Source organism: Delphinus delphis, chromosome 1, assembly GCF_949987515.2.
Source record: "Delphinus delphis chromosome 1, mDelDel1.2, whole genome shotgun sequence".
Lineage (NCBI taxonomy): Eukaryota > Metazoa > Chordata > Mammalia > Artiodactyla > Delphinidae > Delphinus > Delphinus delphis.
In genome coordinates, this window is record NC_082683.1 from 31,932,113 (window position 1) to 32,004,201 (window position 72,089).

The 72,089-nt window shown below is 43.4% G+C and overlaps 2 protein-coding genes across 3 annotated transcripts; both read right to left on the reverse strand.

Moving 5' to 3' along the window:
* Positions 1-8,654: 8,654 nt before the first annotated feature.
* TRIT1 (tRNA isopentenyltransferase 1) lies at positions 8,655-52,293 on the reverse strand. Of its 2 annotated transcripts, XM_060019993.1 has the most exons (11): positions 52,120-52,293; positions 26,250-26,390; positions 21,872-21,970; positions 21,018-21,163; positions 18,171-18,313; positions 16,043-16,154; positions 15,572-15,684; positions 15,241-15,318; positions 12,543-12,652; positions 12,109-12,226; positions 8,655-9,481 (listed from the first exon to the last, which is right to left on the reverse strand). In XM_060019993.1, the coding sequence occupies exons 1-11, from the start codon at positions 52,291-52,293 to the stop codon at positions 9,312-9,314; spliced, it is 1,404 nt and encodes a 467-aa protein (XP_059875976.1). In that variant the 3' UTR covers positions 8,655-9,311. The 2 variants fall into 2 exon arrangements, with proteins under 2 accessions (XP_059875976.1, XP_059875969.1); XM_060019986.1 differs by lacking the exons at positions 21,018-21,163; positions 21,872-21,970 and having other exon boundaries at positions 26,155-26,390.
* A 9,573-nt stretch (positions 52,294-61,866) lies between these two features.
* On the reverse strand, positions 61,867-69,350 carry MYCL (MYCL proto-oncogene, bHLH transcription factor). Its single transcript, XM_060020004.1, has 3 exons — positions 69,175-69,350; positions 68,312-68,816; positions 61,867-65,344 (listed from the first exon to the last, which is right to left on the reverse strand). The coding sequence occupies exons 1-3, from the start codon at positions 69,253-69,255 to the stop codon at positions 64,746-64,748; spliced, it is 1,185 nt and encodes a 394-aa protein (XP_059875987.1). The 5' UTR covers positions 69,256-69,350; the 3' UTR covers positions 61,867-64,745.
* Between the last annotated feature and the right edge of the window lie 2,739 nt (positions 69,351-72,089).

Genomic DNA, 72,089 nt, shown 5'->3' on the forward strand with positions numbered 1-72,089 from the left:
TAATCCTATGGTTCTAGAGTGAGTTGCCAAGTTCTCGGGTGACTGGTTCTCTTGATTAATCTGGGGTAGGGGGTGGACAACAGAATTCAGCTCTACTCAGAGTCCTTCCTTGGGATTTCTAAATTTTGGACTCGGGTCCACTTCTGACGTGAGGCGTGGAAGCTTCCAGCGATCAACTGGTTGGTGTGGAGGAAAGAGTGAAGTCAGCATACAGAGAAGAGAAAGGAGGGGCAGATAGTGTTGGTGGTGCGAGTCCCTGGTGGCAGTTGTGCCTGATGCCCAGAGGCACCTGACCTGCCCTTCAGGAGGGGCTTGGTTGTTCAACTCGTCCATAGGTTCCATGAGCCAACAAATCCTTCTTTATACCTAAATTAGTTCAAATTGGATTTTAGTCCCTTAACAACTGATACCAACCCTACATTAAGTCACTTAAATAGTATCAGTCTGTTTCTTCATTTGTAGAAACTACTTCAAAGATTTTTGGCAAAGACTAATGAGATATGTAACTCTGTTAAAACCATACTGAGCTATAACTATGTAAGGAGTGACTACGACTGATGTCTAATGCTGAAGATAAATGCAAGTGCTAGCCCAGTGGTTTGGACGTAGCATAAGACCACCCCTGCTGCTACAAGAGCAAGTGTCTTGGGCTTCCCTGGTGGCGCAGTGGTTGAGAGTCCGCCTGCCGATGCTGGGGACACGGGTTCGTGCCCCGGTCCGGGAAGATCCCACATGCCGTGGAGCGGCTGGGCCCGTGAGCCATGGCCGCTGGGCCTGCGCGTCCGGAGCCTGTGCTCCGCAATAGGAGAGGCCACAGCGGTGAGAGGCCCGCGTAATGCAAAAAAAAAAACCAAAAAAACAAGTGTCTTGCTGACCAGAAGGCAGTTACTCCACAGTGGATACCCACTGCTTGTCTGTCCAGTTACCCTCCCTCCCAGCAACCCACACACCCTACCTCTGGAAATTCCTCCACTTCCATTCCATCCACTTGGTTTCCATGGGACCTGCCCTATCCTTTCAAGACTCCATCCTAGTCTGGTTGATGGGCCTCAGGGTAAGCGCCAGACCCAAGCTAAGCTAATGAATCCCTTTCCTGGGACTCTTTTTTTTTTTTTTTTAATTGTGGTAAAATACATGTAACATAAAATATACGATCTTAACCATTTTTAAGTGAACAGTTCAGTAGTGTTAAGCACTTCATATTGTTGTGCAACCAATCTCTAGAGCTTTTCCATCTTGCAAAACTGAAACTCTATACCCATTAAACAACTCCCCATTTCCTTGCTCCAGGCCTGGCAACCTCCATTCCACATTCTGTCTCTATGAATTTGACTACTTTAGATACTTCATATAAGTGGAAACATACAGTATTTGTTGTTGTTGTTGTTGTTTTTATTTTTTAAAACATTTATTTTTGGCTGCACTGGGTCTTTGTTGCTGCGCGCGGGCTTTCTCTAGTTGCGGGGGCAACTCTTCGTTGCGGTGTGCGGGCTTCTCATCGCGGTGGCTTCTCTTGTTGTGGCTCACGGGCTCTAGAATGCAGGTTCAGTAGTTGTGGCGCACGGGCTTAGTTACTCCGCGGCATGTGGGATCTTCCCGGACCAGGGCTCAAACCCGTGTCCCCTGCATTGGCAGGCGGATTCTTAACCACTGCGCCACCAGGGAAGCCCCAGTATTTGCTCTTTTTTTGAATGGTTTATTTCATCTAACATAGTATCCTCAAGGTCTATCCATGTTGCAGCATGTGTCACAATTTCCTTCTTAAGGCTGAATAATGTTCCACTGTATGTATCTACCACATTTTGTTTATCCATTCACCTGTCGATGGACACTTGGAGGTTATTTCAACCTTCTGGACTACTGTGAATAATGCTATGAAAGTGGGTGTACAAAAATCTCTTCAAGACCCTGCTTTCAGTTCTTTTGGGTATATATCCAGAAATGGAATTACTGGATCCTATGGCAATTCTATTTTTCAGTTTTTAAGGAACCACCAGACTGTTATCCATAGCAGCTGTACCATTTTACATTCCCACCAACACAAGGGTCCAATCTCTCCATATCCTCATCAACACTTGGGTTTTTTTGTTTTTAAATAGAATCCGTCCTAATGGGTGTGAGATATCCCGGCACTTTTGAACTTAGAACCAGAGAAAGCATCAGCACAATCTCTCTCAGATGTAAAAGCTGGAAGAGGTAAAGCTTAGGTGCTGTGGGCAGTCCTGTCTCCCACCAAAGAGAAAGCCTGTTTGCAGTGACAGAAACAAGAGAGGGAGACTCCACAGCACCAGGGTAGGTGGTACTGGTTGTACCTGGGGCCTTGATCCTTTCCTGTGCTTGAATCTGATGAGGCACCTCAATAACCCTATCATAAGATCACCTTTTTGCTTAAGGTCATTTGAACCTGGCTTGTTTCATTTGTAACCGTAAGTCTTACCTAACAGAAACATCTTAGTAGAAGGGTTACTTCTTCAGGAATCTTTTTTTGCTTTTTCTTGTCTTGATTCCTTCTTATACATAGATGGGATATAAATAATTTGTACATCTGAAAACCCCTAAAGGAATGCCTTCAGAGAAGTACAGCTTAATGGTTACAGCACAGGTTTTAAGGCAGCCCAAACTGGCTTCATATCCCCCCTCAAGGAATGTTTAGGGACTTCCCTGGTGGTCCAGTGGGTAAGACTCTGTGCTCCCAATGCAGGGGGCCCGGGTTCGATCCCTGGTCAGGGAACTAGATCCTGCATGCATGCCCCAACTAAGATCCCGTGTGCCGCAACTGAGACCCAGTGTAGTCTAAACAGATAAACACATAAATAAATAAATATTGGAAAAAAAAAAAAAAAGAAAGAAATGTTTACCGAGTGCCTTTCAAGCAGCAGGCCCCTTGTAGGTGCCAGGGATAAAGCAGTTAACAGTGGACAAAAATTCCTGTCCTCACAGGACTTTCTCTCTAGTCCTCAGCAAATATTTGCATGTCTACTCTGTGCCAACCATCATTAAGCTCTCTGTATATATATGCCTGTTTATAAAATGGGAATAATAAATTTCCTTGTCCGTTTAAAGAAATCATTATAAGGTATGCATGTACTTAACACAAAATGCCTGACACACAGCAAAACACCCAATGAAGAGTAGCCATGTTTACATTTAGACATGGAGTCATGTCCTGTCTAAACCAGCCTTAGCATCTATTGGGTACCCACTGTGTGCCTCACATTTGCCTTAAGATAGGACTCACGTCATGGCAGGACTTACTCTCCAACGAGAGCATGAGATAGTTACAGGTGATATGTGCTGTAGCAGAGTAATGAGGAGGGAAAAGAATATGGTGGCTAAGAACACAGACTTTGGAGCCACCCACCTGGTTTCAAACCTCAGCTTGCCCTCCAGAAAATCACTTAACTCTTCTACTCGGTTTCTTCAACCGAAAAACAGAGCTAATAACAACAATGATGATGTAAGGACTAAATGAATTATATGTAAACTACTTAGAACATGCCTGGCACGTAGTACCATATGCTACTATTATGTAGTAAACTGCTATGGGAACACGTAGGAAGGAAAAACTAAACCTCCCTAAGGAGCCAAGGAAGCTTTGTCTAAGGAGAGGACATCAGATCTGGGCCTTGAAGGATATGCAGGAGTTCACTAAGTGAAGAGTAGGGGAAAGGGCATTTCAGGTGAATGAGACTGTTTGAGCAAATGAGCTAACTCATGAAGAAATCATATGCATTAAAAAACAACAGGGCTTCCCTGGTGGCGCAGTGGTTGAGAGTCCGCCTGCCGATGCAGGGGACACGGGTTCGTGCGCCGGTCCGGGAAGATCCCACATGCCACGGAACGGCTGGGCCCGTGAGCCATGGCGGCTGAGCCTGCGCGTCCGGAGCCTGTGCTCCGCAACGGGAGAGGCCACAACAGTGAGAGGCCCGCGTACCGCCAAAAAAACAAAAAACAAAAAAAAAACCAACAGTAACGACTAACAGCTGAAGCCTGGTTGGATGACAGATAAAGCCTGAGGCCCAATTTTTAGCCAGTAGCCCCATTTTTAGCCAGTAGCCCTGTGGACCATCAAACCAGTCAGTTTTGAGTCAGAGCTTGCCCTGATAACTTCTGGGAACTGACACCACACTATAAACCAACACTTCAGTAACATTAATAATTTTTTCCCCAATGAAGCAAATAAATCCAATTTATACCTACCACTTACTAGCCACTGCAGTGCCAAACACTATGCTGCTTTCAGAAGGACGTCATTCAATCCTTACAATGTCCCCTGGAATGGAGGTAATAACTCCATTTTATATACGAGGAAATTCAGGCTGCTTGAACAACCTTCCCAGGGCCGCACAGACAGCATATTAGACAGGAAAGCCTTCAGCTGCAGGTACCAATAGCAGTTTCTTTTTTTTCCCCCCACATCAAAAGAAGTCTGGAGGTAGATGGTTACAGCCCTTAGTTCAGGTATTCTGCAATACCACCAAAATACCTTCCATCTTTCCTTTCCACCATCTTTAGAGCATTAGCCATTGGCCCCAAGGCTCACTCAGTCTCATGTTCACTGTAACGATTTTTAATTCTCATCTTAAAATCTCAGCAGCCAAGATTTTGTCAAGCTTTACTTTTTGAAATATTTCAGGTCAGCTCATACAACTCACTAATTTCACAGATGGGGAAATAGAGAGATTTGCCCCTAGCGAGCTAGCAGAGCTAATTAGTTAAACCAGTGTTCTTTCCATGAGACTAATTTAGTGGAGACTCCAAGTTGCCCACCAAAATCTGTTCTCCCATTCTTTCTTGGCTTGACTACATTTCTCAGCGGCCTTTGCAGGTTAGGTGTGGCCACGTAACTAAGTTCTTGCCAAAATTAAGTGAGCAAAAGTATGTGTGCCACTGCAGGGTCCAGGCCTTAAGGCATCTGGCGTGCCTGCTCCACGCTTTGCCTCCTTCCCACTGGCTGGAACCAGAGATGAGCCAACTTTAACCAGGCAGGTGTTGACAATGCCCCCCAGAGGGTGGAGAGGCAACATGATACAGGGAATCTGTGTCCCTGAATGACCGCTTAGAGTGGAGCTGCCCCACTGACCTGGACCGCTCACTTCGGAAATGTTAACTCCCCTCAGAGTTGTTATGTGAGGAGGAAACAAACTTCTTTGTTCTTTAAGCCACTGTATTGTTGAGTCTCTTTGTTACAGCAGCTTAGCCTTTTACCCTAACTAATACAACCAGGCAGCGTCCTTTGTACGTATTCAAAATAGCTTTACCAATGACCCGTTAGCCATCTTTTCAGAAAACAGCCCTAACCACCCAAGTAGGTGATAATCAAATAATGAAATTCCTTCCTGTGGCTACTATCCCAAGATTTCTTCATCTTAGTTAAAGGCTATTTAACAATTAAAGCAGATTATTTATGCAGAAATCCACTTAACTGTGAGGCTTTCACGCAACTAATTCAACAAATATTTGCCTTTCTAGATGCTGGGGATATAGAGACAGGTTACTGCATTCATAAAAGCTTACTTTCTAGTGTTTTTTTTTCTGTGTGTTTTTATTGTTGTTGTTTTAATGTTGTGCTGAGTGTTTTAAGCAGAAAAATCTTCTTTGTAGAATGTGGGATTGAGGCTAAGAACATAAATAATTGCTGAGAATTACAAAGGCTCAAACCATGTACCTTGACTATAGATGAAATGTTCTTTTGCTGAGCCCTAAAAAACAAGCAAAGTATTTTAAAGACTAAGAATCCACCTCTCTTTCTGGAGTCAAAGTATTTCCTACCTACTTAAAACAGCATTGTCTGAACTACAAGAAGTGTCTAAAGTCTAGTCAAGATTTCTGCTTTATCTGTCAATTATCTCTCAATAAAACGGACAGAGGTAGATGGACCTAATAGCTTGCTGAGTGCTGGAATTAACCGCCAAAGCCATTTAGATAGCACCGCCATGGACTGGAGACTGGGTACCTGCGCCGAAAGGCTCTGCTGGTCTAGGGATTATCTGAGGCAAGATGGTACAAAACGGCATTCCTTATCCTCACTCCAGGCTGAACAAAATCCCAAAGCTGGCCCCTTCCTGCTCTCAAATGAGATTTGGTATGAGATTGGGCAGCTGAGTGAGAGAGGAGACCTCAGGCTTGTTCTGGCTTTGTCACAACTTGCTCTGCGGCTGTGGAACATCCATGTTTTGGGCCTCAGTTTCCCCATCCATACAAGAAGGTGCTAAGGAGCCTTTCATCTCTACATACAGGAAAATCATTAGACAGAGCTACTCCCTTCCCTACGTACAACAGCAAAGTCATTCAGAGGGCAGCAGGCAGACAGGGGACATCTACCTCAAGGCAGTGCCTCAGGCCAGGGCACCAAGGAGAGTCCTAGTGAGGGTCCTGCCTTCCTCAGGCCCTTTGCTGCTGGTAAAGGAATTCCATCCTGCTGAGTCTAAGAACAGGGGTAGCAGGCACAACCACAGTGCCTTAAACGTAGTTAAATATTGGGCACTTTGATTCTTCTTTTTCAAGAAATCCCTGATTTCCAACTGCCAGAGAGATAGCAGTAAGTCAGTTCAACGAGAAGTTACTGCTCCAGGTATTTCAGATGGACGGATTAAAGGTTTTTAAGGAAGGATTATTAAAACTAGTTTTTCCTGCTTCTCCACTGAAACTTTTTTTTAAGCTTTAAAACATAGTTAGCAAAAAAAAAAAAAAAAAAAAAAAAACATAGTTAGCAACTTGTGTGAAGAGCATTTCAGAGACTAATGTTCCTCCTTAAAACCAGCCGCCTTAACACAGGGCTCAACAGCTTGAACTCTTAATTCTGTGGCCTCGCCTCAATTCCGGCTTTGCCACTTACTAGCTGGGTGCCTCTGCTGAGCCCGTTTCCCCATTGGTAAACATGTATAGAAACAGCGTCTCTTTCCCAGGGCTGTATGAGAAGCTAATGTACATAAACTGCTTGGTCCCCCTTGGCTCACAATAAGTGTTCACCTCCACTTCCAGTGGGAAGATGCCGCTTCCCACCCCATTAGCTCCTGAAGTGGTTAATAAACTGATTGGGAAAAGTACACATTTAATCTAAAGAATAAGATGACGTGGATTCGATGACAATTTCTTCTCTGACCAAAGAATACATTTATTCTTGAGATTCAAATCCGTTAACGTGGGTAAGTCTCAATAAAACTCAAGGGGGCCAGGATATCCCACAGACTGGGGGAGGAGAAGCCACTGAAGTCAAGTTGAGAAGCCCAGCTTTCCAGATCACGGGGTACCACGCGCAGTCTTGGCTTCAGACTCCTGCCCAGCATCCTGCTGTGTCACACCATGCACCTCGACACACACCTCCCCACCCCCACACACACTCCCACACACCAAGCAGGGGCAGGACTGTGGCTTACCTGCATTCACCGCGAGTGTCCTTTCTTTATAGCCCTTACTACAGCTGTAATTATTTGATCAATGTGGACTTTTTTGATCATTGAATTCCCAGAGTCCAGCACAGCACCTGGCACATAGTAAGTTCTAAAATATCTGCTGGATGAATGAAAGGGCTGGCCATAGCTTAAGATTTCCTCAGAGGCTGGTTTTGGCCTAACCCTGGCATCTGAATGAAGTTCAGTATGCTTATGGCCTGTGCTCAACTGGGGGACCCTCGGGAGGGTGGTAAAGAACAGAAACAGGAGACCTACCAGAGGAGGCAGGGGAAACCCATGCACACCCAGGTACTGTCAACAGGTAAGGTAACGGATAAAGACAGTATGTGCTCTTTGTTATCTTTTGGGTAAGGGGAAGAAATAAGAATATATATTTGTATTTGTTCATATTTATTCATACTTAAAAAAACCCTTGAGAGGTATGTAAAAAAACTAATAAGTGGTTATCTATGGGAGGAGAAAGGGATGGAGGTAGGAGCGAGATTTCTCAATGAATGTCTTTGTCTTTTTATATTATTTTGATTTTTGAAAATTGAACTATGTAAAAAAATCTAGTGAAAAAATAAAACTTTTGCATAGCTAGCTCACATACATTCACAAAGAACTGCTTTTTCAGGTCCCGCAGAAATGCGCCTTCTTCCGTGATCCCTCCCCTCTTCCCTCCAAAGTGAAATTCTATACAGCTCTTACGGTCTTTGATAGTCTCTTACCTAAATTTGTTGTCTGTGTATATATAAGATATTTACAAGCTCCCTGAAAGCAAGAACCACATTTCATTGTATCTCTGTATCCCTCTAGCCTACTCTAGGGCCTCTCATATAGTAGATTCAGAACAAATAAAATACTGCTTGAGTGAGGAGTTACTGCTTAATGGGTGCAGAGTTTCTGTTTGGGGTGATGAAAAAGTTTTGGTTGCACAACATAAACGCTGCTGAACTGCAAACTTAAAAATGTTTAATCTTACGTTATATTCATATATATGTATACTCACGTTGTTGGTAGCTCAGGTCACTCCAATAAGAGAGCTTCAACTGGAGATAACAAATCTCCAATAAAAAAAAAGATCCTCTCCAGATGTTTTCCAGGAATATAGCAAGTGCTCAATAACCATGTGCTAAATAAACAAATAGATAGCATATTAAGAACACTGACTTTGAGAAAAAGCTCTCATGTTGAAAACAAAGCATACTGTATGTAAGTTAGACATGAACATAAACATCTTTTTAAGGACGAGAGAGGTTCTTGCAAACTTTTTCTTTATTTAACTTTCAATAAAAATATAGTCTCCTAACTCAATAGACAGATAGCAGTGATTATCACACAGGAGGAGCTCAACAAATGTGTCTTCAGTTTTCAAGTTCCATGCCACAAGCACTTCAGTCTGATTCTCTCCGTCTCGATGGAATTCCAAAAACGGGTTTGGTTCACTTAATTATCTCCCTGGGGCTGATCCTTTACTGCCATTCACCCAAATCCAGAACTCTTGAGTTGTGGCTCACAATAACTCAATCATCTATACAAGTGTCCGGAAATTAGATATTTCCAGCCAGAGTCAAGGACATAAAACTTTTTTTTAAGGGATACAGTAAATCCCAGTATTCATCACCAAAAAGATCAAATGTAAAAAAGTGCAATCTGTGCCTCTTTCAAAAATAGAAACTTTAAGGTTAAAAGAAAAAAAAAAGCCCTTCCCAAACTCATTACCAGACCAGACATATCAGCCACACAGGAGCTAACAAGGCCTGCTGTTTCCATGACAGAGAACATGAGAGGTTAAAACCACACCACTAAAAAAAAAAAAAAGAAAAGAAATAAAAAAATAAATAAATAAAACCACACCACTGAATGAAAGAACTGGACCCCTGCCACCTTTGCAAAGGCCACTGGACAAGTCCCTTAAACGCTGGATTTCAGCTCTTCATCATTCTGCCCTAGGGATCCCTTTTCTTTAAGCTCTTTATCATGGTCTGGGGAAATACTCTGACTTTCTATGGTAGTGATGGCATCTGAGTCCAACCTTCTTCTTTTCTTCAGTTGGTGCAAGTGGGACTTGGATTTCATGTGTGCTAAGGTAAAACAAACAAAAAAAATTAGGATTTTCTACAACTAATCCTGGAAGCATACAAAATTAACTATACAATCCTTTTCTTTAACAATAACGGGATCAACACATGTACTGGTACAGCTGCTTAGCATTTTTAAGAGAAGAATAAGTCATATGGCCAGCTAGCTAGCAAACTATACCTGCACATATCACGTATATGTATACATATGTGTATATGTATATCACATATCACGTACATGTATATACCTATACATATCACGTATACCTGCTGGGGGCTTTACATCACTAAATCCACACAACAATCTTGCGGGACAGTATTATTCAGCTCATTTTATACAGGAGGAGACGGATTTCAGAGGTCTTACATTGTGTCCAAGGTCACACAGCAGGTAAGCTCCTCGGATTACCTGTAGCTCAAAACGCGAGTCAATTTTCCAGAATAGGGCTCCAGACTCAATTTTCCCATATAGGGCTGCCTGTTACAGATACATTTCAACTCACACATCTCAAAAGTTACAAATCCAGGGCTTCCCTGGTGGCCCAGTGGTTAAGAATCCGCCTGCCAGTGCAGGGGACATGGGTTCGAGCCCTGGTCCGGGAAGATCCCACAGGCCGCGGAGCAACTAAGCCCATGCGCCACAACTGCTGAGCCTGCATGCCACAACTACTGAAGCCCGTGCGCCTAGAGCCCGTACTCCACAACAAAAGAAGCAATGAGAAGCCTGCACACCGCAACGAAGAGGAGTCCCCGCTCGCCGCAACTAGAGAAAACCCTGCACGCAGCAACGAAGACCCAATGCAGCCATAAATACATAAATAAATAAATAAGTTACAAATCCAAATTCTAATCTGTATTGCAGGACAGATGGCTCAGGCCTACGGTACCCAGAGCCGCCCTACCCTCTTCTTAACCAGCTCGCTCAGGGTGCCCCTCCTGATGTGACATCCCTATGCCTGGGTCAGATAAGCCATCTGAATGGCTAACCCAGATACTCGCATTCTCCAGCACACAATGCACCAGAGAGATCACAGCAAGTATTCTTTTCTGATGATCCCTTTCACGGATCCACAGAAGCAGTAAAGCTGAAAAGCTACTATTGGCTGATATCAATTTCTGACCTCTCACCCTAAAGACAGTTCTCAGCTTCTGACTAACTCACACAAGCTCCTTTTTACCATCCTGTTCTTTTTCAAGGAAATCTTATCTGGAAACACCTATAAAGATAGACAACGAGATTAAGTTCTTTTATACTTACTTAAAACATCATTTTTAGGGATTTGGAAGCAAAAGTAGGTAAGGAAGAGGTTAGAAGTCAAGGAAAAGTTTACTTGAGGGAAAAAGTCAGTTTTGTCTCCAGCTAGAGCCTACGGCAAAAAGTGGCCTTCTGGACTGACTCTCCATGGCAGCAGGAGATGGGAGAGCAAGGACTTGACAGATGGCACTATAGAAGGGCTTACACAAGCTATGCTCACAAAGGCTCACAAATGTTGCTTCTCTGTGGCAATCCCTGAAGGACATTCGACAAATCAAACCACTAAGTTTCCTTTAGAAAAAACAATCAGACACTCTCTTTCTCTTCCCCTTTCATCATTATGAACCAACGATAATTGAGGCTTCTTCTGCTGCTTGGGCAATCACAGCCATCCCCAGTCTCTGACAATGCAGTTCATTTTGCCAGCGTTAACAGTTAATAGAACTAATCGTTCTATTGGTTGGTATGGGGGGAAAAATCCACTTCTATGAGAATGCCATGCAAAGCAGTACTCTGAACGGGATTCCAGCCGCTGGGTAAAATACAAGCCCTGCTTGTGCCTAAAAGGAGTGAGCCTTCAACAAGTTTCTAAATACAATGTAAATTCAAGGCTTAGAGGCTAAGGCCCTTTTGAGCTTTGCTGGATTACTGCAGAAATCCGACAGGGGAGTGCAATGTGACTCTATGGCAAAGACAGATCCAGGCTCTGAAACGGGGAACTAGAACCTCGGTGCGGGGCTGTTCCTGGGTTGGTCAGGAGCGCCTTATGAAGAAGACAGTACCCTTTGACCACCGTCTTTCGGCGTGTCTAACCGTCTTGCTTTCACACAGTTTCCCTTAACGCTTTTCATCACAGTTTTTGCAACCAACACCATTTCAACGTATTACCTTAAAAGTTACTGGAGAGACACCACTTTTGAAGAATGTACTCAGGAGGAGTAACTGCACTTCCTGTTCCCTCCCAGCTGTTTCTGCTCCTTTGGCCTCTTGGGTGAGTTGCCTGGCTTCCCTTACAATCCTACCTCACCCCCACTGAGGTCTAAACATGAGACCAAGAAACTACTCAGGCAGGATCATGAAAGTCAAAGGAGCTCTGGCAAGTTAACTGCAGACCTCTCAGTAAAATATCTACTCTAGCTGAAGCTAGAGGGCATATGATCTTCCTTTGAAATTGAGAATACAGAGATAACTCTCCCGTTTGAGAAGGCCTCTCCATGAAATTTGAACAAAGGCTGTTAGAGGAATCTGGTCTTTTTTTTTTTTTTTTTTTTTTTTACAAACAAGCAGACTCCAGCATTCAACCTACCAAAGACCTTAAATTTTTCATGAAGTCAGTGTGACCCACCCTTACAGATTTCTCTATCCTAGACTCTACCTGCCCATTCACGGTCCCCAATGATGATTCGATCACAGAGGTCACACATGTGATAACTTCTCTTGTTCTCAGTTTCACTGCTTGGCATCTTTACTGGAGTAGCTGCAGGCTTGTGGCCCTGAAAAAAAAAAGGCAGGGATGGGGGAGAAGCATTTGATTCAAAGAGATTTGGATATTATACCCTGATATTAAGAGGAGTGAGATTTTCCCAAGATTCCTTTTTCTCATCCCAGAGAGCAGGTGGGCTGTGAAGAGATTTTAACAACAACCTTTCTGAAAGTGAAAGTAGAAATGCAGCCTCCGGGGATTTAAAAGCAGCCTTCTGCTCTATTCCAAGGAAAAGAATGCTTGGTTCCCAGAATAGCAACAAAGGTGTCAGCAAAGGAAAGCTTTGTGAAAACCAGACAATAGACAGTACCATGATTAATAGTCACCTGGATGAAACTTCGCACAATTTCAAGAGCAGGTTCAAGAACAGACTCTTCCCACTTCGAGACGTCAGACACTTCTAGGCCATATACTGGGGGAACACTGGGACCAGGTCCTAATGACGACAAAGAAAAGCTGTGAGAGGTCAGCCTCCAAGACCCAATCTATTCTGCTCCTAGGACTCCAAAATCCTCAAGGGAAACATATGGGGGTCAAAGAAATAAACATTCTGACCATGCCATTCAATCTAACCAGAAACATGAACCAAACAGCTACACACAATCCAAGAAAGACCCAGAAGGTTGACTGGTCTGCAGCCAGTAAGTCTAGCTGTATAATCCAGAGTCTCAGGTGTAGGATCTTCCAGATCAGTCAGGAAAACAATATAGAGTAACAGCTCTAGTGACCACTGTATGGGCTACAATATAAAGGTAGCACGTGACAGGAGGCAATTAGCAGCTTGAAGTGAGTGCCTGTTCTAAGGTCCATATCATCTTACAGTGATGTCATTCTGTGGCAAAAGAGTTCACAGCTTTCTTTAGTCTCAGGTTTGTATACATCCCTTCGGCAGTCTAGCATTCACGAAACTCATTAATACCATACTGATAATCATGGGCTGGTAACAGCAGAGTATCAACCAGTGAGCTGCTGAATCTGAAAATTAGAAAAAAGCCTTGGAATTGAACTAGTTGAGCCCTGTCTCTAAGAAACAGATCTAGAGGAGTATTCAAGAAATACCCTTTGGTGAATACTTCTGAAGGGAGATAAGACTGGAGGTAGCCGCAAGTATAGCTATAAGCATTTCATCCATCTGAGCCAACTACGTTTAGTCTCTGCTGGTAGCTTCCCCAGTATGTGGATACACTAAATTGCCTTCCACATCCAGGTTAAGTCAGTTGCCTAAAGGCAAAGAGCATTGCCCCATGGACAAAAACATCAAAGTCCTCAGAATGCCAACGGCTGGCAGGTGCTGGCCTTTTGATAGTGCCAACCACAAATAAGATTCTTCATAAACTGGACTGGGCTGCACCTGCCACCACACGGAAAGGTGAGACTGGGAGGGTGCAGGCAGCACCCACAGCACACCTGGCCTTGGCTAAGCTCTGCACCTGTTTCCAGGCCACTCTATATTTTCCTTTCCCCTCTAAGTCCTTTGTTGGGCTTCTGTGCCCTGTCTAAGTACCTTTCAACAAGTTCTCGGCTCCCAGCTGCTATTTCTGGCGTGGGTCCAAGGCCAAGCTGGGGTGGGGAAGTCCCTCTGGCTTCTTGCCAGAACCTTACCCCAGCAGACCAGCCCTTGGCCAATCACACATGGCTCCTGATTTACAGGGCAGCTGTGCCTTTCACCCTAGCACCAGGACTGCGCCGGCATACACATGAATGAGGAACGGGCATACGATGCCATCGAGCCCTCATGACTCAGAGATGGGGGAGTTATTGTGGCTTTACCACAGGAAGAAGTTCCAAATCATTATCCCAAAAACCCATCTTTTGTTACAGACTAATTGTTAGCCCTGCGGAGAAGAGAAGCTGCATTAGAAATTTGTAGTAGGGAACTTTGTTTCAGCTGACACAAAGACTTCTATCTAAAAGGACATGCAGAGAAAGCAAGGTAAGTAGAAGAAAGTGTAAAAAGCCCCTTGGTGTGAGAACTACACTGGAGAGCTCTAGCAGAGGGTGAGAACTGAGAGAGAGATCCAAGGGTCAACAACATGGCCCAAGGTGTTTCTGTTCAGAGGCACTGAGAGAAGGGTGAGACCTCAGCTGTGCGTATCTGTAACTGAAAGCAGAAATCCAATGGCAAAAGGTAAACAGGGATGATTCAAAAGCATATTAAAAAAGGGCCCAAAAGATAAAACTAGGGTTTCACTTATGCTTAATCTCCTTTAAATAATCTCCTTTTAGCTCATAACCACACAATTTCTTACCCGAGGCCCAATACTAATGCTGTCCAGCTAAAGTTATAACTAAAGGAAATAAGAAGCATGGTGTAAAGCTGAGCGTGGACTTCAGAGTCTGGCCCGCATTCAGTACTCTACTGCTTATTAGCTAGGGAAATTTTGGCAAGTTATTTAACTTCTCTAAGCCTCTATTTACTTATCTGCAAAAAGAAAAGAATACCACCCACCTTGAAGGCTCAGTAACATGTATGACACCAAATTTAGTGCTAAGGATTCAGTACAGGGTCCAATGAATGAGAATTTCGTTCCCTTTTCCTTAAAAGTGCTGTTCAACTGAAGTTAGAGTTGCAGCTGCCTGAAGCACTATGTATCTGAACACAGAAGCGATGCTGGGAGAATTGGTGAAAGTTTTGTCTTTTTATACTACTTATCTGGCCCCCAAACCATTTTAATTAGGAAAGCCTCCCTACGGAAATCTGACTATTCTTCAGGTACAAAATCTGAAGCTAAAAACAACCCTGAGCACCAACTCCGCTAAGAAGGTATTGCTATTTTGTTCTTCCCTGTCTGCAGCCAGCACTCATGTGTTCAAGGCTTAAGGCAGATTCTTCCTGGGGAAGAACTGTTTTCTGAGGCATCACAGGAAAACACCCCTGGACAATCACTTATGCAAAACCCCCCAGGTCAGGTCCCAAATCTTAGAACAGATCCAGAAACTAAAGTTCACTTTCTGGGTGAGCTGAGAACATCTATGTTCCACCGAAAGCAGACCCAAGGCATCAGGAAAAACAAGGACACTTACTGCTCAAAAAACGGTTTTTAATCCATCGGTTTTGCTTCCGGGCATATCTCTTAGTCACTTGTTTCAGAGCCTCAATACCTGAAAGACAAGGTAGATATAAGAACCTCTATCTAACCACTTCTCACTCTGCTGAAAGGAAGGCCCATCCAGCCCAGCGTTAGAGAAAACTAGCCACGTCAGCACACTGGTGGATACTTGGTAGGTGAAAATCTCAATTCTGAGCTGAAGGCCGTTTGGGTCTCTTTTAGCCTCAGCTCCTTCTCAGGCCATAGCAGCAGGACACTCTGTCACCCAAGGATGTCCAAGGCTAGGTTAGATGGAGAATTCACACCTTTCTTTAGGAGCTGGTTTCTAGTCTCTGGTGTGCACTTTCCCTCAGTGATCAGGTACTCGTGAAATTCCTTGAAGCCAATTGATTGGAAGATACCATGTTGATAGTCCTGGCTGGGAACAGGAGAGCATCAGCAGATGAGCCATTGAATCTGAAAGCTAGCAGGGCACTGGAGATGATCTAGCTGAGCCATTTCATCTCATAGATGAGGAAACTGAGATCCTTAGCAGTTACTACCCTCTGAAATCCTTCCTCCACCTTCCCCCACCAGCTCCCAGGTTACTTCCCTTGAAAATTAACTTCTGGGAATGTCTGAGATTAGAAAATTGCAACTGTAACAAGTACACCAAACCTCCTCCCAATGATGAAGGGTAGCAAACAAGTAGATCCAAAGCCAGTATTATATGTTTACGGTCTTTTGACCGTAAGCAAGGGGTGGAGAGTAGGTGAAAGTAATAGCCAAATTCTCACCTGTTTTCCACAATTTTCTTCTCATTATAGCGTCTGTGAAAATCTCTTAGTTCATCCAAGAGCCCAGCGGCGAGCATGTTATCCACCCTCTTATCCAAGCGCTCATCTAGAACTTGAATCAAATTAACCCATCAACCAGCAAGCCTGCCGAAGGTGTGTACTATACATGATGAATGCATAGGCTGCCATAAAGAAGAGAATTTGTTCAAATGGAAGAAAAGGTTCAGAGTCCAAAGATTATACAATAATTCATAATTATATTTAGTCACACTTAAAACTCGGCAATTCCAATAAAAACAGCCAGAATGAGGCATGTCTTCTTATGTAAAGAGCACACAATTACAGCTACTAGGAACAACAAATATTTTATTCTTGTATGGAATGTATATCCATTGTTTATTTTAGAGGCAGCTGAGAGCCCCGTTTTACTCTTACTTTTTTCCATTATATTTGTTACTCTAACTTTATGCTATTTCATATTTAAGAACTCTCAGATGACACCTTAAATAGGAATGAAAAACTTTAAACCAAAGCCATCCTAAGTATATCTTGAACTACTGAGCCAGACAAAGGAGCAGAGTGAGAGATGATAATCATTCCAATGTGGTCAAACACAGCTTTATTATGAATCAGATACCACTGTTGGATGCTGCACTGTAACACGTTTTTATTTACAAAATGTTCATTATTAAAACATTACCTTTTTCTATAACCTTATAATTTAAGTTTGAGATAATATAATCTGAGATTAATTTAACAAATTTCCACCATTTCAATTATGCTCTTCTACATCTCTGCCATTGCTATTTCTTGGCTTACAATGATAATAACCTTTTTTTCTACCTTCCTAGAAAGTTTGCATTTATTGAGGACTCACCACGTGCCAGGCACATTCTGAGCACTTCGCATGTATTATTAATTCATCTAATCCTCAACGAAGCTATGAGATATGTATTATTATTATCATCCCCATTTTATAGAAGAGAAAAGTGGGACACAGAAAGGTAAACCAACTTGCCTTAAAACTCACATAGCCAGAGACGATGGAGCAGGAATTTGAATCCAGACAGTCTGGCTCAGAGACATGTTCTTAATCACTAAACTATACCGCCTGTTCCCCTAACGATCTCATTTTTCTAGACCTAGCTCATAAGTTACCTTTACAAATTGGTCCCCAGAAAATGCTCATCATCCCTTCTCTGTGGCCCCACAGCACCTTCTAGCCCAGCGTTTATCACAACAGAGTATCTACCTCGTTATTTGTTGCCCAACTAGACCGGAAGCCCCTTAAGGGCAGCTACTGTCTACATTCATCTCTGAAATCCAAGTACTATGTAGAACACTTGGCAGTTCATTGAATGCTTGCTGTTATATTTGTTGCATAAAGAAGTTACTATTATCACAGGGCATTAGCAAAAAACCAAAAAGAAATACTATCAGTTAGCTAGCTAACCATCATTCCCACTTCTCAGGCCTACTGATTCCAAAATAATCAGTGATCCAGGCTTTAGCCAGAGAGTCAGATCTCCTTCCACAGGAGACTTCCTTCTCTTTCTCCTTTGGATTTTCTCTGGATGGCAGTCTCTTTCCCATCCCATCTTATCTCATCCTCATCTTATACTAATCTTTTTTTTTTTTTTTCGGTACGCGGGCCTCTCACTGTTGTGGCCTCTCCCGTTGTGGAGCACAGGCTCCGGACGCGCAGGCTCAGCAGCCATGGCTCACGGGCCCAGCCGCTCCGCGGCACGTGGGATCTTCCCGGACCGGGGCACGAACCCGTGTCCCCTGCACCAGCAGGCAGACTCTCAACCACTGCGCCACCAGGGAAGCCCTATACTAATCTTATACTCAACTCATGTTATACTAATGCCAGGGCTACCTTTACCTGCTTTCCAGAAAGATAATGGCACTGTGTCTTACTAAGTCAATGAATAATGATCATGATAATAAAATGAATAGCTAACACTTGTTTAGTGCTTATTATGAGCCACTCAGAGTTCTAAAGCATTTTTTTTCAAAAAAACTTTTTATTGAAGTATAGTTGATTTACTCTGAAGATTTTATATACAGTAATGTATTACTATAAGCTCTGTCTCAGATTAACTCTAGGACACCAAAGGACTTTTACCTGTCTGTTCAGCATGAAGCCAGAGGATGCACGGGTTAGGGAACTTCAGAGGGCCTCCAAGGGGACCACCACCTTCCTCGGAATGTTGACGATGAAGAAATTCACTATGAGAGATTCCTGTTTCTTCAAACACTTGCAAGCTCCTAAGTCATTTGAAAGGGGAGGGTGGGCACACCCATAACAACCATTAGGAAATATTAATTCTCAAGTGAAACAGGGGAGAGGCTATTTATTATAGAATACCTCACTGTCATTTTCACTGCATAAGCCCCTGAACACACGAAGGTCTGGGGTTACTGCAAACCTATAGCTACTCAGAAAAGCGTTCTAAAGAAAACTTTAGGTAAAGAAAGAAATAAAACTATTCTAAACATATATAAATTTTCTGAAATCAGTTAAACAGGTTCAGAAACAACAGGTTTCTACTACACAAAGAGAACAGGACATATTCACTTTCGGGCAAGCAGTAAAAGCTTGTCTGGGACACTTTGCTATAAGCCAACAAGTCTAGTCTCGCTGGAATGCCTTTCCCACAGTACAAAAGTATGCTGTATATCCAGCTCATCAACTTTCTTTTTAAGTATGTCTAAAATTAATGAAAAATGCTTCTGACTAATTCAGTACTCTACTAGCACAAAGATCACTGGAGAAAGAACTACACACTTATTCTTAAGCCACTATCCGCCCTGTCAGCATCTATTACGTTATGCAGCACTAGGTAATTTAACTCTCAAATCTATACTCTACCACTCTGGGTGATTGCAACTTATCAGCTTGAAAGTGATCTTTCCCTTCCTGATCCAATTCTACTTCCTGAAACCCTAACACAAGAGTAGAGACCCCTCGTCTTTCCCTATCACTGGTCACTCAGAGAGGACCTAAGAAGGAAAAATGTAATAGATATCTTACTTATCTGGAGGCTAGAATACCGCCTCAAACTAAAAGAAAGATGAAAGAAGTCCTCCAATCTTCTTTTAGAGACTCTAGAGCTCTTGCTTAGAACCTACTGTTCTTACGAAAACACATTCCCAACTCATTACTAGTTTAGAAGTCGCAAAATAAGGAGAAATGATAAGAACTGATTAATAAAAGGAGCAGATAGTAACAACCAAGCTCTAGACTCATACCATAAAACGATACAAAAATGAATGTTCATCAGAGTGTCCCTGAGTTTTCCAAAAAGTTTTTGGAAGATTTCTATTTAACTGTTTAAAAATAAAGTGTCTGGATACTGGAAAGTATAAACTTTATTTATCTAGAATATGTATTATCAACAGGGTGACACTGCCCTCAAGGGAGCCAAAAAACCTTAGATATTACAATGATGTGTGGCGCTCTCCCAAAATCTTATTCTTCAGCATTAAAATTTCATTGAGGGGAGGGAGGGAAGCACAATTAGGAAAAAAATTTCTAAAAAGGCTTCAGGGGCAGGGGGGATAATAGAAAAGGATTAAGAAACACCGATCTAGAATGCTCATTTGAGTGTAATACTTCATAACCCCTGTCAATACCAAATGTTCCTATAAATATCTAATGTGTATAACCATCCATATAGTAGGTCCCCTACTCTGCCAGATAAGGTATCGCTTCCGGCACTACAGAAAAGTACACCTCAGTGGTGATCACTTTGTAATGTACAGAAATATCAAATCACTATGTTGTGCACTAGGAATCAACATAGTGTTCTAGATCAATTATACTTCAAAACAAACAAACTCATAGAAAAAGAAATCAGATGTGTGGTTACCAGAGGCTGGGGGTGGGGGAAGGGGGAACTGGATGAAGGCAGTCAAAAGGTACAAACTCCCAGTTACAAGATAAATAAGTACTAGGTATGTAATGTACAACATGATAAATATAACTAACACTGCTGTATACTATACATGAAAGTTAAGAGTGAGGCCTGAGAGTTCTCATAACAAGAAAAAATCTTTTTCTTTTATTTTGTGTCTATGTAATAAGTACACTAAACTTATTGTGGTAATAATTTAATGATATACATAAGGAAAATCATTATGCTGTACACCTTAAACTTACACAGTGCTGTATGTCAATTATATCTCAATAAAACTAGAAGAAAAAAATAGATTAAATGACTGATAAAATGAAGATGCAGTCAGAAGTGAACAGAATATGGAGCCAATGAAGATGCATATTTACGGAGGAAAAAATAAACCATCTAATCTTAGGAAGGAAGGGAGGGAGGAAGGGACGGAAGGAAGGGAAGGAGGGACGGAGGGAGGGAGAGAGGGAAGGAGGGAGGGAAGGAGGGAAGAAGGAAGGAAGGAAGAAAGAAAAGTATACCTAACACACGAGGCTGCAATTTCAAAGCAACCTAACAAAACATGGTTAATGAACTAATAAGGTCATCTCTCTCTTCCCTTCAAGAAAGTCTCCATGTGTAAAGGTGAACTGATCTATAAGACAGTTTATAAAACCTGTCTCCCACTGGGCAAGCTGCTGGGGCAGAACTCAGCATTGCACAATCAATTATGAAACCTAAATCACAATGTCAGCTGACTGCATGCCAGAAAAAATGTATATGAAAACTGTTATAAAAGAAAAGATCAAATAGAAAATGAAGCAAGATTACATAGGCCCTAGGGAAAAACTGTACTGTATTATGCATTTTAAATGTAACAACAACAAAGTAGGGTGCAACTATTTATTGAGGCAGTTGGACTGAGGCAATAACTCTGGGCCTCCTAACCTCCTAACCTGCTGAGGTAAAACACATCAATCTCCACTAACTGCTATTACCAAACCTGTCTCACCAGGCACACTTAACAACTGACCGCCCTCTAACGCTGAAGGGGCCTGGCGCCAGCTGGCTCCCGGCTTTCTTACCTGGCCACTTTGCGCTTGTCATGTGGGTGCAGCTTGGCAGCCATTTCTGGGTCCACCTGGCTTAGGCGTTTGTGGAGCGCGTGGCCATCCTCCTTTTCAAGCTCAACTTTCTGGTCAATCACTTTCTCAGTGCCCATCTCCCAGGGCTATTAAATGAAGGTTTAGTAGTAAATTTAATTCAAAAATTCAACAAACACTGAAACACTGTATGTGCCAGGCACTTTACTAAGTGTTCAGGAACACAGAATAGAGATGAATCAGAAGATCTTGCCATATAATGAGAGACAGATCATAAACAGAAAATTCCAATACACCATGGTAGTGCTGTGAGGCCACAGTAAACAAAGAGGAAAGAGGACTAGGTGTCTAGGGAAGTATTCAGGGAGTACAAGCTACCCAGGCTAACACATCTATATTAACACATCCAGGAGTCTAGTCTTCTCAACAAGTATAACCAAAGAGTGGACCAGAACTTCCAGCACATTATAGTTTGCAAAGTCCCACCCTACGCAATAGCATCTCTGTAAGAATGGTTAGTGTCAGATATCTCCCTGACATATAGATTGTTTCAGTCAGGAAATGCTGAATCAGACTAACGTACTGTTAACTTACATGGAGATGCTAATTAATCCACAGAGGAGCATTTTTCCCACACACAGCCCCTGTCCTTAGGCCAGCCTGGAGAAGCACACTTCACATATGGAGGGGGCATTTGCTTCAGAATATTAAGTAGGAAAGTTGGTACAGTTGCTGAGTATAAGAAACACGCAAAAGTCAACTTTCCTCCCATTAAAATTAGCAGGCAAGAAAGAAGAACCCATTTCCTCATTGAATTACAAGTGAACTAAACATACCTTAGCATTGACAAGAACTTTCCAGAGCAGAGCCTCAATGTAATAATTGGTTCCTCCCACGACAATAGGAATTTTATCTCGGGAAAATATATCTTCAATGTGAATGTTAAGAAAGACATCAAAATATTAATATCAAGAAGAAAATCTGACTCACTTGGAAGTAGGGTATTAGTAAGAAACCACATTCGTCATATTTTTGATACTAGTCTTCACTGTTTCTCATGAGTTCTCAGAATCATTTCCTATCAGTTCTGGAGGGACTTGCATAAACCAGAGACAGATGCATGATGGTAATTCCTTCCAATTCGAGAACTTTCTAGGCCTTGCTGCTAAAACTCAAAGCTTGCTTAGTATTCAAAATTAGCTTAACAAGCACAAGCCTAAGGACTCTCACAGAATTAAGTGTCAACTGCTCAGGAAGCCACCAAGATGATGTCCACTGTGTGACTTTGCCTTCTAAGGCAAATTACAAACTGGTTTCTCTAAGCCGTAGTTCTTAGACTCAGTCTTCACCATTTTGTAGCAGTAGTGTACATTTCAGCCACTTGAGACTCTACCAGATGAACTGGGAAGCACAGGCTATGAAGACAAATAGATTTCAATTACCAGCTCCAACACTCAGCAAGTCATTCAACTTGTCTGAGCTTCAGTTTTCTCACCTGTAAAATCCTCATGAGTTTTTTTTTTTAATTAATTTAATTAATTTATTTATTTTTGGCTGTGTTGGGTCTCCATTGCTGCGCGTGGGCTTTCTCTAGTTGTGGTGATCGGGGGCTACTCTTCGTTGTGGTGCATGGGCTTCTCATTGCAGTGGCTTCTCTTGTTGTGGAGCACGGGCTGTAGGCTCATGGGCTTCAGTAGTTGTGGCTCACAGGCTCTAGAGCGCAGGCTCAGTAGCTGTGGCGCACGGCTCCGAGGCACGTGGCATCTTCCCAGACCAGGGCTTGAACCTGTGTCGCCTGCATTGGCAGGTGGATTCTTAACCACTGCGTCACCACAGAAGTCCCTCATGAGTTCTTATGAGCATTACACGTGACAGTGCAAATAAAATCCCTAAGACAATGCCTGAAATATTTTTTTCAACTGAGTAAGCACTCAATTTAGTCATTACTGTTTTTACACCACTGCTACTTGGAATTTTTCTCTTTAGAATCTCTGTTGAACAGATAATTATCTGCTTTAAGAAGGGTTTTCCTTCTGAGAATAACTGATAAAGAGACTTTCAACCCAGATAAAGACTCATTTACACACTTCTTCCCCTTGCCAGCCAGTCTGTGGGCGTAGAGATAGATGACCTCTTTTCTGACAGAAGTCCTCTATAAGAGGTTGGGGTAGGGTGGGGAGAAAGATGTTACTAATCAAGGAGCATAAGGAAGAAACGTGTCTATTCGTTTTTTAAAAAGAGAAACAAATTCTATATCCCCCCCTATAAATTAAGTATAAGAAACATACAATTACACAGTAATTGTAATAAAACTTCAAATATATAATCTGACTAACAAAGGGAAAGGAAGCAAGGAAAATAAAAGGGGAAGGCGAAATGGTGAGATACCAGAAGGGAGAGATGGAAAAGAGGGAGGGAGATGGGATAGGAGTTATTTGGTGGGAAAAGGTTTAACATGTTTGCCCAAGCCATGAAACAACTGTGATCCTAAGCAAAAACCTTTCTCTCTGGGCCTCAGTATCTACTACCCTCACCTGTCAAATCGAGAAGGTTGATCGAATACTTCTTAAGGTACTTTCAGTTCTGACACTCTGATTCTAGGTTCTTACTTAAATTCACAAATCTCCAATCCTCTAAGTGATCTGATTAAGTCATCCCCTGTTGCTGCTGTCCTTTAACTCTTTTAATTAGCTCTCCACTTTCCATCAGTCGTTTCTGAACAACTGACCTGTCTTACAGCAACAATGTTCATTTGGTGATATGTTGTTTTTTTTTTTTTTTTTTGTGGTACGTGGGCCTCTCACTGTTGTGGCCTCTCCCGTTGCGGAGCACAGGCTCCAGACGCGCAGGCCCAGCGGCCATGGCTCACGGGCCTAGCCGCTCCGCGGCATGTGGGATCTTCCCAGACCGGGGCACGAACCCGCGTCCCCTGCATCGGCAGGCGGACTCTCAACCACTGCGCCACCAAGGAAGCCTGGTGATATGTTTTAATGTGCAAAGGGCTTTCATATACATTACTTCATCTGACACAAGTGCCTTATAAAGCAGGTAGGGCAAGAATTATTATCTGCGTTTTAATCTCTGCCCACTTGATAGGCAAAAAAAATATTATCTCATTATTTTGATTTGCATGGCCTCGATTAACAGCAATGGTAAACTCTTTTTCATGTTTATCACCATTTATATTTCTTCCTTTGTGAATCACTACTCATGCTCTTTAAGTATTTTTTGAGTTCTTCATATGTTAAGTATACTAATGTTACAGATATTTTTCCCCTGGTTTATAGTCTGTTTTTGTTGTTGTTTTCAAATTTTTTATTTTTTGGCCGCATCTAGTCTGTTTTTTAATTTTGTTTCTAGTGAGCTGGGTTATTTTTAATTATAAAATATTCAGTACATACAAAAGAACATATGCAGCATATGTAAATAATAAAGCCTAAAAATAAAACAAATACTCATGAACCCAATGTAAGAAAGTGAACATTATCAATTCTTTTGAAGCTTCCTATGTAGTAATTCCCAACCCCTTACTGCCCCTCTCTGAGGGAACCACTGTCTTGAATTGTTTTGTGTATTGTTTGTTTTTCATCATTCCCTTGCTTTTCTTTACATTATTACTGATGTATATAAAACCCTAAACAACATATTGGTTAACTTTGCTTGCTTTTTAACTTTTATAATAAATGGTATGACCATGTATGTATCCTTCTATAATCTCCCGCATTTCATGTTGTTTCTGAGATTCTTCCCCATTGACTGATGCATGTAACTGCAACTTATTCATTTTCACTGCTGAAAAAGTACTTATATGAACAAAGCACATTTTATACATTCTTCTGTAAGTAGGAATCTGGGTATTTATATGTTTTTGCTGTTAAGAGCAATAATGTTAAAATTAGATCTACCACCTATCTCCTGGTATACTTGTGGCAAGGCTTCTCTAGGGTAGATACCTAGGAATTGAAATGGTTGAAATACTTTCTTGCCAGTACAAATTCTTAATTCTAACATATCCAAATCTAGCTATTTTCCTCAAAAAAACCCAAAAAACAAAAAAAACTATTATGGCATAGATAGATGGTAGTGATGGCTGCAAAACAATGTGAATATATTTAAGACTACTGAACTATACACTTATAAATGGTTAAGATGGTAATTTTTATGTATACTTTAACACAATAAAAAGGAAAAATTGAATTAAAAAATCCTTAAAAAAGAAAAAAAAGACTAGATCTACAAAGTCCTTCCCTACTCTAAAATCACATAACTACTCAATTATATGTTATCCCATTTGTTTCAGTTTCGTTTAAAAAAAATACATATTTACTTAACTCTGAAATCCATCTGGAATTTATGTCCATATAATAAGGAACTGATTTTTTTTCCAAAAATAATTAACTGTTCCAGGAATAATTATTAACTACTACATTCCTTCTCCACTGCTTTGAAATGCCACCTTGATCGTAAGCTAAATATATACATCCATTTGAATTTGTATCTGACTTTTCTAATCTGTGCCATAAATTTGTCTAGTATTATGTAAGTTCCATGCTATTATAATTATTATGAATTTTCAATATGTTTTAATATGTAGCAGTCCAGATATTAAAGGCAGTTTGGACATTAAAATATAAGGGCAGCCCCCCACCCCTTATGTTATTCTTTTTTCCAAAATTTCCTGGTGTTACCCAGAACTATTTTTTCCTAATCCCTTTGGAATTCTAACTATAATTCCATTATATTTATAAATTAATTTCTTATCCCCATTTAAAGGTGGGAAAGTGAAGCTCAGTGGGGTAAACGCCTTACCCAATTAAATTTTTGTGGTCAGACGAGGCAGTTCTAAAACTAGGACATGGATTTTCTGGCTCCTAAATCAGTGTTCTCTCCACTAAAACAGCACCTCTCAAATTTTAATATGCATGTGAATCACCTGCGACTCTATTTAAATGCAGATTCTGATTCGGTAGGTCTAGAATGAGGCCCAAATTCAGCACTTCTATAAGCTCCCAAGTGATGCTGATGCTGCAGTCTAAGGACAAGACTCAGAGTAGCAAGAACACTATATCTTTTCAATCCGAACAGTTCTCATGAGGATGCTACTATTGACCTTGGGTACCTCTGCTTAGGAGAAATTGTCACGAGGAAGAAAACTTTCTTGGCTTGGGCTGCCTTGCAGCCACCAAGCCTAGTTGCTGTCTTTCCTAAGGATATCAGAGCAGTTGCTTTGTTCCTGAAGTCCACCACTGTGTAATTTGTCACAAGAGGATCCACAAAGCTGATCATGTGGTGCCGGCACATTCTCTGCTCTTGGGCAGAAACCTTGTTGGTGATGATGTCTAGGCCTTCATAAACCTAGGGGAAAGAAGATTAGCATGAGAAAGTCATCTATCTCCATAAGATGCACACTTGATGGGCAGAAATGGTGATCTATTCCTCCCTGCAGCCAAACACTTGACTGACCCAAAGCACCAGGGGAAATGTGTTCTAACCAGAGCACAGCCAGATCCACATAACCCAAGACAAAGGAAACAAAAGAAAACAGAACATTGGCTTTCTTAACAAATAGTGGCTATTAACTCAGACTTAAAGATAAAAAGTATATGTAAATTGGTGCCCAAATAAGAACTAACTCTGCAAGATTAACTGGAGGTTCTTTGGCCTGAACTTCAAGCATTTAGAAGTGGGCAGGTTGTTACTACTTAACACAAGTCTCCAGAAAGGTAACATTTTGCATTGCTCATAGTTTTACTTCAAATGCTTAGATATTTTTTGGATTTAAATGCTCTGAAAGGTTTTTAGAATTTGTAAAAGATTGGCTCCATTTGTGGAGAAGTGGCCTATCTACAAAGATATATATATAAAACACACACATACACACTTTGAAGTCAGAACCCCTAATACTGCTGAACTATAGTAGAACAGTGTGCCAAATTACTGCTTCAGGAGGTCAGCAAATACAGTCTAAATACTCAAAGGCAATATCCTGTCTGTAAGCTCTTGATCTGCCAATTAAACTAAAAAGTTCAAGTGTACTTTTTCTAAATGCAAGGTCTCAGATGGAGAACAGATCTGAAAATACTAGTTTGAAAATAGGGATGAATGCTTTGAGATTAAATGTTCTCTCTGTAATCACTGATTCTACAGGGAGCACTGAATGAACAAATAATAAGTTCCACAGAGCCCACAGAGACGTTAAGAACATTTTTATCTCACATTTCCCTTTACTTGTATGGGTGTCAAATAAGTACAGTACAGTATAATGGTTAGGAGGAAGGACCCTGGTGCCAGGCTGCCTCAGATCAATTCCTAGCTCTGCCACTTACTAGTTATTTGTACTTGGAGTTACTAACCTCTGCGTGCCTTAATACCTCATCAGTAAAATGAGGAGAATAATATCTATCTCATATGGTTGTTGTGTAAATTAAATGTTGTGTAAGTTAATACATGTAAAGAACTTAGTTTTTGCCTGGCAGATGGTAAATACTATATAAGGGTCACTATATTACTACCCATATTACTACCATCAATACTATCACAACAACACAAGAAGAATGGGAAATAATTTTAGTGTCACTATCACTCTGAGGCCTCTGTGCTCCTAGCTACTGAGGTTACTTACTCAACAAGGATATAAGCTATCTTCAAGCAAAAAGAAAATTGTTAATTAGTAAGACAGCACACAAGAATCTAAAAAAAAAGGTGGATATATGTATATGTATAACTGATTCAGTTTGCTGTACACCTGAAACACATTGTAAATCTATACTGCAATAAAAATTTTTAAAAAAGAAACAAAAGAAACCTTATAGTACAACTTTCTTTGAAATAAATAAATCAACAAAACAGCCCTCTTAAAAAAAAAACAAAACCAAAAAACAAAAGAAAACAACACACAGAAAATATATAAATAGAGCCATAGAGAAAGAACTAGCTTTGCCTTTAACTAACTCATCTATCTGTGCCTGACAAGAGAACTGCATTCTTACACCTGAACACTGATGGAATCTTAAATCATAGGGTGTTCTTTTCCCTGTATCTTGAACAAGACTTCCTTCAAACATTAGACCACAGTATACAGTAGGGTACACTGTATACTGTGGTCTTCTGTGCAAATTAAGAAAACTAAAGGAGGGAAAAAGAATTAATAATTGTGTGTGCCTCTCCTTCTTTTCCCACAGCCTTCAGTTGGCTCTGTTGAAGCTTAGATTCCAAATGACCCAATGTTAAAGAATCAAGCAACAACTTGATTTTGCCAAAAGAGGACTTCTGACCTCTGTAAATAGATTCTCATTTTTAACACTGAGATAAACGTTAAGAAAATGTATAGTTGCAAATGTATAATTACCAGCCCCCACCTCCAAAAAAGCCAAAATGTAAACATCTCTACCAGCACATTCTATCAGATACGTAGATAAATTTTAAGATATATTTTCATCCTGTGTTCTGCCTTTAGGTGTATCTTCTAGAGCCCCTTAAAATGGCCAGTTTTAACAGATAAACACATAAACATAAATCAAACAGAGGGGACTTCCCTGGTGGTGCAGTGGTTAAGAATCTGCCTGTCAATGCAGGGGACATGGCTTCGAGCCCTGGTCCAGGAAGATCCCACATGCCGCGGAGCAACTAAGCCCGTGTGCCACAACTACGGAGCCTGCGCTCTAGAGCCCGTGAGTCACAACTACTGAGCCCACATGCCACAACTACTGAAGCCCGCGCACCTAGAGCCCACGCTCTGCAACGAAGAGAAGTACCACAATGAGAAGCCCGAGCACCGCAACAAAGAGTAGCCCTCTGCTCGCAACTCGAGCAGCAACGAAGACCCAACACAGCCAAAAATAAGTAAATAAATTTATTAAAAGAATAATAATAAATCAAACAGAAGGTAACCCTAGAACTAAGCTCACCTTATTTGCTGAAGGAAGTAGCCTAATATACTGTTTATGGTATATATACAAATGTCAATGAATATCAGGAAGAAGAGCATTAACGGTTTAAAAAAAACAGAGTTCTTGCTGGTAGAGTGAACAAACTAAAACTTGTAACTGAATCTTGGTTAACAATGTAAACTGTCATCTCTGAGTGACCTGTTAACCCTTTGTTTCCTGTACCATCAGATTAAAAGAAACTGAGCATCAAGATATAGGTGATACAAACTAGGTATCTGATGATAAAAGAATTATTGTTAACTTTTAGGTATAATATGCTTTTATGGTTATGTTAAAAAAAGAGTCCTTAACTTTGGGGTATACAGTATTTTGAAGTACATACAAATGAAAGTATATGATGTCTTTTTTAAAAAAAGAAATCAGGGGACTTCCCTGGCAGTCCAGTGGTTAAGACTTCACCTTCCAATGCAGGGGGAGTGGGTTTGATCCCTGGTCGGGGAGCTAAGATCCCACATGCCTCAAGGCCAGAAAACCAAAACGTAAAACAGAAGCTATATTGTAACAAATTCAATAAAGACTTTAAAAATGGTCCACATCAAAAAAATCTTTAAAAAAATAAATTTTAAAAAGGAAAAAAGAAATAGGAGCTGCATAGGTAAAGGATTAGTGGTTGCCAGAGGTGGGGACATGGGGTGGGCAAAACAGATGAAGGCAGTCAGAAAGCACAAACTTCCAGTTATAAAATAAATAAGTCACAAGGCTATAATGTACAGCATGGTTAATAATACCGCTATTGCATATTTGAAAGTTGCTAAGAGTAAATGTGAAATTTCATCCCAAGGAAAAAATAATTCTGTAACTATGAGCGGTGATGGATGTTAACTATACTTATCATGGTGATCATTTCACAATATATACAGATGTCAAATCATTTTGTTGTACACCTGAAACTAATATAATGTTGTAGGTCAACATTTATACCTCAATTAAAAAATATTAGAGGTAATTCAAGGCTATGTCTATAATGATGTTGCTTCACTCTTTTCCAATATAATATGACTTCTTTTGACAGGTACTGATATGCTGTTATAGTTGTGTTTACAAATGACGAGGCAGCTTGTGATCATAGTAACTGTGTATTGTTAACAAGCAAGAAGGCAAGGGTAGATGAAGGCATATGTAAAGTATATCTATACCTGCACTGTACAAGAGCAAGAATGATGCTGAGAAAATACTTGTTAATAACGACACAAGAGGTATGGATCACTGAATCAAATACACAGCTATGATGCAAGTAAAATTCACAATACACTACTTATATTATAACATTGTTTTATGCTTTATTTTGCTTTAACAGAAAAAAAAGAAAGTTTATATATTATAAATCAACTATACTTCAATTTAAAAATTAATTCGTTTTAAGTTTATGATGACTGGGGTCTGCGTTCCAATAGTGGGGGAGGAAGGACAGATTATAACTGGAACAAGATTAGACAAGTGTTCATAATTATTGAGGCTAGGTGACAGATATATGGGAGTTCAACTACTATTCGCTCTATTTTTTTATATATTGGGAAATTTCCATAACAAAAGGAGTCTTTAAAAATTTTTGGAAGCACTTCACACCCATTAGGATGGCTATTATTAAAAAAACAAAACAAAACAGAAAATAACAGATGTTGGTGAGGATGTAGAGAAATTGGAATTCCTGTGCACTGTTGGTGGGAATGTAAAATGATGCAGCTATGGAAAACAGTACGGCGGTTCCTCAAAAAATGAAAAGTAGAATTACCATATGATTCAGCAATTCCGCTTCTCAGTATGTACTCATGAGAACTGAAAGCAGGGAGTTGAACAGATATATATATATACACCCATGTTTATAGCAGCATTTTTCACAACAGCCAAAAGGTAGAAGCAACCCAAGTGTCCATCAGAGATAAATGGATAAACAAATGTGTTCTATACTTACAATGGAAGATTATTCAGCCTTAAAAAGCAAGGAAATTCTGACATGGATGAATTTGCTATGACATGGATGAACCCCAAAGACATTATGCTAAGTGAAGTAAGCCAGTCACAAAAGGACAAATATTATGATTCCACTTATATGACACACATAGAATAGTCAAATTTTGAAACAGAAAGTAGAGTGGTGGTTCCCAGGGGCTGGGGCAGAGAGGAATGGTAGCTTAGTGTATAATGGGTACAGAATTTCAGTCTGGGAAGAGGAAAAAAGTTCTGGAGATGGAGAATGATAATGGTTGCAGAACAACCTGAATGTGCTTAATGCCACTGAAATGGTTGGTAAAATGGTAAGTTTTACATATTATGTATATTTTCCCATAACTTTAAAAAGACTTGATGATAGGTTTTAGATACAATGAGAAACCAGTGAAAATTAGCAAAATAAAATTAAAATGTCAAAGATTTGTTGAATTTTTCAATTCTTTTGAATATATACCCAGAAGTAGAATTGCTGAATCATACGGTATTTTTCAAAATTATTGAGAGGGCTGGTAGTGCTCTATTTCTTGAACTGAGTTGTGGTTACACAGGTATTTTCACTTTTTGATAATTTATTGAACTGTGCAGTTATGAATTATGTGTTTTATCGTGCACATTATTTATCAATTAAAATCATACTGCTAGGCCAAAAAGCAAAAACAGAGCAATATTTTATATATTTGCATTAAGGATAAATATCTAAACAAACCTAGAAACCAATCAGCTTTATAAATGTCACATTTGGTCCATATTCTTATTGTAAATGCCACAATTGGGCTTATAATTTTATTACCTGTCTAGAAAGCATCATTGCACGAGAACAGGTTTGTAGCTGACTGCCTGACATTTTGTCTATTTTCCATCTTTAATTATAGTTTCAGTGTGACTCTACCTATAGCATAGTCAGCTCTAGGTGCTAGAAGAACTAAAAGGATCTGTGTTATCTTTTAAAGGCAGCACTTCACTCTGTTCCATTTCCCATTCTCCCAGAGGACACCTGTGATCTGTGTACATAGAAATGACTAGATAAAATGCTTCTCTGCACAAATCAGATTTCGACAATACTAAGGGAACTCTGGCCTCTTTGTAAGACTTGATAACTGAAATACGCAGAGAAATTGCAGGTTTAACCTACTTAGCCAATTATCAACAAAACTGGCTTATCTCAGCAAACATTTACTGAGAGTCTACTGTGTGCCAGGTACTCTGCAAGACATTAGGAGTGCAAAGACTTAGAAAGGGTCCTTGTCCTCAAGGAGTCCAGCTAGCTAGAGACACAAATATACTATAAGGAGATAAGTGATATAAAGTTTATAAGAGAGAGATTAAAGATTGACTTACAATCTTCTCTAAATATTATGATCATTAAACATTTAATGTTCTAGGTATTTAACTGGGTACTATCGGGAAATAATGCCTCTTTGTCTCACCTCTGTTGAGAGTTTATTTTCAGACTGAAAAAATTCTGAAAAAAGGCTACAAGGCCGAATAACCCAAACTCTCCAAACCAACAGAGCTCAAGTGCCCAGAGGAGCTAATGAAGGTGAGGGAAATCTACAACAGAGACCTAGAGGAAAACCAGCAGAATCTAGAGCTGTGGTTGTTTGTAAGCCGGAAGTGAATTAGTCCATCAGGGGATGCTTGGCAACGCCTAGAAACATTTTTGTTGTCACAATTTGGGGGTGGGGATGCTACTGGCGTCTAGTGGGTAGAGGCCAGGGATGCTGCTAAACATCCTACGATACACAAGACAACCCCCTGCCCCCACAACAAAGAATTATCCAGCCCCAAATGTCAAGAGTCTCAAAGTTGAGAAACCCTGATCCAAAGAAATTTCACCTCGGAGAAACACCCCAAAAATCTGTACAGCCAAAGGTCCCACTCCTTGAAGCTCCAACCCTTTGGGGTTGGCATGCTGTAGGATGGCCCTAATGAGTGTGCTAACCAGCAGAGACACTGGGCAGATCCTGGAGCTCTGTCCAAGTGCTGGCTGGCTATGATGCACCAACACAGCTGTCTACAAGCAAAAGGAAAAGCTACCCCCCACTAGTTTGGTTCCATCCTCTCAAGTCATCTTCCCCCTTTTGACTTCATTTACTTCCTAATCCAAATAAGATGCTGAAGCCCTTCAATCCCTTTCTTGCCTCTAGGGATTACACCTGCCTTGAAAACCACAATCTTGGATTATGCATCAATATAACTATCCATCCACCTTCTCTGCTGGCTGCCCACCACTGCTCCATGGATATCTCCCTCACTGAGATCACTAACGAACCCTGACTGTCAAGTATAACATTCTTCTGCTAAGCTCTCAAAACATGTAATGGAAATACAACAATCTGATACTCCTGAGCTCTCCTTCATAAATCATTCTCCTTTGGGGACTTCTCTGGTAGTCCAGTGGTTAAGAATCCTCATTCCAATACAGGGGATGCGGGTTCGATTCCTGGTCAGGGAACTAAGATCCCACATGCCACGAGGCAACTCAGCCCATGCGCTGCGACTACTGAGCCAGAGCCACAACTAGAGAGAAGCCCATGCGTCGCAACGAAAGATCCTGCATGCCGCAATGAAGATCCCGCGTGCCACAACTAAGACCCAATGCAGCCAAATAAATCAATAAAATAAAATTCAAAATAAATAAATAAATCATTCTCCTTTGGGACTTCAAATGGCACCATCTTCTCCAGGTTTTCTTCCTATCTCACTGGACCTTCCTCAGTTTACTTTACTGAGGCCAGCCACTGATCTATTAGCAATGTCTGTCATGGGAATAATATGGAAAAATGGCAGTCTTTATGTCATCTACCTGCCATTTCTGTACTACAAACTTTCTCTGGGTGACCCCCATGGCTTCTACAACCATTTTTTGTGCTGATAATTCCCGAAATCCTATCTGCAATCTAGTTCTCTCTCATGATGCTAGAACTGTACATTTAACTGCCTAGTGGACATTTCCATCACCTATGAGAGGTATATAATATAGTGATGAAGCGGTTAACAGTACGGACTCTAGAGTCTGCTTGCCACGGTTTAAATCCTGGCTTCACAACTTACTAGCTATGTAACCTTGGGCAAGACAGTGACCTCTCTGTGCCTCATAATCCTTATTTATAAAGTAAGAATAATCTTAAATCTACCTCAAAGGATTATTGTAAAAATTAAATAAATGATACAGCAAAGCATATGGAATAGGCCTGCCCTATAGGAAGCAGCAATAAATGTTAGGTAGCTATCATCATCATCATCATCATCATCACCCCAAACAGGCACCTGAAACCTGCTATGTCCAAACTGACCTCCTTATCTTCTAACCCATACTTGAGTGAACCACCTCGATAATCAAACCGAAAATCTTTAAGTGATCCTAGTATCTCTGTCTCTCTCCCCTCACATTTCCAATCTGTCTCAACTTCTATTGACACAAGTTCCTAAAATTATCTCAAAGCTTATCACCATTACATTTCCCACTGCCATTACATCAATTGAAGGCTTCATGATTTCACAGCTGAACTGTTCCATCAGCTTCCTCATTGATCTTCCTTCCTTTTGCGTATAACTGTTCCAATTTAGTCCACACTGCAGCCGGTGATCTTTCTAAAATGAAAATATGGCTTCATGCAGCCCCAAACTCTTTAGCACCACCTCTAATGAAAGCCTGCCTTGAGATCTCTCCCCAATCCTCCTCCATCCATGCTTGTCCTCCATGTTTCCACAATACCCTGTATTTACCTCTATCACAGAACTTCTTGTACATGTGAAGTATTTTGATCTCCCCAAGTTCTGAGGGAAGACTGTATTTTATCTGTATTTTATCTCTAGTCTCAGCACCTGGTACAGTGTCTAATACATGGAATATACTAAATTAGTACTCTGTGCCAGAGGTACAGAGTGCCAGATCTTATGCTAAGAGTTTCACACCCTATGAAATTATGTTGCCTCATTTCACCAGTGAGGAGACAGAAACGTAGACACATTAGGTAACCTGCCTGAAGTCACATAGCTAGTTAGTGGCAGTGACAAACTTTGAATCCATGTCTTCTAACTTCACAATCAGTGTTCTTTTCCCACTATGTTGCTAATCTCTGCTCTGTACAGATCAGCTTTGTGACTTTGGAAAGTCAGTTTTCATTTCTGGAACCTCAAGTTCCTCATACCTAACATCCCTTCTAGTTCTAATAGCCCAAGCTTCAGGAAAAGTTTTGGCATAGGAGGATAAAAGGAAAACTTTTTTTTTTTTAAAGATGTTGACACTAGCCAGAAAGTTGATTTTCCTTTTTGATTAAAGGAATTTGAATTTGGTTATTCAACTGAAGAGTTGTTGAAGAGCAGAGAAAAAGTCAGTCTCTTGTCTAACTTTTCTTTAATAAAAGGATACCTTCTTAAAAAATGTACGCTTCACTACACTGGAAACAATGGATTAGCTGCAGGAACACCATGGCAGGCAACTACTCCTTTTAGCTTTGTTTAGCAGAGATTCAACTGCAGACATGTTGAATAAACAGCCAGATTAAGATGCCCAGGAAGCAGGAGAACCAGTACCTTGACCTGTTCAGTCAGTCTGGTAAAAGGAGTGGTTTGGAATTTATAGTGCCAATCATGACTTTTATTTTCTTATGGCTATCTCTCTTCAAAGGAAAAGGGATTAGAATCACATAAAGCTATGCTTATCAAATTAAGAAGTGCACACAGGGCTTCCCTGGTGGCACAGTGGTCCACCTGCCAATGCGGACACAGGGGATACAGGTTCGATCCCTGGTCCAGGAAGATCCCACATGCCACGGAGCAACTAAGCCCATGCACCACAACTACTGAGCCTGCGCTCTAGAGCCCGTGAGCCACAACTACTGAGCCCACGTGCCACAACTACTGAAGCCCGCGCGCCTAGAGCCCGTGCTCTGCAACAAAGAGAAGCCACCGCAATGAGAAGCCTGCATACTGCAACGAACAGTAGCCCCTGCTCGCCGCAACTAGAGAAAGCCCACGCATGGCAACAAAGAGCCAACGCAGCCAAAAATAAAATAAAATAAAATAGATAAATAAGAAAAAAGAAGTGCACACAGCGAGTTCCCTGGTGGCCTAGTGGTTAGGATTCTGGGCTTTCACTGAAGTGACCTGGGTTCAATTCCTGCTCAAGGAACTGAGATCCCACAAGCCTCACAGCACAGCCAAAAAAAAAGTGCATACATAATGTTTGTGATGTATTCTTCCAGAGCATCAATTACTTGGTGGCAACAAGAATTTGAAACATTTGTACGTCTGAATAAATACAGACAGATAAGAACAGAGAATGCAAAATGAGCACATACTTGTAAGTTAAAATGAGAAACTTTGCAATGCGGAGTCTATGCTGTGGCTGCTTAGAAGTCCACCTGCAGGGGACTTCTCTGGTGGTCCAGAGGGAAAGAATCCACCTTCCAATGCAGGGGACAGAGGTTCACTCCTTAGTTCCCTAACATCCCACATACCGCGGGCAAACTAAGCCCACGCACCACAACTACAGGGCCCATGCGCCCTGGAGCCTGTGTGCCACAACTAGAGAGAGAAAACCCGCAAGCCACTACTAGAGAGAAGCCCGAGCACTGCCAACGAAGAGACCGCGTGCTGCAACGAAAAGATCCCGCGTGCCACAACTAAGACCCGACGCAACCAAAAATAAATATAAAATTTAAAAAAAGAAAAAGCAAAACGTTAAAAAAAAAAGTCCACCTGCAAACACTGATGAAGCATGGATGTTAGGAAATTCAGAGATAACGTATCCAGTCTTATCATCTAAATTTTATGTTGAGAATACTGAGGCTCAGAGAGCTCCCCTGGCCATATAGTTGATGGTAGTGGAGGCAGGACTAAAGCCTAGATGCTCTGCCTATAACCCAAGCTGTTTCTGCTGCCTCTTATCAGTAGAAGTTTTATCGTCATTTGACTCTGGTCTGTTCGCTTGCTTGAAGTAATGAATTCCTACTGAGGTGGAATTAAATTCAAGAAGCTGAGGAGAATACAGCTACCATACTCTTGAGAACCTTGAAGGGGTTCAGTGTAAGTGTGACAGAAAGCTAGAAATATGCACACAGACAATGCCATGTGACTATAATGCTGAGACAGAAACAAAAGGGCTACTTTGAGAAAAAAACAAAGTTAATGATAAAGTTTCTATTTTGTGGCCATCTTTACAGCCTCAAGATTGGCCCACTTTTGATGGTTTGAGTGATATTTTCTCTTAGGATAGCTATGATAGAGTATAACAGCTGAGATGCTCCATTATTTGGAGGTATATGTCTAAGTTAGGGAGAGGAGTATAGCATAATAGAACCAGAAAATCCAGGTTCAAATCTGGCTCTACAGCCCAGTTAGCCTTCATCTGTCAGGTTATTTAAGTATCTAATTTTCCTTTGCCTCAAGTTTGCCTCTGTAAAATGGGGATAATAACAGCATCTCTACTCCTCAATGGGTCATTCTGAGGATTAGAGTTAATACATGTAAAATGTTTGGAACTGTGCCAGGCAGATGGTAAGCAGTACACAAATGCTTGATATTACCTATATTTAATTGCTGGTGGTTAAAAAACATTTTCCTTGGCTCTTTGAGATAAGTTCCCTGACTAGGGTTCGAAAGGAGAGAAACAAAAAATACCAGAGCTGAAAGGAGCTTTAGACACTGAGACAGACAGACACTGTATGGCCCACAAAGCCTAAAATATTTACTATCTGGACTTCAATGAGTCTGCCGATCCCTGATCTAATCCAATCAGTTTCCCCTCCCTAACATATCCAAAGAGGAAATTAAAGCCCAGAGAGGAGGGGCTTCCCTGGTGGCTCAGCGGTTGAGAATCCGTCTGCCAACGCAGGGGACACGGGTTCGAGCCCTCGTCTGGGAAGATCCCACATGCCACGGAGCAACTAAGCCCATGCACCGCAACTACTGAGCCTGTGCTCTAGAGCCTGTGAGCCACAACTACTGATCCCATGTGCCACAACTACATAAGCCCATGCACCTACAGCCCGTGCTTCACAACGTGAGAAGCCACTACAATGAGAAGCCTGCACACTGCAACGAAGAGTAGCCCTCGCTCTCCACAACTTAGAGAAAGCCCTAGCCCTCGCTCTCCACAACTTAGAGAAAGCCCGTGCGCAGCAACGAACACCCAACACAGCCAAAAAAAAAAAAAAAAAAAGCCCAGAGAGGGGTAGTAACTTTCCAAAGTTATATATACAGTGAGTTAGTAGCAAAGCTGGCACTAAAACCCAGTTTTCCCAGTAAATAAAACTGCCTACCAGGCTAAATAAGTGGGCTAAATGAAAACCTTAAAGACTGACTATAAATTAGGAGAGAATACTGGCACCTGAAGAGTTAGGCAAATCACCTAATCCGAATCAACAGGTATTTATTGAATACTATAAGCCTAGGCATCAGTATTTTTTTAATGCTCTCTAGGTGATTCCAATGTGCAGCTGAAGGTAAAAACCATTATTACAAGTATCGTACTAGGCAGAAAGACATTAAAAAAAAAAAACAAACAAACAAAAACAGAGAGAGAGCGAGCTAGGAAACTGGGTAGCTAACCAAAGGTATCCAGACCTAAGTAAGCCTGGACAATGCAGGATCCCATGCTTAATCTGCATCTACCTGCACAAATGTGTAGGAGAATCCAAGGGGAGAGCAACATGCACAGTGAAGGCAAGGAGGCCCAGGATATATCTTCATTCACACTAGAGAATCAACAATACCTTTTATTCACATCTGTAAATTCCAACAGTTCAATGGATTATAAACTTCAGATGTCAACTCTTTCTAAAAGAATACTAAAACTAACTTGTACTCCTAAAAAGTGTATAAGAATATACAAATTAAAAACCTTTTTTTTTTTTTGGAAGAACCTAGGGGCAGGACAGGAATAAAGATGCATATGTAGAGAATGGACTTGAGGACATGGGGAGGGGAAAGGGTAAGCTGGGACAAAGTGAGAGAGTGGCATGGACATATATACACTACCAAATGTAAAATAGATAGCTAGTGGGAAGCAGCCACATAGCACACGGATATCAGCTCGGTTCTTTGTGTCCACCTAGAGGGGTGGGATAGGGAGGGTGGGAGGGAGACGCAAGAGGGAGGAGATATGGGGATATATGTATATGTATAGCTGATTCACTTTGTTATACAGCAGAAACTAACACACCACTGTAAAGCAATTATACTCCAATAAAGATGTTAAAAAAATAAAAACCTTAATATGGCAAAAAAAATTCATAAAAGTCAAAAGACAAATGACCAACTGAAAAAATATTTCCAACTCATGAGATTGGACAAAGGGTTAAAACTCATAATACACAAAATGCTCTTACAAATTGATAAACACAAAAATGAAAAACATTATACAGAAGTAGGCATAATAGGTATTGAACAGGAAATTCAAAAAAGAAAAACACAAATGGCCAATGCACCCTTAAAGAGACAATTTACCTCAGAAATGAAATTTAAATAAAATCCATTTCTTGTCTACCAGACTGACAACAATGAAAAGACTGATAACACACAGAATTGCAAGGGTACAGGGAAATAGACATACTACCGGTACAAACTTTTTTGAAAGCAGTCTGGCAATATGTATCAAAATGTAATGTGTGCAGCTCAAACAAAAAGAGAAGGGACCCAATTTAAACAAAACGAACAAAGGACCTGAATAGACATTTCTCCAAAGAAGATACATAAACAGCCAACAAACACATGAAAAGATGCCCATTAGTCACTAGGGAAATGTAAATCCAAACCACAATGAGATACCACTTTCACACCCACTAGGATAGCTATAACTTTTTTTTTTTTTTAAGGTAAATAAGTGTTGGAGAAGATGTGGAGAAACTGGTGTCCTCATACATTGATGGTGGGAATGTAAAATGATGTAGCCATTGTGTAAACCAGTTTGACAATTTCTCAAAAAGTTAAACACAGAATTACCATATGATGCAGCAATTCCACTCCTAGGTATATACCCAAAATAATTTAAAACACATACTCAAATACATTACACATATGTCCATAGCAGCACTATTCACAACAGCCTAAAGGTGCTAATGTCCATCAACAGATGGACAAACTGTGATCAATACATACAATGGAATATTATTCAAGCATGGAATGAAGCACCAATACACGCTACAACCAATGTAAGTGAAAGAAGACAGCCATAAAAGGTCACATATTGTATGATCCCATTTCTATGAAATATCCAGAACAGGTAAAATCTATAGAAACTAAAAGCAGACTTGTGGCTGCCAGGGGCTGGGGGGGAGGGGAAACTCAAAATAGTGGCTTAATGAGTACAGGGTTTTCTTTTGTGGTGATGGAAACGTTTTGGAACTAGACAGAGGTAGTAGTTGTTGTACAACACTGTGAATGTACTAAGTGCCAATGAATCGTTCTTTTCTAGTTTTTCTTTTGGCTACACCGCACAGCATTTGGGATCTTAGTTCCCCGACCAGGGATCGAACCTGTGCCCCCTGTCCAGGGAAGTCCCTGAATTCTTCATTTTAAAATGGTTAATGTTATGTGAATTTAACCTCAATAAGAAATATAATATAAAGTAAGCATATACTCTTGGGACTTCCCTGGCAGTCCAGTAGTTAAGACTTTGCCTTCCAGTGCAGGGGGTGCGGGTTTGATCCCTGGTCAGGGAGCTAAGATCCCACATGCCTCAAGGCCAGAAAACCAAAACATAAAACAGAAGCTATATTGTAACAAATTCAATAAAGACTTTAAAAATGGTCCACATCAAACAAACAAAAAAATCTTTTAAAAAAAAGTATATACTCTAATAAAGCTCTTAGAAAACTGGAAGAATAAGAAAGTAACATGTACATCCTCTCATCCAGCAATCCCATTCCAGAAATTTACCCTGAAGAGAGAATCACACAAATGCAGAGATGTTTGTGCAAAGATGTTCATCTCAGCATCATTTATTAAAGCAAAAAGAAAAAACAAAAAAACCCAAAAAACTAAACCTACTAAATGTCCTTCAGCAGAAACCTGGTTAAGTAAATTATGATACACCTATAAAATGGAATACTACACAGAGATTAAAAACAATAATGTAGAAAGTCGGACAGCTTACACTATCAAATTTCAAGACTTATTATAAAGCTACAGTAACTAAAGACAATGCAATACTGACAAAAGAACAGACACACAGATCAATGCAACATATGAGAGGCACCAGAAGTAGACCCACACAAATACAGTCAACTGGTCTTTGACAAAGGTGCAAAGGCAGTTCAACGGAGAAAGGACAGTCTTTCAAAATCAGAGCTGGTACAACTGGACATTCATACGTATCTTACACCTTTTACGAAAATTCACTCAAAACAGATCACAGGCCTAAATGTAAAATGAAAAGCTATAAAACTCATATATAGGGCTTCCCTGGTGGCGCAGTGGTTGAGGGTCCACCTGCTGATGCAGGGGACATGGGTTCGTGCCCCAGTCCGGGAAGATCCCACATGCCGCGGAGCGGCTGGGCCTGTGAGCCATGGCCACTGAGCCTGCACGTCTGGAGCCTGTGCTCTGCAACGGGAGAGGCCACAACAGTGAGAGGCCCGCGTACCGCAAAAAAAAAAAAAAAAAAGACACTGTGAAGAGAATGGAAAAATAAGATACAGATTAGAAGAAAATATTTGCAAATAACATGTCTATATAAAGGATTTGTATACAGAATATATGAAAAAAACTCTTAAAATTCAACAATAAGACAGCCCCCCCCAAAAAAGATCTGACAGACACTTCACCAAAGATATACAGATAGTAAATAAGCATGTGAAAAGATGCTCAACACCATTAACCTTTAGGGGAATGCAAATTAACCACCATAGATACCAGTACACACCTATTAGAACTACTAAAATTAAAAACAACAATACCAGGGCTTCCCCGGTGGCGCAGTGGTTGTGGGTCCGCCTGCTGATGCAGGGGACACGGGTTCGTGCCCTGGTCCGGGAAGATCCCACATGCCGCGGAGCGGCTGGGCCCGTGAGCCATGGCCGCTGAGCCTGCGCGTCCAGAGCCTGTGCTCCGCAACGGGAGAGGCCGCAACAGTGAGAGGCCCGCGTACCGCAAAAAACAAACAAACAAACAAAAAAAAACCAAATGCTGGAAAGAATACAAAGAAACAGAAATTCTCATTCACTGCTGGTAGGAATGCAAAATGGTACAGTCATTTTGGTAAATAGTTTAGTAGTTTCCTATAAAGTTAAACCAGTCCTGTAAAGTTAAACCACTAGCTATGTTTATAATAGCTTTCTTTACAACTACTAAAAACTTGACACTCAGATGGCCTTTCACAGGTCAATGAACATATTACGTACAATGGAATAATACTCGACAACAAAGAGAAATGGACTCATGCAACAACACTGAAGAATTTAAATGTATTTTGCTAAGTGAAAAAAGTCAGACCCCAAAAGCTGCATGTTGAGTGACTAAATGTATGTGACCTTCTGGAAAAGGCAAAACTATAGGGACAGAAAACAGATCAGTGGTTGCCAAAAACTGGTGTAGGTAGAGGAGTTGACTACAAAGAGGCCACATAAGGCAATTTTTAGAGTGATGGAAGTGTTCAGTATGGTACTGTGATGGTGCATATCTGACTCTCTCCATTTGTAAAAACCCACAGAACTGTGCACAACAATGAATGCACTCTACTGTATGCAAATTAAAAAAAATAATAGCCAGAATGTCTGAAGAACCAGGACAGAATGCAGACTGCAATAACTGAATCTAATTATATTACAAATGTATGACATAACCTCACTGGAGGGGGGGTGGGGAGGAGCTGACCTAAGTAACTTTGTAAAACAATGTTATGACTAGATACTATATGGCTAAAATGAACAAAAAGAACTGAACACAAACATCATACTGTAGTTGGTAAATTTGTTCTCACAGTATTAACTACTTAAACTACTTTACAGGTTGTACAAATAAAATATTTGTAGACAAGGAGAGCCAGTTTCCTTACTCTGAGAAAGAAGTCACAAATAAGCAAGAAGGGAAGATTAATATAAACCCTGTAGTGGAGCAGAGTCAGAGATATCAGTATAAATTCATGTTTATTTTAATATACATACAGATAGATACAGAAATATAGATATTTGTGTATACATGAATTAGTATATATACATATGTTTCCTAGCAACAAGCACATTTAGCACCCAGCTCTTGGTATCTAAATACCATTCACCAAAAAAAGGAGCCAGGGGGACTTCCCTGGTGGCACAGTGGTTAAGAATCTGCCTTCCAGGGCTTCCTTGGTGGCGCAGTGGTTAAGAATCCGCCTGCCAATGCAGGGGACACAGGTTCAAGCCCTGGTCCTGGAAGATCCCACATGCCGCGGAGCAACTAAGCCCGTGCGCCACAACTACTGAGCCTGCGCTCTGGAGCCCGCGATCCACAACTACTGAAGCCCGTGTGACACAACTACTGAAGCCTGTGTGCTTAGGGCCTGTGCTCCGTAACAAGAGAAGCCACCGCAACGAGAAGCCCGTGCATTGCAATGAAGAGTAGCGCCCGCTTGCCGCAACTAGAGAAAGCCCGCACGCAGCAACAAAGATCAAACACAGCCAAAAATAAATAAGTAAATTTAAAAAATAAAAATAAAAAGGAACCAGGGCTCCTTGGAGAAATGGATGATTCTAGGACTGGAGCAGGACAAATGTAAGTTGAAAGCATCTTGTAATGCCAGAAAGGAAGTGCTAAACAAACAAATATGGGGCATGCCAAAGGACACAAGAGTCAACATGAAAGAGCACCCAATAACCAAGTTGAAATAATTTGAACAATAAAATAAATAACTTAGTACTGGATTATAACCCAAGAAATAAAATAAATATCCCTACTGATGTAAGTAAATAGGAGAGAGAGGACAAATCTCTGCAAAAGAATTTCAATAAAAGTAGGAGGACTTCCCTGGTGGCGCAGTGCTTAAGAATCCACCTGCCAATGCAAGGGACACAGGTCTGATCCCTGGTCCGGGAAGATCCCACATGCCATGGAGCAACTAAGCCCATGCGCCACAACTACTGAGCCTGTGCTCTAGAGGACGTGAACCACAACTACTGAGCCCTCGTGCCGCAACTACTGAAGCCCGTGAGCCTAGTGTCTGTGCTCTGCAACAAGTGAAGCCACCGTAATGAGAAGCCTGCACACTGCAACAAAGAGTAGCCCCCACTCACCGCAACTAGAGAAAAGCCCGCGTGCAGCAATGAAGACCCAATGCAGGGACTTCCCTGGTGGCGCAGTGGTTAAGAATCTGCCTGCCAATGCAGGGGACACAGGTTTGAGCCCTGGTCCGGGAAGATCCCACATGCTGCGGAGCAACTAAGCCTGTGTGCCACAACTACTGAGCCTGCATTCTAGAGCCCGCAAGCCACAACTACTGAGCCCGTGTGCTACAACTACTGAAGCCCTCACACCTAGAGCCCATGCTCTGCAACAAGAGAAGCCACCTCAATAAGAAGCCCACGCACCGCAACGAAGAGTAGCCCCCCGCTTGCCACAACTAAAGAAAGCCCGCGTGCAGCAATGAAGACCCAACACAGCCAAAAATAAAAAGATAATAAATAAATTTATTTTTTAAAAAAGACCCAACACAGCCAAATAAATAAATAAAGACCCCCAAACATACACATAATTTAAAATAAAACAGAAGTAGGAGGAATGAAGGAAATTACCACAATAATTATAGCAGGAAAGATTCATTGATAAATGTTAAAATTAGGAGGTGAAACTTTAAGGAAAAACAAGATATCTGCATTGCCTCAAGCAACTCCCCTAAAATATTAATTACTGTGGTGCTTTTAACATATGCCCACAAATTCTTTGATAGTCCTCCCTTCAGGATGTGGAGCTTAAATCCCCTCCCGTTCTATGTGGGATGGACTTAGCAACTCATTTCCAACAAAGAGAGTATAGAAAGGAAAAATAGGGATTTCCCCAGCGGTCCAGTGGTTAAGACTCCGAGCTTCCACTGCATGGGGCGCAGGTTCAATCCCTGGTCAGGGAACTAAGATCCCACATGTCACACGATACAGCCAAAAATAAATAAATAAATTTTAAAAAATGAAAAGAAAAAGATTTAACTTTACAGTAGAGGAAGCTGGCAGACACAACCTAAACCAAATGATCAAGGTTAACGTCACTAGTTGATGTTAAATCATGCTGACATTATACCCTGATACGATGCAATGAGAAAGGTACTTCACCTCTGTGGTATGCCTTCTCAAAATTCATAATCATGTGAAACCATCAGACAAACCCAAACTGAGAGACAATCCACAAAACAGCTGACCAGTACACTTCAAAAAGTAGCAAAATCATGAAAGACAAGGAAAGACCAAGAAATCTGTCACAGATTGGAGACAAGCAGACATGAGGACTAAATGTAATATGGTATCCTACATTGGATCCTGAAACAGAAAAGAGACATCAGTAGAAAAACTGGTAAAATCCAAATGAAGTCTCCAGTTTAGTTAACAGTATTGTGCCTGTGTCAATCTCTTGGTGTTGATAAATGTGCCATGATGATATGTTAATTTTAGAAGAAGCTGGGTGAAGAATATACAAGAACTCTCTGTACTATCTTTGAAACTCTTGTGTAAATCTTATAATTACTTCAAAATTTAAAAACTAACAGTAATGTAGAACAGGGTTTCTCAACCTCAGTACAATATATTGATATTTTGGGCCAGATAATTCTCTGTTGGGAGGAGCTGTTTTATGCATAGTAGGATGTTCTGCAGCATTCCTGGCCTCTACCCACTAGACGCCAGGAACCCACCTTTCCATTTGTTACAACCAAAAACGTCTCCAGAGATTGCCAAGTGTCCCCCGGCGGGGGGGGGGGGGGGGGGGGGGGGGGGGCGGGCAAAATTACCCCAGATAGAGACCGAGATGAGGGTTCAAGAAAGTAATTTTTGGTAGGGGTGAGATAATAATAGGGCCTACCTAATAAGGTTGTGGTGAGGATATTAAATGAGACAATATATGGCAAACTTCTAGAACACTGCCTGACATATATTTTATTATTGTTATTATTTTCAGTATTATTATTATTCATGGTACAGTGGTAAGAGCTTGAACTCTGGCTGACACAATGAGGAAGGAGCAGCGGTAAAGTTCCAGCTCAGAAATAGGGCCCCAAAGGTAAGCAAAGAGACAAACAGGACCCTGGTCTGATTCAAACTTATCTAAAGAATCCAACAAACTATACAGGAAACCACAACCAGTTCAGTTAAGCCATACTAGAGTATATGCAGAGCACATAGGTGAATTCCTATATACCCAAATAACTTAACACCCCTCAAACATACATTCCTTCTTGAAGTGGAGCTGTTTCAACACCCTGCCCCAGGCACTGAAACATCAGGGCAGCACCTCATCCTCACAAATCTGAAACTGCAAGTCCCATTTGTGCTCTCCTATGGTTTCCCATTTAGCCAGTAGTCACTTCTCTTTCCTTACATAACATGGGAGGTTTGACTCTAAAGTTCTTCCCTCAGCTGCAAAAAAACTGAATATATATGTACAACCCACCCAAGCTTAATACTGTAGCCAAAGGAAAACCAAATTCACTCACAACGGATCTGAACACAGGGACCTAGAAATTAATATATATATTTTTAGATGAGTCAAAAATTTTGAGATTTCCTCTGGCCTACTCTCAAGCTCAGTCCTGTAAAACACTGCCTCTGTAAGTTGTGGAAAGTAGCCTCTGGATAGCCCTCATTTCTCCTAGTTAACAGATTTTTCTAGCTTTCATTTTCATGTCCTAGTAAGCCACTGTGATCCACTATCCCATCTCTACTTTCATATCTCTCCCCCATGCAACCCAGATCTCCCTTGAGCACTAGCAAACAGTCCTTTGGTAAAAAAACACTGCTCCTAAATTATGTTCCAAAGCAGACAAAGAATGCAGAACTCCACATTTATTAGGTGACACATAGCTTGCTTACTAGTCAGACTGCCAAAAATAATTTGCTTCCCCTCTTGTAGGTTTAGGCAAACACAAGGGAACTGTGCTCCTATGTATGACTACTGCTTCTCCACAGGACTTGAAGAACTAAGGCATTAGAGATACTTCCTCTCTATAAACCCAAATAGAACACTCTGTTTATTTTCTCCTGGCATATAGTTGGTAGTCTGTATTTCCAGGCAGCCATTGTACATCTTTTGGCAAGTGCCTTCAAATTTCTCAGTACAATGTTTCATCCAGTCACTGAAGGCAATGCATTGTACCTTAAATTTACATGCCAAGAAAAAGACTCAGACTGAAAAGAAGACCTTCAGTATCATCTTCCTGCAATATATCAGACACTACACATGAGTTAGAAGACCCAGATCCAATTCCCAGGTGTGCAAGTGTCTTGCAGTGTGATCTCTAGTCTGCTCTTTAATCTTTCTGCACCTCAGTTTTTCCATCCTGGAAAACAGGGATTATATTACCTGTCCCTCCTTGAATTTAGACTCTTACTGCTAGCTGAGAATATTTATGCTTCTACAACTTGTGAAACTGGGGTTTGGAAAACTCAGAAAATTAAGCACAAAATGTTTCTCACTTTTGTCAGACCTACCATGAAAAATCCACAGTTGAGCCCAGCAGAAGTCCCTAAGCAAGTAATCCCTCAGAAAATTAGTTCTGACTTCCCACTCAACAGACCACTGACACAAGAATGAGAAGTGAGGGGCCAGGCAGGACGTCAGGTGCTACATGGCTAAAAAAGCAAGTCATTGTCTATTATGTTCCCTGACAGTATTATCACCCTAGACACACTACCCTTAACACTCCATTGTGGTTTTATCTCAAAGAAGCTACCTCAATACTTAGAGCACTTACTTCTTCAATGTTTACGAAAAACAAGCACTTTCCCTGGATGGGAAGTGCCCTGCTGGAATTACCTTGGGATGACTCTACAGTTAAGGTAGGACAAAGGGATGACAAAAGGAGTATGAGGTGCAAGAGAATTTAAGATTTAAGGCAGTGTTTTACAATCCTTTCTGAGTCACTGGTACAATTTTGAAATACAAAACTCTGGGCAGCATTCCAAAAGAGATTATTAAAATTCAAATACTGGTTTTTAGAAAGATCAATTTGGAAACTTGAAAAACCTTTCTAATTATCCACTTTCCATTAGGTCCCCCTTTAGTCTGCGTGGCTGTCACAACAAAGAAGTTTACTGCTCGGTCTAGGCTCTCCACAAGGCCTAGTTTCCCTCTGTTCCACTAAACACTGCCTTTGGTATCTTCGAATTATTGACATTAAATTATATCTCCGCTGCAGTAAGTTTCAGCCCCCTAGCAATGCATCACATGGCCAACACTCAGCTCAACACTCAACTTGAGAGATATCACTATGAATTCACACTAAGATCCACAATACAAATCCTAAAATACATTTTATACCCTGTTCAAAATGTAGCACACTCCTGTGAAGGATCAGTGTCATACAAGTTAAGAAATACTCTCTAATAATTGAATCCCACAGCTCCTGCCTCATTTAAAGGGATAACTTTGTGTATAGATAAGGCAGGCACTGAGCGTGGAAAGTAGAGACCTATGTCCAACTCCAGGTCTGCTACTTACTATAAGACCTTGTACCTGTTTCCTTAACTGTGAAGTGATAATAATGTCTACCTTACAAGGTTATTGTGAGGATAAAAAAGCATATGTAAGCATTTTATAAACAGTGCTATTCAAATTTAATTCTGCCTGTGGATTTAACTAAAGCTGAAAAAGTTCTTTTAAGAAGCTGGTTAGGGACTTCCCTGGTGGCGCAGTGGTTAAGACTGCCTGCCAATGCAGGGGACATGGGTTCAAGCCCTGGTCCGGGAAGATCCCACATGCCACGGGGCAACTAAGCCCGAGCACCGCAACTACTGAAGTCCGTACGCCTAGAGCCCGTGCTCCGCAACAAAGAGTAGCCACCGCTCTCTGCAACTAGAGAAAGCCTGTGTGCAGCAACAAAGACCCAACACAGCCAAAAATAAATTAATTAATTAATTAAAAAAAAAAAAGCTGGTTAACTCCAACATTAAGAATGTCATTTGTTCACATGCTTACAAAAATTTTCTGCAATCTCAAGTCACTGAAAAGCATTATCTCCTTCCATTGGCTAAAAAGCAAGCAGAGTAGCACTACCCTACGAGGGGCATGGTAAGCAAGGGGAGAAATGAAGAACTGCGTATACCCACAGTGAATGGGGCAGAGATACTTTATTTCATTATTTGAACTGAAAAGTAAACATTAAAGGTCAAAGTTTTCCAACGGGTCTGAGAGGAATATATCCACGTTATGAATATTAAACACAACCTATTGCCAGTTCAGAAAGCTCAATTATCTTCAAAGTGTTTTTCACACATTAATTAATCCTCACAGCATCCCAAGGATGAAAGAAATTTAATTTTCATATTCTAGTTATTTATAACAACAGGAAGAATCTAAATGGATCGTGATGTGCCATTTTGATAAGACAGGTCAACAAATGTTTCATCAAATGTTAAGGATCTACCATATCATCAGAACTATATAAGGCACAAAGTGTCTAACTGATGTGGCCTATTTCACATCGAGCAAGACCTCTAGCAAGCTCAACCTTATGGTACACAGCTATGCGTAAAGAAACATTTCTGAATAGCGGATAACAGCAATTACAGAGCTATAACCAATCCTTATTGCCAGAAGCTGCTAATTTACTTAAAAACATTTGTAAAATTAAGATGTTTTATTGAGAACGCTTTCCTGACAAGGACTATGTGTGGTACATGAGGAAGAGGCAGAAACAGGGAGCAACAGTGTGCTGTGTTGTTTTAAATAGGATTGTCAGAGGCCTCAATAAGATGACATCTAAGTAAAGACCTGAACAAAGAGAGGAAGCAAGCCACATGCTTATGTAGGGGAAAACATTCCACCAGGCAGAGGGAACCTCTGAGTGTAAGAGTCCTAACACGGGATCATACCTGCTGCATTCTTCACACACCCACTAGACTTTCCCCATGGATGTCCTGCTGCAACCTCCACTGTGCCCCGCCAGATCTTCCTGACTTCCAGGCTCACCATACTCTCCCAGGCACACAAACCTGAAACACACTGTGTGCACTGCTCTCTTCTTTCCACAATCAGTGACCAACTCATACTGTAACATGATACTACCTTCAAAATGTTACATCTTTCTCTTCCATTCATTCCCACTAACATACCAGCCCCAAATTACAAAACATTAAGACTGCAATGGACCTTAGATATTATCAGTGAAACGCCGTCTTACCGAAGCCCGTATTACCCAAGTCTCGGAAGTATCAAGCCAAAGATCTATTATTACTACATTCTTGGATTTTTTTTTGGTATGCCCCTGCCACCCACCCCCAAATTCAATTCATCAGCATACTGCTCACAAATGAATGCTTCTTACACACTGTCTTCATCATGTTACTCATCCCCCATTCCACAATATCTACAATACCTGTTAAATAGTCTCCTTTCACTGTCCTACATGCACACTAAGTTCATTTCACCTTCTAAATCTTCATTCACAGTCCTTCCTTTGATACAATGCCTTTTCTTCTTTATCTATCTAAAACTCACCTATCCTTCAAGTCCCTTTTCACAGAGCTTTCCATGACTGTATCAGCTTTCACTGATTTCTCTCCTCAGAAATTCTATGGTTCATCATAAGATCTAACACGGTAGTCTCCCTCCTCCCCCTTCCCATCCCCACCCCTTGCAAAGCATCATCAATAACTCACTTCAAACACGTATTAACTTGCTTTGTTTCATGTTTATCTGGACTAAAACTCCTTGAAGACAGGATTGCAGTTTTCTCTCTCCAAAAGGGCCTTGCAGAAAATAGCACCTAATCATATTTTTAGCACTTACTGTGTGCCTGATATTGTATTAAGTGCTTTACATATTTAATCTCGTTTAACCATCACAATAATATCATGTTATTGATATTATTCTTCCTCTTTTACAGAAGAAACAAAGACATGAAGAGGTCAGGCTGAGGTTGCATATCTTAGAAAAGGCAAGGCTGGGATTTGAGCTAAAGTCCGCCTCTCAGAGCCAGCACAAAGCAGAGGTTGTGAACAAAGGTTTGTTGAATTATCCTAATCATCTGATGTGTGTTGATGGCCGTGTCATCCCACATGAATTAATGAGGGTGGAAACCATGCCCAGAGTTTACGGGGTACAGTGGGGAGAAGGCCTGCCCCTTCCTGCTGAATACCCATCAGGCGCTAGGTTCAGCACCGGGCATTTCACCGAGCATCTCACTTACACTGTGAAAACTCTTAACTTGTAATTCCTCCATCGGAGATGTACCCCAAATGTCACCCATCCTCAATCGGAGCACAAATGTTCCCAGGTGTGATGTGTACACACTCCTTCTGGGCCTCCCTGCGGCTCAAGGAAGAGGGCAAAGCCTGCTGATTCCCATCAGCCGGTAAGTTAAAAATCTCAGCATCATAAAGCATTTGCCAAGTGCCTGGACTTTTTCAGGACAGGCCACCCTACTCTTCTTTCTAACACTCATGTTCTCACTTATTAAGCACCAGAGCCCTGTGAAGTAGGCGGCATTTTCTCCACTTCTCAGATAAATAACGTCCCCCAAAACCGACGCTGTTTAGGTCACGTGGCCGATGGCAGATGAGGGAAGAGAATCCAGGTTTCCTGACTATCTACCCTGCTTCATTCCCTCAGCAGACACTCGTAGATGGTAAATGATTTAGCCTGGTGTCGCTGGGAACTCTAAATAGCAAAAGCTCTGGAGTAATTTTCCTTCAAAAGGTATATAATGGACACCTATAGGTCAACCTTATATGTTCAAATACCATCTCCACGTATTCCCTTAGTGACACAGAGATAGTCGTTTCACCTCCCTGGGTGAATTCCCTCATCGGTAAATGGAGATAATAACAGTACCTACACCAAACAGCAATACCCTGAGAAGTAAATGAAATGATGGCAGTGAAACACCTGGCACGATGTCCGGCATATAGTGGGCGCCTAGGAATTATGGGTGCCCTTTCCCGGCCCCCTCCGCCCCATAAGCCTCGGGGTTCACCCACTACCATTAAGCGACAGGGTATCCACTCAGCCAGAGGCCCACGCACGGCCTCCGGTTTACCAGGCTGGGGACAGCCGCACTGTCATACCTGCATGGAGTCAGCGCTGACGATCTCGCCACCGAGCCGCTGGCCTAGCTGTAACGCCAGCGTGGATTTGCCGGTGCCCGTGGCCCCGAGAATTACTACAAGAGGCAGTGTCCGTTTTAGGCCCCGGAGCCCAGGGCCCGCAGACACAGCTCGTGCAGCCGCCCCCGCCGCCATCTTAAAGAAGTCTACGCTTGCGCAGGAGCAGCTGTCCCCATGGCAACCGTCAGTGCGCCTGCGCGGACCTCGGGCTCTGAAGGGAGGGTGCGGAGGGAGGAAGGAGGTGAGGGACCCAGGTCCCCACGCTCAGAAGCTCCTGCTGTGACTGCCGTCAACTAGCTGCTGATGTGAGAACCTCAACTACCTCCTCTCTTAAATGGGGCATGGCAGTCGTATCTAAAATAGATCTATCCGTATTATTCTCTCTTTCACGGCACCCAGTTCTTTTTCTTCATAGAGCTAATTACAATATGAAATTATATATTGACCTCTTGTCCATTGTCTGACTTTCTCTCCAGACTGTTAGTTCTATAAAGGCAAGGAACAGATTCTGCCTAGGTCACTACTGTATCTCCAGTACAGTACCTGATACCGAACAGACACCCAATAATTGTTAGTAGAGGGGAGAATGGCTTGCATATCTAGTGCTACAGCCAGTGAGCTCAGAGGTGTGGTGTTCTCCAGGATCAGATCTACCCAGTTCCCAGGCAAGGGCGGCTGCTCTAATGTTTTCATCCAACATCTCAAACTGAGACACAATCATAAGGCAGAACAAGATTTTTCATCTATTTGGCGAAAGGATGCAAGAGATGGGGTGAGAACAGATAAAAAAACAAGCAATAAACAACCCACAACATACAAAGAGAAAAAATAAGGAAGGCAGAAAGGATAAAAGAGTAGCAACCCTCAGATTAAAGTGGGGGTGGGAAAAACTAGGTCCAGAGAGGACCAAAATTCTGGGGACTACACAAGCTTTAAGAAAGGGCTATGAAAAAAAAAAGAAAGAAAGGGCTATGGGAGATTTCCCTGGCGGTCCAGTGCTTAAGACTCCGCGCTTCTACTGCAGGGGGCACGGGTTGGATCCCTGGTTGGGGAACTAAGATCCTGCATGTGGTGTGTGGCCAAAAAAAAAAAGAAAAGAAAAAAAAGAACTTTGGAACCAGATGAACATGGGTTCAAATCCCCACTCTGCCACTTTCAGCTGAGTGACTTCACACAATTCGCTTAGCCTCAGTTTTCTCATCCTTAAGTACCTCTCAGGACTGCCATAAGGAGAAAATGAAGTAATGCCTGAAAGGTGCCTGCTACAACGCCCTGGCACATAATCACCACCATTTGTTAAACATTTTGTATTATAATAGTAACACCCCATCTGCCTTACTAAAGAGGTTAGAGCAGCAGCCTAAGGGCAGAGGAATTTTCAGTAATGTGTGAAAGTGCCTAAATACCTATTCTACTAACCCTTTGTTAGCCAGTTTAAGAGTCTTAATTGCTTTCTGCCTGAGATTACTACCTGGCTCTGCCTAGCTCACAGGTCATATCACCCTTGGGTCAGAGGAATCACCCCTGGACGGTTAGAGAATATGATAGGCCTGCCCTGAATGACTGCCAATAAATACATTTCTCAATCACTTGGATCACCGCTGGCATAATGGCCATTCTTGCAGACCCAGTCTAAACCTTGTAGTCACATGTATCCCAGGGTCCTTGTACCTCCTTTTCTCAATCCAGCCTGCTTTGATCAAAAGACTTGTTCTCTCCAATTTGTGGTACCCGCCTGGGGCTGGTTTTAAAATCAAGATGTGTGGCCACATATTGGCAGACACTCTCACATGATGGTTGTTAACTGTAGAGCCTTTGCCTGCAGATTTTCCGAGGGTACGGTTACCTTGACAACAAGCAGAAAGAAGGCAGGCCGGAGAAATGATGCAAATAAAGCAAAAGGGAGGCTAATTTCATGATGACAATCTGACCATGACAGAGGAGATTCACTCACAGATGGGAAAGTACTGTCCAAGTCATGACCAGGTGACTGTTACGAGAGAGAGAAAGAGAGAGAGAAGGGGCGGGGGGTGGTGGTGGAATTTACCACTGAGAGACCAGAAGAGGGAGAGGCTGGTTACCAAGGCAACTGGGGAGCAAGGAATGAAAAAATGGGGCTTCACCACAGCCGCAGAAAATTGCTTCTAGCCAAGCAACACAGGACTGTTGCTATAGAAACAAAGAGAACAGGGATCCTGTAGACCATGGGGAGAATTATCACTGAAATACTGAGCAGGAAAGACTCCTAAATCAGAATGGAGCCTGTGGTCCAAAACAAATGAGGAGAAGTGAGAAAAAAAACATCATACCATTTCCATTCATTGTAATTCTGCCAGCCCCACCAAAGGAGAATGGGAACATATTTTTTTAATACCTTTAGGCTATTTTATTTGTACCTCTGTCTCCCTAATGATCTTCTGAACTCTAAATTATACTAAGAATAGTTCCTGAAAGATAATCTGTAACTTGAAATCCTAATTAGAGAGATTAAGTTCAAGGGAAAATTGGGAAATTGAAGTCTATGATCAAGAGTTAATAAGTATTTATAAAAAACAACATAAAACCCTCTAATGGGCAGCTTTGCAGGGTAATAAGGAGACAAAAGGCGGCAAAAGGGAGTCAGAAAAGCTATTTGTGGTCATGCCCAGGTATTAGCCCTGACCCCTCTCTGCCTTGTATGAGGCCAGATGGGAAATAACTTATTCTGAAAGATAGCTCAACAGGAAAGGGAGTCTCTCACTCAAAGTGTATGTGTATATCTAGAGGTGAGGATGCAGAAGCCCATCTCAACACACTCCACTGCTTACAGATTATTTGGGGTTTAAAAAAAATCTAGTTTACAAGGCAAAAATGCTGGGATACGTTCAGTCTGGAAGAGGATGTCTAAAATGCAGGAATGAGGTACTAGGGAGACTCAAATTACTTGGAGGGTAATAATTCTTGCCTGCCCTTCTGAAAGTCCACAGTCAGCCACCTAATTGTTACCGCTGGTGTGGGTGTGCTGTACCCTAGGGCAGATGGGTAGTCAGGTTGTCAGGCAACCTCTAGGTTGCCTCACATTCTTTAGGAAATTGAGAGCAGTACATGGGGTGGAATGGGCATGGGAACATGGCAGAAAAGGAGAAAGGGAGAAGTGCAGAAAGTTAGAGGGGAAATCTAGGTGATGACCCAATTAAAAAAATTTTTACAAAAAGAAAGAAATATAGGGAGAAGGTAAAGGTGAAGCCATTAAGAGTGGAAGGATCATTCAAAATGGAACATCCAGGAAGTTTGAACTTTTTGGAATTCTACAGGATGCTGCGACATGGAAAGGAGGAGGTATATGCCATGGAAGGCCTGAAGCATCTTCTCCCAAGAGAAGAAAGTTGGGTCAAAGATAAACACTAGCTCTTTGGTACAATCCAAAGTGCTGAGAATTCCCTGGCAGTCCAGTGGTTGGGACTCTGTGCTTCCACTGCTGGGGTCCCAGGTTCAATCCCTCATCAGGGAACTAAGATACTGCAAGCCGCACAGCCAAAAAAAAATTATTTTTAAATTACAAATTAAGGGCTTCCCTGGCGGCGCAGTGGTTGAGAGTCAGCCTGCTGATGCAGGGGACATGGGTTTGTGCCCCGGTCCGGGAGGATCCCACATGCCGCGGGAGCGGCTGGGCCCGTGAGCCATGGCCGCTGAGTCTGCGTGTCTGGAGCCTGTGGTCCGCAACGGGAAAGGCCACAGCAGTGAGAGGCCCGCGTACCGCAAAAAAAAAAAAAAAAAAAAAATCACAAATTAAAACAAAAAAGCAAAACGCCTTTGCAGCCTGACCCCCATCCTAATTAGAGACCCCAAATAAAAAATGTTTCATGCAGGAATATTTCATGATGAACATGGTGCCTGTATTTGTTTCCTAGGACTACCATAACAAATTACCACAAACTGGGTGGCTTAGAAAACAGAAATGTATTCTCTCACAGTTCTGGAGTCTAGAAGCCCAAAATCAGTGCATTGGTAGGGCCACACTCCCATGCTTCCCCTCTAGGGGAGAATCCTTCCCTGCCTCTTCTAGCTTCTGGTGGTTGCTGGGAATCCTTGACATTCCTTGGTTTGTGGCAGGATGACTCCAATCCTGCCTATCTCACATGGCCATCTTCTCTGTTGTACGTGTGTCTCTGTCCGAGAATTTCCCTCTCTCTCTCTTTTTTTTAAAATAAATTTATTTATTTATTTGTTTGTTTCTTTAATTTTTGGCTGTGTTGGGTCTTCGTTGCTGCATGCGGGCTTTCTCTAGTTGCAGCGAGCGGGGGCTACTCTTTGTTGCAGTGCGCAGGCTTCTCATTGCGGTGGCTTCTCTTGTTGCGAAGCATGGGCTCTAGGCACACAGGCTTCAGTAGTTGTGGCACGTGGGCTCAGTAGTTGTGGTGCACGGGCTTAGCTGCTCTGCGGCATGTGGGATCTTCCCAGGCCAGGGCTCAAACCCGTGTTCCTTGCACTGGCAGGTGGATTCTTAACCACTGCACCACCAGGGAAGCCCGAGAATTTCCCTCTCTTAAGGACACCAGTCACTGGATTAGAGCCCACCCTAATCCAGTATGACCTCATCTTAACTTGATTATATCTGCAAAGACCGTATTTCCAAATAAGGTCACATTCACAGTTTCTGGATAGTCATGAATTTAGTGGGGGACAATATACAACCCAGTACAGTGCCTGTGAGTAATCACAACACCTTCTATTGGTCTGGTGAACGGCTGTTTCCATTACTGTTGCCATTGGTGATTGGCCAATTCAAATCTAGGAGCATCGGAATGGCTCAAAACAAGTGAGGGGAAGAAGAGAGTAGAGCGCACCATAAACCATGGAGTTACCACGGTTTCTGTAACTCCTAAAGTTGAGTTATAGTTTGCTCCAGAGCACACCAGAATGTTCTCAAAGAGAGCTCACTTCCTGCCTTCTCAGATCTCCAAGACAGCCTACACACGCACAGGGATCCCCGAAGGCTGCAAAATCAGAGTGGGGAGGTGCAAAAGGGGAAAAGATGCAGAGCCATCAGAGGTCCTTTCCGGTTCTAATCTCATGGCTCCTTCAATCCCTCTCCTCTACTTCTCTGGCCCTTTCTCTTTCTTGTGGCTTTGGCACTGTGGGCCTTCATCATCTTCATATATTGATGAGTCTCAAATCTGTATCTTCATTTCAACCCCCTTTCTAAAGCTTTAATGTCACATTTCCAACTTCCTGTTGGGTGCTCTATTTTGAATGACCCCATTACCTCAATCTTATTTTGTCCCAAACCACAATCAGTTTCTTTTCCTGACTTCCCTATTTCAAAGAATCACAGAGGATGTTTGTGGCAAAAAGATCCCCTTAGAAATCCAGTGCAACCCCTCTTGTTTTGTAAAAATGAGACCACCTGGCCTGCAAATCAGACCAGATTCCTCCCCCTTCCCCAGATTCCACACAACCTTCCCAATCCTCTCTTCCGCATAGCTATTCCCTTAGCTTAGAACACCTTCTTCCTCTTCACCTAGCCAAATACTCCTGGAACTCGTATTTCCAGTTAAAGTCACAGTATCTCCAACAAGAACTTTCTTGACGACTCCAAAGTGCTCTCTTTCCCTTCTGAGGCTTGCAGCCCTTGTCTGAGTCGCTTTACTTTGTGATCATGTTTGCACACTCATAAACTTTCATAAGGAACCATCACTTCATATATCATTGCTCTTACTATGTGGGCACTATTCTAAGCACTTTATTTTATTTTAATTAATTAATTTATTTACCTATATTTGGCTGCGTTGGGTCTTTGTTGCTGTGCGTGGGCTTTCTCTAGTTGCAGCAAGCGGGGGCTACTCTTCCTTACGGTGCGCGGGCTTCTCATTGTGGTGGCTTCTCTTGTTGTGGAGCATGGGCTCTAGGTGCACAGGCTTCAGTAATTGTGGCTTGAGAGCTCTGGAGCGCAGGCTCAGTAGTTGTAGCGCATGGGCTTTGTTGCTCCACAGCATGTGGGATCTTCCCAGACCAGGGATCAAACCTGTGTCCCCTGCATTGGCAGGTGGATTCTTAACCACTGCGCCACCAGGGAAGTCCTAAGCACTTTCAATATAGTAACTTATTTAATCTTTGCCACAGTCCTATGAGGTAGATGTTAATATTATATCCATTTTAGAGAAGAAGGAAACTTCTAGGACTCAAGGGTGTTGAGTGATATTCCCAAACATCACATAGGTAGTAACCCCAAGTCCCTGTTCTTAACCATTTTACTATGCCATCTATACCACCTTCTGTAAATACTTTTGTATCTCCACAGGACATGGCTCCAACCCCTTGTTCCAATGTTTTTCTAAGTGTGACCTCAGGAAATCCACCTCCCTGCTTGCTTGTCAGTAATGTAGATTCCTGGTCCTGACCTACTACATCAGGGTCTTGGGGATGCATAGATTCTTAAGGTCCGCTCAGGTTCGAGGATCATTGCCTTAACCAAAATAGGCCTTAGAGGATTTAAAGACTGAATGGAGTCATTGACTCCAGCGCAGTTTGAAGACACTGCAGTGCCCAGTGAGGACAAATGGAGGGCCCTTATGTGCAACAGCATCACAGACTCACAGCTCCTGCCTGCCATGGGTCACGAGATGCTGTGGACCAGTCAGAGGCTCAGGTCTTTGCCCTCCTTTCTCCTCTGTTCATCTCAGTCTCCCAAAATCCTGTCTGCTCCTTCCCTGATGATTTATTGCCTCTTGAGACATTAATATGTCCATTTCAGATTACTTTAAGCACTCCTTCCGGGAAGATTTCTTATTTTACCAATCCCTTCTATCACCTTCCAAATATGACTGATCTGTGTGGCTTGTTAGATGGTTTAAATAATACTAATCATTTACTGAGCACTTAATATTGTTCACAACAACCCAAAGAAGCAGGTACTATGATTTATACCTGTTTTACAGATGTGGAAACTGGGACTGGGAGATGTTAATAATTTGTCCGAGCTCACAAAGCTGGAAAATACAGAGGCTGATTTGAAATGGAGCTCTGTTGGGTGTGGGAGGCTTCCCACAAGTTTAGAGGCAATCCAACACTTACTTCCTGGGCACCGACTGGACCCTGGCACTGAGTCTTATTGTTTAATAACTCACCTGATTAGAGACTTGAAGAACATATTTAGATTTGCTCACCAAAAGAATGGTAATCTTAATACAGTTGATCCCTTTGGCAACAGTTCTAAATAAAGACATTAAGAAGAGCTGTCCACTGGGCTTAAAGTAGAAATGCCCACACCCCAACGGAACCTTAGCTGACACATTTACAGACCTTCCCTTTACCTTCCCCAGTCACCCAGTCATCAGTCACCTCCCAATTGGTTATCTTATCCTTAGAATCCTCTTTCACACTCCCTATCACCTTCCAGATCAACAAAGCCATCCCCATCATCCCCTTCTCCTTCTAATGTGCATATTCTGAAATATCCTGACCCCGGGGGGCACTTAAGACAAATTCGACACTTTTGAGATAGTTCCACCCGTCTCAGTTCCCCAGGATAGCTGCCAATAGGGGCAGGAGTTAAGCACTTGGTTTAGCCTTTGATTGTCTAACAGAGAGGATGGCCTTTCTTTTCCACTCCACGTGTGGCTTCTCAGCTGTCCTTTATTGTCTACGTCCACAACCCCGAGTTGTGTACTTAGTCCCTTAGGTGTACTATTCAGGGGAAAACCTAATTTGTAGAAATTGTTCTCCGAAATCCAGGAATAATCTCATGGCTATTTTCAGACAAAGATAGAGGTAGGAGCCCGCAGAAGTGAGCTAGGAAGGAGCTTAAAATACTTCACATACCAGAAACACCCTCCCTTCCCCCCAGGAGATGGCTTTATTCCCACTCCTTTCTCAACAGTCAGACTCAAAGGAGCTGAAGCTTAGAGGCAGACAGTTGGTACTAGCTGCCTGGGCTCAGACAAATGACTTAAATGTCTCTGAGCTTCAGTTTGCTCACCTGTGAAACGGGGCTGACACCACCCTGATCTCCAGGTTATTGTGAGAATTAAGGTATGTAAAACATCAGCATCAGCGTTAGGGCCTGTACCTAGGAGTCCCTAAGATCTTATTGAGGACTCATGAATTCTTTTAAGGTCTAGTAAAGCGAGAGAAGCCCTACAAACTAGTGTCTTGACAAGTGGAAGGATGAACGCACTGGGAACAGAGTGACTATAACTAAAGGAGGGAAATGGAGTTTTTTTAAAAAAATTATTTATTATTTATTTTTGGCTGCGCTGGGTCTTCATTGCTGCACGTGGGCTTTCTCTAGTTGCGGCGAGCGGGGGCTACTCTTCGTTGCGGTGCACGGGCTTCTCATTGCGGTGGCTTCTCTTGTTGCGGAGCACGGGCTCTAGGTGCGTGGGCTTCAGTAGTTGTGGCTCATGGGCTCAGTAGCTGTGGCTCGTGGGCTCTAGAGCACAGACTCTGTAGTGGCGCACGGGCTTAGTTGCTCCGCGGCATGTGGGATCTTCTCGGACTAGGACTCGAACCCGTGTCTCCTGCATTGGCAGGCAGATTCTTAACCACTGCGCCACCAGGGAAGTCCTGGGAATGGAGTTTTAAGAAAAGAATCCCAGTAATCCAAGTCTGTTTTTATCAAACAGCTATTTATGCCCTGGGTTTGGGGACATAGGGGCAGTGGGGGTGGAGTGGAAAGTTTACCTGACAGGAGACTGGGTTTGGGATTAGGATTCTGTTCTGGGACCTTGAGCAAGAAACCTGTCTGGGGGAATTCCCTGGTGGTCCGGTGGTTAGGACTCTGTGCTTCCACTGCAAGGGGTGTGGGTTCAATCCTTGGTCGGGCAACTAAGATCCCGAAAGCCCGCACAGTGCAGCCAAAAAAAAAAACCTGTCTGGGCTCCAGTACCAAGCGGCAGACATCGCTTATTTACCAGGTTGTGATGAGGGTCACTTTGTAAATGTGAGGAATTTACATCAATAGTAGCTTTTGGACTCAACTCAGGCTTCGCAGGAGTGCAGGTGGGCAATACCGACCCAGGTCTCAGCTGTAAAGCAGGATTACATGAGACAAAGTGGCCTTCTCCCACCATGATGCTCGTGCCTCTCTGAACAGCAACTGTTTTCCTTTCACAGTCCCAGAAGGCGCCTCTCTGGGGCAAGACGAATCTACCCAGCCCACAAAGGCAGCAGAGCGGCTGGTCATGGAACATTTGCTCCACTTCATCCCAGTAAGTGGCAGGCACAGTGGCCCCAAGGAGAGACAATTCCAGCAAGCAGTTAAGTGATGAAATTCCCTACTTCCTCCACACACCCCATGCTACCAAAACAAGCTGATCATTATTATGCAGTGGTTCACACCTCTGGCTCTGCAGAGAGGCAGAGCTGGTTTCAAATCCCTTGAACTCATTTACTTACTAGCTGTGTAATACTGGACAGTTATGTTTCACTCTTAGAACCTCAGTTCCCTCTTCTGTACGCCTTGGCCTGTGGTTGGTGTGGTATAATGTGTAGGAAGGAGCAAGGTGCTTAGACACAGGCAGTGCTCCATCAGGAGTGGCTATTAATAAATTCTCCCCTCTTGCATTTACGGCAAGTTTCTGAGAACTATGGGAGGTAAAGGGAGCCTTCATTTTCCTTTATTAATCAAGGGAGAAAGAAAAAAAAATCACATCACATCACCAATTCTCATAGAATTTTTAATAATCTCTCTTTTTTTTTTTTTTTTTTTGCAGTACGCGGGCCTCTCACTGTTGTGGCCTCTCCCATTGCGGAGCACAGGCTCCGGACGCGCAGGCTCAGCGGCCATGGCTCACGGGCCCAGCTGCTCCGCGGCATGTGGGATCTTCCTGGACCGGGGCACGAACTTGTGTCCCCTGCATCGGCAGGCGGACTCTCAACCACTGCACCACCAGGGAAGCCCCCTCATAGAATTTTAAAAAAGACATCCTGCAAGCGACTTCCCCGGTGGCCCAGTGGTTAGGACTTTGCGCTTCCATTGCAAGGACCACAGGTTCGATCCCTGGTCAGGGAACTAAGATCCTGCAAGCCGTGGGGCATGGCAAAAAAAAAAAAAAAAAAAAAGGCATTAAAAAGATGTCCTGCAAATACCACTAAGGTAAGAACAGTACCACCCTAAAGGATTTAAGGGTTTATAGTTTAGAAAGTGGTTTAAAGTCTATACTTTGGGAATTCCCTGATGGTACAGTGGTTAAGACTCTGCACGCTCACTGCTAAGGGCCTGGGTTCTATCCCTGGTCGGGGAACTAAGATCCCACAAGCCGCGTGGCCAAAAACAAGAAAAAAGAAAAAAAAAAAGTTTATCCTTCATTTAATGCCTGCCAACCCCTTGTGAAGTAGCATTTATCCCCACTTTACAAGTAAGGAAACTAGGGCTTTTAGCTTTTAGGTAAAGCTAAAAGCACAGGACGAGTAAATGGTGGAACCCTGGGATTTCAAGCCTTCTAAAATACAAATTCAGCACTCTGCAATTCACAAGAGTGCTTACCGAGTACTGAACCTACATTGTTTAGACATGTCTGAAATGGCATTTCAGGAACCCAGAGTGGAGTGACCAGGTTAGCAACATGGTTAGAGATCACTCGTGGCTACCCTGAAACAATTTTCCTTGGTTCCGGGGGATGCGGTGGGCATAAGCTCTGCCCCCACTCTGACATGTTTGAGAAATCTTTTATTAGAAGATGTTTCAGAAGGCAACATTTTCAAATCAGGCAATCAGTAATCACAACTAAATACAAAATTTCAGGTAAACCTGCCTTTTAAAATAAATCAGACTCTTGCAACAGGAGAATTGCCCCAGAGCTTTTTTCTTGTACAAAAACAATTAACACCACTTTGCAAAAGGCATACAAAAATACAGTATTAAAAAAAAAAGAAGAAGACTGCTCCCGGCATAATACCCAACAGCAGCTCATAAAACACAAGCTATTCAGGTGAGACATCAGTAACCTACATCTCAACTGTTCTCCAAAGACAGTTCTAGAAGTCAGTTGGCTCCCAAAAACCATGCTCCAGAAGGTAGGGAGGCTTTTTCCTAACTTCCACTGGGGTTCTCTGAGGCCAGGAAGCAACCTCAGGAACAGACCCTCATGCATAATAGGTTTGGAAGTAGCAGCCGGCTTCCCAGAGCCACGTATAGCGCTCTACCATCCTCCCTTCCCCTACTTTCAAACCCCCATCCAGTAGGCACCTGCTGCCCTGGGCAGAGTTCTGGAGGGGCTGGTCTTTCTTCCAGGCTAGGCTTAGGGGCTGCTGAGATTGCCCACATGACACCTGTTGGGGTGGGTGTCTTTCTCAGAATGGAGGCTGCGCCTGGAATCCACTTGGAGAGGCTCAGTCCAGCTGGGGTAAAATCCATCATGGTCCACTAAGCAGCGCTCCTGGAAGCTCCTTAAAAACCCACCAGGAAGCTAGTCTGCCTTCCAGAGCACTGGATGCGTCCCAGCAGCTCTCCCAGTAAGAACTGCAGTAAGGCCCAGATTCTGGGAAAAGGATCTGACTCATGTCAAGCTGGCAGGAGGCCAAGGGTGGCTACAGAGCCAGCAAGCTCCTTGGAGTTGCATGAGAAGGACAGGTTTGCATGGTCCTAGTAGAACTTCAAACTTACCAGTCAGGGATTGAGACGAGAGGGAGGTGGGAAAGAGGAAGTGGTACAGTTCTCCCTCCTCAGGTGCCTGGCATCTGCTTTGAGAAAATTCTAAGATGGAAAACACCTGGGCAGGGAACAGGTTTACAGCCAGGACTCCAAGCCTTCCCCAGGCCACAGTGTGGGACACTTTGCCCTGTGTCCTGGGGAAATATTTCTGACCTGTGGGAAAGGGGGTGCCTTAGAGCCCATTGCATAACAAAGGCAGAAGGAAACAAAAAATTCCCTGGTGAGGACTGAATGGTCTCTGCCCTCAGAGGAAAGGACCCAGGGGGCTTTTAGACAAAGAATCTAGAGCCCGAGTTCTTTAAATGTTCTCAAGGTCGCAGCCTGGAGAGTGGTGGGAGGAGGGGTGTCATTTAACGTCAGAATATATATATTAAAGGTGTCCAACTCCTCAGCTACTGTAAAGTGTCTGACAGTGAGGTAATGGTCCCTGCTGATTAAGTCTGCGAGCTCGTCTTCACCCAAGACAGCTTGTATGTCTCCTGGAAAAAGGAGCCTCAGGGAGAGTGTCCAGGCCCAGCTGTCCCAGCGTCACCCCAGAGACACCAGTGGGAGCATCCTTTCCCAGCCTAAAGCTCATCGGGAGTGTGAGATTTCATGCAGGCTGGAGCCCCCCGACAACGTCCACCACCTGTTGCATAGCATCTGTCGGGCTTTTCTTCGGAGCTAGTGAGCTAGGCAGACCCCAAGGCTCCTCAGTCAGCTGTCTGCCTGAGAAGCCAAAGGCGTCAGAGAAGCCACAGCGCTCCCATGAGTCAGGGCAGAGGGAGAGTTGGGCTGCAAGGTTTCCAAGAATGCAAGCCCTTCTTGTGTGTGCTCCGGCTGCAATGCATTCTGGGATCTACTGTCCAGGCTGTCCCACTGGAACCAAAATGTGCAAATTCCTATGGGGGATAGGAGAGGTTAAAAAATAAATTCGGGTCTTTGTTAAGACAGAGCAGTCAGGCTTTTTGGTCAGTTAGTAGCCACTGAGGTACGCAATTCTTTTCTGCAGTTGCTGCTGCCGACACCGGAGCTGCCTTTTCTCTGTAGCCATCCTCTTCTCAGCCCCCACTAGGGCTTGCAAGTATTCCAAGGCCTTGCTCAGGATCACTACTTTGGGGGCCTTGGAGCAGCTGGCCAGGGTGGGCACCTGGTCCCTCAGGGCCAAGAACCTGGAACGGAGGTCATTCCGTCTTTTGCGCTCCAGGAAGTTGTGGTTCTTCCTCTTGGTCACGTCCTCAGTGTCAGAACTGACAGGTTTGGGGTGGCAGGACTGGGGAGGCTCTCTTTCTACAGGTGGAGGGCTCACAATTTCTTCATCTGCCTCATCTTCCTTTTCCTCTGGTACATCTCTCTCCAGACCCTCTTCTTGGGGCCCTCGCCCTGGAGCCTCTCCTTGGGAGCAGCTTTCTGGAGGAAAACGGGCGGCATAGTTGTGCTGTTGTTGATGGATGGAGATGTGGAAGTGTTTCATGCAGGGGTCCAAAGGGTCTGCTCGCACTGTGATGGTGACCGGCTTCCGGACACCCAGGGACTGTCTCTTCTCCACGGTCACAACGTCGATTTCTTCACCCTCTGTCCAAGAAGAGAGATCAACAGAAGAAACACACCCCATGAGAAACACATACTCAGACTCTATCTTGGAGTTTGGGAAAGGAGGTGACATTTTCCCAATTCAGATATAAACAAATTCAAGGGAGGAGAAAGACAGCTGATTCATCTGTAATGAGGCTAAGGGCAGTGTGAAGGAAAGGAGGTGAAATAAGCAAGGAGGAAAATATTCTCCAATTTCTCTTTGCACAGCAAGGCTTAGATAAGAACAAAAGGCAGACCCAAGCCAACAGCCCCCAGTCTGCACAGGCTCTCCCCTCCCCCACTGAGGGGATGGAGAAAAAGAGCTATCAGCCTGGGACAAAGTTTAGCTCTAAAGATCTTCCCCAGTCGGGCTCTTTCATGCCCCATCAGAATTGTAAATGAGGGGTCTGTGGGCAGAGCTGCCCTTTGTTCCAGCCCAGCACAGCCTGCACTTGGGAATTGTTACTTTTCACAAGTTATAAATCCTATTATTCCCCCACCTCTCTATTCTGCCGCCCCTTTCAGCTGAAGAGTCGGAGAAGGGAGGGCTACAACCCATCCCTCCTCACCCAGAGGGGAGGGAAAGGGCTTGCCTTAGCAGCATTTTGCTCCTGGGTTCAATGGGTTTCTAGAGTCATCCATCATTTATAGGTTGCCTGCCCCACCCCCTTCCCTGACCAGAAGAGGGTTGGATTTGTAATCACAGGTCTGCAAAAGCTGCAGGAACTTCACAAAGGTACAAGCGACCATTTCCAAGCTACCTATGCCAGGGCAGGAACTGAGCAGCATGGGAATGTTCTGACACAAGGGCCAAAACACTAGCAACACCTGGACATGCCCCCATCATTCCCTTGCTCCAAGGTCTTTTAGGTTACCCCAACCAGGAGAGGGACAATTTGGGGAGAACCTTCCTGCTCCACACGTTTTCCAGCCCCCGCATAGAAGGCCACCTTAATGCATTTCAGCCTGACAACAGAAGAGCTCAGTTCTCGGCCTCTTTTGCATATCAGGATGCTTGAGCCCCTTTGTCAGGAAGGCTTCCATTGTGTGGACAATCGCATTATTTCTCCATTAATAAAACCTGACCGTTCAGCCCTCCTGGCCCCAAGGCCTGTGATTGGCTGGCTAAGCGGTGTTTTGAAGGCTGTCTTACCCAGCCCCTGGCCCCTATTGGCTGAGCTTTGCCATCAGTCACTCTTCCCACCCCCCTCATTGTTTGCAATCTGTTGCATTTTGTTCTGGGCCATGTGGCCTATGGGTGAACCAGGAGCTTGCAAACAGGTTCAGGTTAAAGGGCAGGTTAGAAAATGAATCAGGAGGCTTCCCCACATCCCAAACCTTTAATATTTCAGGGTTAAACCTCATAGCTGCGGAAGGCTCTGCCTAAGGAAGAAATAAGGTACAACACGATTCTCCTTTCCGGAGAGTAGTGCCTAACTCTACCCAGACAAGGAAGTGTCCTCGGCTGGACAATCAGGTCATACTCCATGTGCAAAGGGAGAAACTGAGACCCAGTTCGGCCAAGTCCACACATCCCCTTTGTAATGTTCTGGATCTCAAACTAAGATCTCCAGACTTCCGAAACAATGGTCTTTCCATTCTACCACTCCATCAGCCTTTGTAGAGATACATCTTTATTGGTTTCTTGATCTCAAAGTTCCCATTCCAGCCATTAAACAAACAGAAGGTCTTGGTGTAGAAAGCAAGCAGGTTAAAAATGACCTTAACACAGTGGACCGAAAAAAATTGACTTTTAATTGTTCTTGTTATCCTTATTTTTACCTTCAAGTGTATGACAACCTCCATACCCATTCCCCAGTTCCCTCTAAATGGTCATGTAAGTTATTCTTAAAAGCTACAGTGAGGTTTCAGTCCTGATTTTCCCGATGCGAGCCTCAGTTTGCACCCTATAAAACACCCTCGCCAATATTTCTCATGGGCACTTCTGAGAAGAGATTAGGCTAAGAACAACATAGTCTGGTGGCACAGGATGCAGCAGGCTGTCCTCAGTGAGGTTTACACTTGCCTTCAAGGATAGGGAAGGGGAAGCTGGAGCTCTGTATCTGTGACCCCAGCACCAAGCCCAGAGCTTAGCACAAAGTAGGGGCCAGCTAACATTTGTTGAATACAAATGAAGCAGTTGAAAGCCCTCAGATGAATTGGGCGGGACCTAGAGGAACACCTTCCCACATCAGGCCGGAGCAAAAAGGCAATATGTACCACTTCCCAGATAAGCTACCACGAAGTTCCTCTAAACCTCAGAGAAGTGCCTGGTTGGGATGGAGAATTGAGCAAAAGAGGCTGGCTGGATGGCAGGAAGCTGGGGTTCACTTCTGGTGATTTCCTATTTCTAAGCCTGTTTCCATCTGTTAATGGGGAGTGGTCATTCCTCCGCTACCTGTCTCATGGGTGATGGTGTGGATGCAAACATGGTAAGGGGTAGTGGAGCAAGAGAAGCCATTATTGTCTTTCAAAAGTAAACCAGGCAGGAGACCAGGTTTTTGAAAGGATGAAGGCTTTGGCTTTGCACAAAGACTCCTCAGCTTCTTCTCTCCTCAGGGGAGTGAGTTTCCCAGAGAAAGAGACAGGAAAAAAAAAAAAAAAAATTCAAGCCTGGAGTGACACTTAAGGGACCCTTTCCAGCCTTAGGAGGACAGAAATCCCCTACGGTCCAATCCCTGTATTGTCCTCCTAAGCGCCAAGCCCCAGCCTGTCTCCCTGTCTCCCTTGTCCCCTGGGGCTCCAATCATCATCAAAGGGACGCTGGCTCCCACGCCACTTCTTCAAACTGTTTACTAACACACCCACGTGCCAGACAGACACCGCTGGGGGCTACACCGGCAGCTTCAGCCACAGGAAGGGGGAGGTGGCGGAAGGGCTTGCGCAGACCCACTGCCTGACCTCAGCGGCAGAGGTTTGGCCACCCATGAGGTGCCCCCCTCTTTGATGGCCCACGGCGGTCCTTACCCGAGTCGCTTGGGCTCTCGGACCCCGAGCAGGCCTGGGTCTTGGGCTCGCCCAGCGGACAGGGGGCAGCGGGCGCCGGGTTGCCGGCTTCGAGGCTGGGAGCGCAGTCCAGGGCGGCGGGCGCCTTGGGCGGGTTCCCCCGGGGCGCGCCAGCAGCGAGCCGGTCGCTCACCGCTCTCTCCAGCCGTTCCCGGGCCGAGAAGCCGCTCCACATGCAGTCACGGCGGATGATGGAGGCGTAGTTCCTGCCCCAAGCTTTCGAGTGACCCCGGGATTCTGCCTCGTCCCCGGCGCCCCCTCCGGGCCACGGCTCTGGAGGACCAATTCCGGGGGCCGGGTCCCCGGCGCCGGGACCGGAGCCCCAGGGCGGCGACGTGGGGGGCGACGGCACCAGCTCGAATTTCTTCCAGATGTCCTCGCTGGGCGCCGTGGAGCGGTAGAAATCCTCCCCGCAGTCATAGTCGTAGAAATAGTGCTGGTACGAGTCGAAGTCCATGTCCGCTCCCTGCGGGAGGGAAGGGGGACGTGCTGACCCGGGTGCAGGCCCGGGGAGGGAGGCGTCCCCCCGTCCCCCAGCACAGCTGGCTGCCAGGCTCTCGTCCCTCTCCAATCGCTCGGCTTGGAGCCCGCGCCCTTCCCTCGCGACCCGGCAGCCCGGCCGCGGGTCAGCGTGCCCAGGGAAGCCGGTCACAGCGCGCGGACTAGGGTGCAGGGAGCGAGTTCAAAGCAAACTTTGCCAGCGCCGCCCGGAGCGCAGCTCCCAGGGCCCGGCCGGGCCGGGCGGGGGCGCGCTGTGCCCAGAAGGCAGCCTGCAGCCCGTCCCCCGGGACCCGAGCCCGTTCCCCGGCCGCCCGCAGCCTCACCTCGCTCCCGCCGCCGACCGCCTGGAGCGTACCGGCTCCCCGCCGGCTCGGGGCAGCCCGGCAGCCCGCACACATGCACATGCGCGCCACCGAGCGCGCGGACCGCACTCAGGAGCTCGCCCCCCCGCGCGCGCTCCCGCCCTCGCTCGCGCACGGCGACCCGGACGCTCCCGGGAGCGGCGCGGGAGCGCGAGATGCAGGCGCATTGTTTCCCGGCTGCCTTATATCTCGTCGCGCGCCCGGGGCTCGGGGACCGGGGGCGGGCCCTACGGGACAAGCCCCGCCCCTCCCCGCCCCTCCCGGTCGACAGGTGGGGGCGGTAGAGTCCCAGCCCCACCCTTCCAAGCTACCCTCTCTGACTCTATTCTATTCCCTGTACCCCTCGAAATGAATTGCACACTGGGGAGCGCAGAGCAGGCGGCGAGCTGATGTAGCCCGGCGGTCGCCTGGTGGGGGCGTGACTGTTTAGCGAGGCCCGGGTGGTCCCTTAGAGACCGAACGAGAACCGCGCTCCTTGCAGATTCTGGGCTGGGGAAGAGAACTACTCCCCGCCCCACGAGCCTGCTTCCCTGGGCTCGCCCCTCTTGCTTCTGGTGCGTCTGGCCCGCGGGGAACAAGGTAGTTGGGGGCAGCCGCACCTCCACCGCGCCACCTGGTGGCCCTCAGCCCTGAACTGGGACTGGTCCCCAGCACCCGCTTCATCACCTTTTGGCCCGTTTCATCAGCTCGGTGTTCCTAAACCTCAGCGAAGCAAGGTGAAGATTCCGGATTTTGAAGCCTGTAACTTAACCTTTCTGAACCTTGGTCTCATCTGTAAAATGAAGGGATGGTAATACCTCACAGGATTGTTGTGAGGGTTTAAGAAGATAGACTATCTAGGGAAGGGATTAGGCCAGGAGAGGCAAGTAGAACAAACTTAGCCCCTGGTATGGGTGGTAAGGAGAATTTTTCCCCAGGACCAGGCCAGGGCTGAGATTCCCCTCCCTAATACCACACACAAAACACTCTGTAGCAGCTGTACTAGCAGAGGAAAGAATGGAGATTTGGAGTCTGGAAACTCCCTTCAAGCCCTTGCTTTGCTACTTGCTAGCTGTAGAGCCAAGTCCTTTGAAGCCTCTGTTTACTTATCTGTAAAATGGGAACTTTGCTTGCAGCTGCATCTCTAGCCAAGATGATGGACATATAAGCCTTGTGTCCTCTTCTATGCAGACTTCCTTCAGTAGAAGAGGAAAAGCTAAACTATAGGGGCTTTTCTATTTAGACCGAGGAAAGTAACTTGGGGTAGCAGCCAATACATCATCGAGAATGCTCTAACTGGCATTCAAGGTCTGGTCTACAAGCAGCAGCCTGATTACCTGCTATCTTTCTCTCCCACCTCTGTAGTCTAAGAAACCAAACTACTCACTGTTGAAATCCCAGCAGAGGGTTGTGAGATGTGCAAGCAGTTCAATGTGTTTGGAGCGTGGGACACCAGGTGTGAGTTGATGTATGGGTTGAGAGAAAAGGGAAGGAAGATGACACCCTTAGTTTTGCATATGTTAGCTCCAAGATGCACACCTCTGAAGGCAGCAACTAGGTCTTACTAGCTTTGCAACCTCAGTCCATAGAACAGCTTCTGGCTGAACTTACTGAGTGACTCAGCCAACCAGATTTTAGTGAGACAGCCTGTGTGCCCTGCTTTGTGCTGAATGGAAGGTACAGATCAGAGAGGTTCCAGGTTTTGTTGCAGCCCTGAGGCAGAGGGGTTGGGAACTGCCTTTTGGGGACTTGTTCTCTGGTCCACAGATGTCTGAAATGGTTGCCGTACCAGTCTGAGTTCTTGGTTACAAATGACAGATACATTTAAGCAGAAAATCATTTTACTGGAAAGATTTGGGGCACAGAATCCATGGGAGGCTGGGAATATATGCTTGAGAAGTGGGTCTTCTTTCTCTATCTAGATGAGATTCCTTACTCAACAGCCCCTCCCCATGGTTCATTGTAGTAGGTGATATCTGGGGACAACCAGGAGGTGGCCTCACCTCAAGAACTAGAATAAAGTGAATTAAGTTGACTTCTGAGCGTTAAACTGCTCCTTCACTTTGCATACTTTGTCTTCCTCACCAAACTGTAAGCTCAGTGAGGGCAAGGACAAATGTCAGTCTTGTTGACCACTGTAATTCCAGAGCTTAGGACAGAGCCTGGCACAACGTGGGTGCTTTGTAAATGCATTGCCCGTTTGAACACAAGCCTCTAATGCTTTAAAGTAGAAACGTGTGGATGAATTGGGAGATCGGGATTGACATATATACACTATTGATATTAAGTATAAAATAGATAACTAATGAGAACCTACCGTATAGGAACTCTACTCAACGCTCTGTGGTGACCTAAATGGGAAGGAAATCCAAAAAAGAGGGGATATATGTATACGTATAGCTGTTTCACTTTGCTGTACAGTAGAAACTAACACAACATTGTAAAGCAACTATACTCCAATGAAAATTTTTAAAAAAGAGGAAAAAAAAATAAAGTAGAGATGTGCCAGTCTACCTGCTGGAGACAGAATCACTGTCAGGCCCAGTCTAGTCTGTAACCTGAAAAAAGGTATTAATGCAGCTAAAGAGAAGAAGGTGCCAGTCAGGAGGGGTCTGGAGAGATCAAGAAGGGTTGTCAAGGCATTCACCAGAGTGTCCATCCTGGCACTGTCTGGGGACAAAGATGCTGGTCCAGGAGATGGAAGCATCATCCTTTGAAACCACCCAATTCATCCCCCACTTCACTTGTGCTCTGGATCACCAAGAGACCTGCTGAAAAACCACTCTGTTCCCCATGTAGATCCGTCCACAGGGAGAGAATGCACTCATCAGTGAACAAGATGATCCAGTCTGCTTCAAAGCCCTGCTTCCCCTTAAAACTTAATGAATTGGCATCTG

Bases quoted from the DNA above. Each gene is read 5' to 3' on its own strand.
- TRIT1 (XM_060019993.1), bottom strand. From the start codon at position 52,293: ATGGCGGCGGGGGCGGCTGCACGAGCTGTGTCTGCGGGCCCTGGGCTC. The intron at 16,155-18,170 runs GTAAAAGTCCTT...ATTTGATTCAAG, and splicing joins GCTTCATGCTGAACAGACAG to TTCTAGATGAGCGCTTGGAT. The intron at 12,227-12,542 runs GTGACTATTAAT...TTTTTTTTTCAG, and splicing joins TTGTGCGAAGTTTCATCCAG to GGCCACAAGCCTGCAGCTAC.
- MYCL (XM_060020004.1), bottom strand. From the start codon at position 69,255: ATGTGCATGTGTGCGGGCTGCCGGGCTGCCCCGAGCCGGCGGGGAGCC. The intron at 68,817-69,174 runs GTGAGGCTGCGG...TCCCTCCCGCAG, and splicing joins CGGTCGGCGGCGGGAGCGAG to GGAGCGGACATGGACTTCGA. The intron at 65,345-68,311 runs GTAAGGACCGCC...CTTCTTGGACAG, and splicing joins CGAGAGCCCAAGCGACTCGG to AGGGTGAAGAAATCGACGTT.